We start from the raw sequence: 72,089 nt of genomic DNA, 5'->3' as shown, positions 1-72,089 counted from the left end.
GGCATCCTTGAAAATAGTGGGCCAAAGGAACCCACATTACAGCACCTTTGCTGCAGTTCTTTCTCCTCCAAAGTGACCTCCATAACTAGAACTCTGGCAACCCTACAGGACCTTTCGTCCCTCGTCTTCTAAGATGCACCTCCTAAGGATTCCATCTGAGCATTTCTTAAAGAGATAGGGTTCATCCCATATGAAATACTTGGCATCATTGATGAGTTTCCTCCTTTGATATTTGTTGATTCCAGGAGGTAAGTCACCGGCTGCTTTAAAATTGGCAAATCCGCAAACTAAGGTGCTTTATGAATCATCATTAGCTGCTCATCTGGAAAAAATTCATTTACACTTGTATCATGGGCATCACCCTTCTCACAAGGGATTCTGGATAAATGGTTTGCAACTTTGTTCTTCACACCATTTTTGTCTCTAATCTCAATGTTGAACTCCTGCAACAATAAAATCCATCTGATTAGTCTTGGTTTTGATTCTTGTTTAGCAAATAGATATTTAAGTGCTGTGTGATCAGTGAAAACAATAAGATATGATCTAAATTTGTCAAATGCAAACACTATTGCCAGCAATTCCTTTTCAGTAGTAGTATAATTCCTTTGAGTATCATTAAGGACTTTGCTGGCATAGTATATGACATGCACCAAATTTTCTTTTCTCTGCCCTAACACTACCCCAACTGTGAAATCAGATGCATCACACATCAGTTCAAATGGTAGATTCCAATCAGGTGGGGTGATGATGGGAGCTGAAGATAGCCTCTTTTTTCAAGTTTTCAAATGCTAGCATGCATCTCTCATCAAAAATAAATGGTGCATCAGACATTAGGAGATTGCTTAAGGGCTTGGCTATCTTTGAAAAGTCTTTAATAAATCTTCTGTAGAAGCCAGCATGTCCCAAAAAGCTCCTAATTGCCTTGACATCACTTGGTGGAGGTAACTTTTTAATTAGCTCCACCTTAGCTCTGTCTACCTCAATGCCTTGATTAGAAACCTTATGGCCAAGAACTATTCCCTCTGTCACCATGAAATGACATTTTTCCCAGTTCAAGACTAAATTGGTTTCCTGACATCGTTTCAATACCAAGGCAAGATGGTTTAGGCAACTAGGGAAAGAATCTCCAAATACGGAGAAGTCATCCATGAAAACTTCAATGAACTTCTCTATCATATCTGAAAAGATAGAGAGCATGCAATGTTGAAAAGTTGCAGGCGCATTACATAGCCCAAATGGCATGCACCTGTAAGCAAACACTCCATATGGGCAGGTGAAGGATGTTTTCTCTTGGACTCTTGGATCAACCACTATTTGGTTATATCCTGAATAACCATCTAGGAAACAATAATATGCATGTCCCGCAAGTCTTTCCAGCATTTGATCCATGAAGGGAAGTGGGAAATGATCCTTTCTTGTGGCTTCATTGAGCTTCCTATAGTCAATACACATTCTCCAGCCTGTGACGGTTCTTGTAGGGATTAGCTCATTCCTTTCATTGGGCACCACAGTGATTCCTCCTTTCTTAGGAACTACTTGAACTAGACTGACCCACTGGCTATCTGAAATTGGATAGATTACTCCTCCCTGCCACAACTTCATAACTTCTTTCTGTACCACTTCTTTCAATGCTGGATTTAACCTTCTTTGAGGCTGAATGGAAGGTTTGGCACCTTCTTCCAGGAGTATCTTATGCATGCATATGGCTGAACTGATTCCTTTCATGTCAGTAAGTGTCCATCCTATGGCATCCTTATGTTTTTGTAAGACTTGAAGCAACTCTTCTTCTTGTTCTTGGCTGAGGGCTGAATTTATGATCACTGGATAACTTTTGTTTTCTCCTAAGTAAGCATACTTGAGAGTGGTTGGCAGTGTTTTAAGCTCCAGTTTGGGTACTTATTTTCTTCCTTCCTTTTCTTCTAGTATCTCTTGAACATGTGTTTCAGCAGCTGCAGCTTCTTCACTTGCTGCTAATTCCTCTTCTGTTGATTCTTCCAATTCCTCTACAAGGGTTTCTTGTACCAAAGCCTCTACAGAATCCAACCTTCTGAATTCCCCCAATGAATTGTGTGGGTAGTTCATGGCCTTAAACACATTGAATGTTAATTTCTCATCGTGTAGTCTAAGGACAAGTTCACCCTTTTGGACATCAATAAGGGCTCCGGCAGTGGCCAAGAATAGCCTTCCCCGAATGATGGAAGTATTGGCTACTTCCTCCATGTCTAATACCACAAAATCTGCTGGAAAGATGAAGTCTTCCACCTTCACTAACAAATCCTCTACTATTCCATGGGGAAATTTGAATGATCTGTCTGGTAATTGTAAAGCCATTCTTGTTGGTTTAGCTTCCTCAATCTTCATTTCTTTCATCATTGCTAGAGACATTAGATTTATGCTAGCTCCTAGATCACATAAAGCCTTTTCTACAGTGATTTCCCCAATGATACAAGGAATTTGGAAACTTCCAGGGTCCTTCAATTTCTGGGGCAATTTGTATTGGATAATGGCGCTGCATTCCTCTGTGAGTACTACAATCTCATTTTTCTTCCAGCTTCTCTTTTTAGTCATCAACTCCTTCAAGAACTTGGCATAGAGTGGCATTTGCTTGATTGCTTCAGCAAAGGGTATGTTTATTTGTAGTTTCTTGAAGATTTTCAAGAATCTTGAGAATTGGGTGTCCTCTCCCCTCTTCTTTAATTGCAGTTGCTGTGGATATGGGGCCTTTGAGAGGTATGGCTCTGGCGCTTCTCTTTCTTTATGTGACTTGGGGATTGAGGTTTGAGCTTCCTCATGTCCCTTATTTTCTTCATCCAATTCCTTTCCTGGTGGTTTCTTGTGGGTTTCCTTCAATTCCTTCCCACTTCTGAGGGTGATAGCCTGACATTCTTCCTTTGGTATTGAGTTAATATTACTGCAATTGTTGTGCCCAGGGGTTTGCTTGAATAAGAATTCAATCTGTGTTTCCAGTTTCTTGATGGCAGCATCTTGGTTCTGCATGTTAGATTGCACTTCTTCCCGGAAAGCTTTACTATCTTGAATTTCTTTGCATAGATTTTTGAGTTGAGCTTCAATTTTTGAGAGCCTATCATCTGTTAATGATGGTGAGTTGAGGTTAGGTTGTTGAGAAGGTTGGTTAGATGGATGTTGATAGTATCTCTGTGAGGTGTTTTGATGAGTAGCATTATTGTTGGAATTAAAGTTGGGGTGTCTCTGATCTTGCCCTTGGTCTTGTTGATTTTCCCATCCAAAGTTGGGGTGATTTCTCCATCCAGAGTTGTAAGTTTTGGAGTATGGATCAGGGACATGTCTAGGTGAGTTTCCCACATAGTTGGCTTGCTCCCAGTCACCTTCTTCTCCTATGTTTACTCCTTCTTGAGTTGGTGATAAGGTGATGGCTGCTATAACTTAGTTCTCTTCCACCTTCTTGGTAAGATCTGCTAGTTGCTTGGTGATCATCTTGTTTTGAGCTAACAATGCATCCATGTGGTTCAGCTCCAATACTCCTCTAGTGTTACTTCTTTCAGAGGCATAGAAGTAGTCATTCTCAGCAACTGTTTCAATGACATCTATGGCTTCTTCAATGGTTTTCTTCTTGTTTAAAGAGCCTCCTGATGAATGATCCATAGCCTTCTTTGACTCATAGGAAAGACCTTCATAGAAGATGTGAAGTTGGACCCACTCATTAAACATCTCTGGTGGGCATCTCCTTGTTAGATCTTTGAACCTTTCCCAAGCTTCATAAAGTTTCTCCCCATCTTGCTGTCTGAACGTCTGCACTTCAGTTCTCAGCCTATTGATCCTTTGAGGTGGATAAAACCTTGACAAAAACTTGTTCACTACCTCCTCCCAATTTGTCAGGCTTTCCTTTCAGAAGGATTCAAGCCACTTGGATGCCTTGTCCCTGAGTGAAAAAGGGAACAAGAGCAGCCTATAGACATCTGAGTGGACTTCATTGGACTTCACTGTGTCACAAATCCTCAAGAAGGTGCTCAAGTGTTGATTAGGATCTTCTTGAGCACTTCCTCTAATTGAACAATTATTCTGCACCAGGGTGATGAGCTGAGGTTTTAGCTCCAAATTGTTGGCATGTATGGTGGGTTTCTGAATGCTGCTTCCATAGTTTCCTGGATTAGGATTGATATAGGATCCTAAGACCCTCCTTTCTTGCCCAGCCCGGTTTGCACGGCCTTCACTGGCATGATTATGAGCTTCTTCTTCATGATTGTTCTCTAAATTCTCTTCCATGTTGGGTTCAAAGTATTCTTCTTCTTCTTCAGCACCAATAATCCTTTTTCCTCTTGCCCCCCTTTTTAGTCTCCAAAGGGTTCTTTCAGGTTCTGAATCAAAGGATATTGATACTCCTTCTCTTCTCCCTATCATACAACAAACAGATTGCACAAAAGGAGGTATAGTGAAGGCTATTCTTGTTAGAGTTATTGTTAGTGTGAGTGATGCAATTTATCAAACAGTTAGTAGGCTGAATTAAGATCAACTAAAAAAAAGAACAAAAAATAGAGAGGGTATAGGGGATGAGGAAGAAATTAAAAACGAACTAAGGTAAATTGACTGAATGAAAGAAAAAAAACAAATAATGAAATACAAAAAATGCTCAATCTAGTGATCTTCTAACTTGATCATTGTTGATTCAAAATCATTCCCCGGCAACGGTGCCATAAACTTGATGCATGAAAACTTGTCTCTCAACAAATTTCCCTTCGGCAAGTATACTAAATTATTGTCAAGTAAAACTCACATAGAGTGAGGTCGAATCCCACAAGGATTGATTGGTCAAGCAACTTTAGTTAGAAGAATAGGCTAGTTGAGCTAAACAGAATTTAGATTGAGATGCAGAAATTTAAATGACTAGAAAGAAAATAACAGAATTTAAAGTGCAGAATCTTAAACGGGGAGTTGGGGTAAGGAGCAAGAAATCAAATGACAGAAAGTAAATAGAATGGGTAAGATCAGAAATGGGAAAATCATTGGGTTTAGGAGATGTTGCATTCTCCAGATCAAGTTCATCCTCATCTCTTCCTCAATCAATGCATTCATTAATCTCCTTGGCAATCTTAAGTGATTGGATTCCAATTCCTTGGCAATCCAATCTCTCTAAGCTTGAACAATTGCCCAATTTCTCAATTTAATTGCTCATGGGAAGAGATGAAGTTTGGTCACTGATTAAACCACATGTATTTCCAAATCAAAGTGTTGGGAGGATTAAATGTCACAATATCCATCGAAACCCCAATTTGGTCCAACATAAGAAAGCAATTCTAGCATGATCTCATCATCCCTTTTCCAAGGTTCAAAGGATATCCAATTATGGAGAGTTTCTTTTCCAAGACAACTAACCAATTGAATTAAGATCGAAAGCTTTCTAGTAAGATCAAGAGAAAAGAAAGAAGAAGAAGAATGAAAACTATAATTGATCCATCAAATTACAACAGAGCTCCCTAACCCAATGAAAGGGTTTTAGTTGTTCATAGCTCTAGGAATGAAAAATGGCAGAAAAGAGGAATCCATGCTAGAAGTACAGAAAAGTAAATATGTAGAGAGTAGTTCCCAAAAGTGCTAATCCCTTCTCTAGTTCAAACTACTCCTATATATACTACTCCTCATGATCTTCTAGTGAGTTCCTTAAGTCTCGGATGTGGGCTCTGGACCTTGAGTTGAAGCAATTCTCATCTTTAGTGGGCCCAGCTTGCAGAGGAATATGAATTAGGCTTGGGCATTTAGTGAGATTAACGTTGAATACATTTTGGGTGCGAGAACGTTAGTGGCATTCACTTTTTCCACTAACGTTCCACCCTTATATACCCACGTTAGTCTCAACGTTAGAATTCTTAACGTGACTTCTAACGTTTCTTTCTCAATCCTTGGCCAAAGTTAATGGGACTCACTTTTCCCATTAACGTTGACTTGTGCCCCATTTTGCAAATGTTAATGGGAATCACTTTTCCCATTAACGTTGCTTGCCTCCTTGCCCCTACGTTAGATCTTACGTTAGCTTGGCAAACGTAGCTCTTAACGTGGGTATCTATCACCTTCGAGACCGTTAGTGACACTCACCTTTGTCACTAACGCTCCAATTTCCTTAAGTCCCTACGTTAGAACCCACGTTAACTAAGTTAACATGGCTCTTAACGTAGTAATGAAGCCATCTCCCAACGTTAGTGACAAAAGTGAGTGTCACTAACGTTGGTTCTTTGAATTCAACTCCACGTTAACTTTCACGTTAACAATCTTAACGTGAGAGTTAACGTAGGCAATGCTAATGATCCAACGTTAGTGACAAAAGTGAGTGTCACTAACGTTGGCGTTGTTGATCCTCTTCCACGTTAGAGTTCACGTTAACTAAGTTAACGTGACTCTTAACGTGGGGCATTGCCTAGTTTCCCAACGTTAGTGGTGTTCACTTTTACCACTAACGTTGAGGAGAAATGTTATTGGAGTTCATGTTTCTCGTTAACGTTGAGTCTTCTTTTTTTCTTCTGCGTTAAGTACCACGTTAACTTAGTTAACGTGGCTCTTAACGTAAGCTATGAATGGCTTCGCAGGCATTATTGGTGATCACTTTTCTCATTAACGTTGCAAGCTCTTTACCATCCCACGTTAGTATTCACGTTGACTAAGTTAACGTGAATGCTAACGTGGTTCTTCAATGCTTCATTTGTTCTGAAATCAAGCAATTAAAGTGCATCAAAGCTCTAGCCAAAGTCATGAGATTATGCATCATCAAATTATCATGCAATTCTGACAAAAATCTCATGAAATCATGCAAAATTCACAATAGTTGCTTGAATCAATGTGTAAGTGTATATTCACACAAAACTTGCCTTATTCACTAAGAAAATGCATGAAATTACCCTAAAATAGTAAAGAAAAGGTCAGTGCAACTGGCCTAAATGCCCTGGCATCACCAAACATGCACCCAGCCTACTAGGAATCAAGCAAGGAGATCGGGAGAGTCTTCGTAACTACATGGAAAGATTCAACAGAACATGCATGGACATACAAAGTCTACCAACAGAAGCTGCCATCATGGGCCTCATAAATGGCCTACGAGAAGGACCATTTAGCCAATCTATATCAAAGAAGTACCCAGCATCCCTAGACGAAGTACAAGAACGGGCGCAGAAGTACATCAACATGGAGGAGAATTCATGACTTGGGGAAGCCTCGAGGTTCGGTTCTGCCTACCGAGATAAAGAATCCAAGAAAAAGGAAGATCGCTCCGGGGAGAAAATAAAAAAATATCATAACTACACCATTCTTAGGGTATCCTTGGTAGATGTTTACAAAGAAGTCTGCCATACGGAAAAAATACCCCCAGCTCGGCCACTCAAAGGCAAAAGGGGAGGAGAAAATTGGAACGAATACTGTGAGTATCATCAAGTCCGAGGACACTCCACCAATGAATGCTTTGACTTGAAAAATGTCATAGAGAAATTAGTAAGGGAAGGAAAATTAGATCGGTTCTTGGCCAATCGGGACGAAGAACCAAGAAAAAGAAGAAGGGATGAAGATGTCGGACGGTCTGAACGATCACCCCGCACACCGGAGAGACACTTCCACGTGATACACGACGGATTTTCTGGAGGAGGAATCTCCAAATCATCCCGCAAGTGACACCTCAAAGAAGTATACCATGTCGAAGGAAAGAAGGAGGCACCAGACATCCCAGCAATCACGTTTACCAAAGAAGATGCATCCGGAATCATCCCAGGACACGACGACCCCATGGTCATCAAAATCATATTGGCAAACACCAACCTCCACCGTACATTAATTGACCAAGGAAGCTCTGCCGACATCTTATTCAAAACTGCCTTCGACAAGCTCGGCTTAGAGGAAAAAGAGCTAAGAGCATACCCGAACAGCCTGTTCGGACTTGGGGATACCCCAGTACAGCCACTGGGATACGTATCGTTACATACAACCTTCGGAAAGGGGAACCAATCCAAAACACTCAAGATAGACTATATTGTGGTCAACGTAAGCTCAGCCTACAATGCCTTAATAGGTTGGACAACGTTAAATCAACTTGGCGCAATAGTTTCAACTCCACATCTATGTATGAAATTCCCAACTGCAGAAGGGATAGCTACAATAAAAGCAGATGAAAAGATGGCGCGTCGCTGTTATAACGAAAGTCTAAACCTCCGAGGCGAAGGAGGAGAGTTCCACACAATCGAACTCGGCGGAGTTCAGAGACGAGAAGAACTCCGCCCACGACCCGAAGGACAAATAGAAAGAGTCCAGATCGGAGATACCTCGGACAAAACAACTAATATTGGCACGATCCAGAAAGGAGACACAAAGGAATCATTAATACGGTTCCTACGAGATAATGTTGATCTCTTCTTATGGAAAGCTGCCAACATGCCAGGCATAGACCCCGAACTAATGAGCCACAAGTTGGCAGTCTACCCGGGATCTCGGCCGGTACAACAAAGACGAAGAAAACTCGGGTCAGAACAATCTCAGGCTATAGAAGAACAAGTACAAGCACTACTAGAGGCAGGGTTCATCAGAGAAGTTAAATACCCACTATGGCTAGCAAACGTCGTCTTGGTGAGAAAGTCAAATGGGAAGTGGCAAATGTGCACCGACTACACCGACCTTAACAAAGCCTGCCTAAAAGACCCTTATCCACTCCCAAGCATCGACGCTCTAGTAGATGCCTCATCAGGATATAAGTATCTCTCATTCATAGACGCATACTTAGGGTACAACCAGATCCCAATGTATCCACCGGATCAAGAAAAAACCTCATTTCTAACACTGAAAGCAAATTATTGCTACATCGTAATGCCTTTCGGCCTTAAGAACGCGGGAGCCACTTATCAAAGGCTAATGAATAAAGTCTTCTCAAACCACATCGGAAAAATCATGGAGGTCTATGTGGATGACATATTGATAAAGACACAAAGTGAAGAGACATTACTAACCGACTTGGTTCAAGTGTTCGACACCATACAAAAGCACGGCATGCGACTCAACCCGGCTAAATGCACCTTCGCAGTGGAAGCAGGTAAATTCTTGGGCTTTATGCTCACACAAAGAGAAATCGAGGCAAATCCAGATAAATGCCAGGCCATAGTCAACATGAAAAGCCCAACCTGCGTTAAAGAGGTACAACAACTCAATGGGAGATTGGCAGCCTTGTCCAGATTCCTAGCAGGATCAGCAATAAGATCCCTCCCCTTCTACGCTACCTTAAGGAAGGGAAAGAACTTCGAGTGGACAACGAAATGTGAACAAGCCTTCCGAGACTTCAAAGAATTCTTGGGACAGCCACCTATCCTATCTTGACCACAAGAGGGAGAACCACTCATACTGTACTTCGCAGTAGGAAGTCGAGCAATAGCCTCAGCACTAATTAGAGAAGATGAAGGGGGACAACAACCCGTCTACTTCATTAGTAAAGCACTACAGGGGGTCAGAGCTGAACTACCAGAAAATAGAGAAATTTGCATACGCTCTGATACTCACATCCCGACGATTTCGCCCATACTTCCAAGCGCACACCATTAAAGTTCGGACCAACCAGCCCATAAAAGGGATATTGCAGAAAACAGATCTAGCAGGAAGAATCCTACAGTGGGCAATCGATTTGTCCGAGTTCGACCTCCAATACGAGGCGCGGACAGCCATTAAATCACAATACCTAGCCGACTTCATCGCCGAATTCACAGACACCACGGAAATCCCCATAGAGTGGAACATATACGTGGACGGTTCCTCGAATAAAACCGGAAGCGATGCAGGTGTGATAATTGAAAGCAACCAAGGAACCCAACTTGAGCTTTCCCTGAAATTCGGATTCCCGGCCTCAAACAACCAGGTGGAATACGAAGCGTTATTAGCTGGTTTAAAGCTGGCTAGGGAGGTTGGAGCTCAGAAACTCAACATCTACAGTGACTCACAAGTTGTTACCTCACAAATAACGGGAAGCTACCAAACCAAAGATCCTACCATGAAAAAATATTTGGATAAAACCAAAGAACAGCTCGGACAACTCGGGGAATATAGGATCCACCACATACCCCGCGAGCAAAATGCCCGAGCTGACGCACTCTCAAAACTAGCCAGCACCAAACTAGGGGGCAATAATAGAAGCCTCATCCAGGAAATACTGTAGAACCCATCAATATTGGAAGAAGAAAAAATCCTAGCCATAACAGGTCGGGATCAAGGATGGATGACCCCCATAATTAACTACCTCAAAACAGAAGCGCTCCCTACAGACGAAAAGAAGGCAAAGAGGTTGAAAAGGGAGGCACAGTACTACACTATCATAAACAACACCCTGTACAAAAGAGGGATATCAATACCATTGTTAAAATGTGTACCGACCTCCAACACAAAGGAAGTCCTGGAGGAAGTGTATAGCGGCATTTGTGGTAATCATCTCGGAGCACAAGCTCTCACTAAAAAGGTACTTCGGGCGGGATTCTATTGGCCAACTCTACAAAAAGAAGCTACAGAATTTGTAAGGACATGCCCACCATGTCAGAAGCATGCCAACTTTCACATCGCCCCACCAGAAAAGCTCATCAGCGTGACCTCACCCTGGCCATTTGCAAAATGGGGACTCGACCTTCTCGGACCCTTCCCACAGGGATCGGGACAAGTAAAATTCCTCATAGTAGGAGTAGACTATTTCACAAAATTGATCGAGGCAGAACCCCTAGCCAACGCCACTGCCCAAAGAAGCTGGAAATTCTTATATAGGAACATTATTACGAGGTTCGGGGTACCATACTCCATCACCACAGACAACGGCACCCAATTCCCAAATGCAGGCTTCAGAAAATTAGTGGCCGACTTGAATATAAAACACCAGTTCACCTCCGTCGAACATCCCCAAGCCAATGGACAAGCCGAAGCGGCCAACAAAGTCATATTGGCCGGACTGAAATGGAGACTCCAAGAAGCAAAGGGGGCTTGGGCCGAGGAACTTCCACAAGTCCTATGGGCGTATCAAACAACCCCCCATTCTACCACAAACGAATCACCATTTCTGTTGAGTTAAGAAATTAATTAATAAAATTGATGATGACAAACATTTGATTAGTGGGCTAATCACCCAATTAGTTTTGATTATTGTTGTTAAGTGATGCAGGCCAAAAACAAGTGTTGCAACAGCCCAATATCAAACAAAAGATATATGCTAATGGGCTGAATGGTAAGTGAAAAATAAAGACAAGCCCAAGTCATTCATCTCAAGCAAAATTCATCAATGAAGCAAAGCAAGGCACCAACGGGCTGAAGTAGAGAAGAACCCGATCTAAGCCCGAAATTGATTTTTAATTTCCCACCATCTTACCTTACCAGAAGCAACGTTCCTCTCCTCTCTAATCAAGTCACATCAAGGCTTCAGAAAAGTAAGAAAGAGAAAGAGAAAAAGGTTCCTCCCTAAGCTAGTAACCAAAGAAGCAAGAGAGAGAAAGTTTAAGCTTGAAGCACTGAAGCTAAAACAGAAAATCCAAACCAAATCAAGCTTAGGTCAAAGGTAATCCATCTCATCTTGCATGCATCAGATCTTCTTCTCTTCTTTCCAACTCTCTGCTCTATCCAAAAATGGCATTCAAGGGAAAGTTGTTCTCTGCCCTATTCTGCTTCACATCTACGGTCACAAGTGATACTTGGGGACCAAGTAGTTTTTCAATGGCTAAGATCAAGTTGACCATGAGAAGATTTCTATGGTTACTGTTGATGACAGGTCATCATATACCCATTTTTCAAGCTAATTTCACTTGTTTTATTAGTCTTTATGCACTTTCTTGCATCTTAAGTAAGTGATTTGGAATGAAAATGCATAACTTCTTTAAATCAAGCAACCACCATTAAATTGATGCTAAATCATGAGGTTTAAGCAAGAATTAATTGATTTTTAATGAATTATAAACCTTATGAGTTTAGAGATACTTTGAGTGGTTGTTTTGGTTTCTTGTAGGTGAAGAAAGGAAGAAAAGAGGAAAAACGTGGCTTAAGAAAGCGTGGTCCAAGGAAAGAAGGAATGTGGCGCATAGAAGGAGGAAGGAAACATTGCCCTCCACAAGGGCACACTGCCCTCCAGGAGAGCAACATAACGAACCAAGCCTTGAAAAGCAACATTGCCCTGCCCACAACAAGGGCGGAGCACAATTTGATGCCAAGGACCAAAGGGAGCAAAAACTCTGCCTTGCCCTCGTCAAGAGCAATATCGGGCTCATCAAAGAAATAAATTCAAGGAAAAAGCTTACCAATGCTTGCCACAAGGTTCGAACTCATGAGCAAGGGGGAGTGGGGGAGCGCTACACACAAGCTTCCTTTCAATCTCTCAAGATCGAACACGGCACCATGAGGAAGCAAGGAACTAGGCCTTACTTTGGTGCCAAGAAAACCAAGGAAAAGAAGCAGCATGTGCCTCCACCGAGTTTCGAACGTGGGACTTCACTTTTGGAAACATTTCCCTGCCCTCCACAAGGGCAGGGCAGCATTTTGTGGTGCACGGCCAGCGCACAAGATTGGGCACACCAAGGGAGTCTCGGCCAGCAAGCACGCACGCACAGGCAGCCTCTGGCACACCATGGCAACTCTGCCCTGCCCTCCACAAGGGCAGGGCAGCATTCTGATGCATCACACGCACCAAGCACGCACGCAACAAGGGCCGCACGCACCATTTCCTGCTCTGCTCTCCACAAGGGCAGGGCAGCCTCCTGGAAGCCATTTTCTCATGGGCTGAAAATTGGATTAAAAATCCAATTTAATTCATTTCTTCACCAAATCAAAAGCCCATCCAAATTCCAAAATCCAAGAATAGAAAGTGTATAAATAGGAGATAGTTTGATGTAATTAGGACTTTTACTTTCACTTTTGACTTTTGAACCTTCTTTTAATTTTTGAATTCTGAAACTTCATTTTCTCTAAGAGCTAGGAACTGAGATTTTGGAGAATTGGGGAGGAGAATTGATCTCTCTTCTTCCTCATTCTTGCTTGAGCACTTTTTACTTTTCTTGTTTGAGTCTTGGGTGTGAAGAATTGAGGAATTTCTGTCTCAATCTCCATTCAAGATCTCTTGAATTTCTCTTCTGCATAATTGAGTACAATTACATTTCCTTTACTGCATCTTCTTTTACTTCTTGTTAATTGCTTTGTGAGTTTGGATCTGGGAAGGCAATTGAGATCTAGACTTTGCTATCTAGTCTCTGGAGTCCTGACGTCCCATTTCCCCTTTTGGTTCTTCTGTGAACCCCTGCTGAAATTTAATTTCCCTTCCTGTTTGAATTCTAGTTACTTCCAATTCATCTTTTGTTTTATTAATTGTTGCAATTTAATTTCCCTTGCTTGAATTCTGAAATCCCAGTCCTCAAATCCCTTTTTCCATTCAAGCAATTTATATTTCTTGCACTTTAAGTTACTGCAATTTACATGTCTTGCACTTTAAGTTTCAGTCATTTAATTTCTTGTTCTTTAAGATTCAGCACCTTTACTTTCAGTTATCTTTAATTTCTGCAATTCATCCCTCTCCCTTTACATTTCCTGCTATTTACTTACTGTTGGATACAAAATCACTCAACCAATACTTGATTCGCTTGACTAAATCAACCACTAAACTAAAATTGCTCAATCCTTCAATCCCTGTGGGATCGACCTCACTCCCGTGAGTTTTATTACTTGATGCGACCCGGTACACTTGCCGGTGAGTTTTGTGTTGGATCGTTTTCCACACATCAGCTGTTTTATGGCTTTCGGTCAAGATGAGGAAGTCAGAAGCAAAGTTTCTACTATGAGGATTAAAGAGGAAAAGTGAACATGTGGGTTGGTGAAGCTCAAGGCTCAAGGTGTTGACCTTGGAAGAAGAACCCAGCAACATGTAAGGAGATAAAAGAAGCTTGATGTTCATTCAGAAAGTAAGGAGAGAAAACCAGAGAGTGAGAACAGTGTTCTGTTGAGAAGTTCCTCTACTTGGATAATGCTTTCTTTCAAAGAAGCATTCAGCCAATACTGAAGAGCTGCATCTGAGGTTTGCGAATCTGGTTTTGCACATAGCTAAGAGGCTGCTGATAAAGTCAATCTCTTTCATGTTTTACTGATTGTAATGTACTTTTCCAAGTTTATCTTTCTATAATTTTTTGTGAGAAAAGGCATTGTAAGAAAGCTCAAGTAAAAGCCATGAGTGGAAAAAGGCTGAGTGATACAATTGAGAGAAAAGCCTAGAGTTATTTTTCTGATTTCTTTAGGTTGGCTAAGTGTCTTGTATCTTGTACTTGTTTGGTATCCCTTTCTTAGTTGGGTTAGCACTAAGAGTGAATAGTTAGGAGTTAGCATATCCAATGTCAAGTTAGGATAAAACTTGAGTGTGAAATTGGTGTATGTAATATTGTTAACTATATTGAAATTCTTCCATAATTGTGGAGAAGACTGGATGTAGGTTGCATAGAACAAGGCAACCGAACCAGGATACATGCTGGTATTCGCTTTTCTCTTCTCTGTTGAGTTCTATTTTCTAATATTCATGAGACAAAAATAAAGTCTCATAAATTTCCGCTGCTGAGTTCAAACAGAATCAGAATTGTAATTTTGTTTAAAAGGGTCATAACAGCAACTTAAAAAGGAAGGCATAGATTCAACCCCCCTTCTCTAAGCCTACCACAACCTTCAATTGGTATCAGGAGCTAAAGTTTCAAGAATCAAGCTTAACCGCTTGGAGCAAAGATCCAATGACAAACAACTTGGGCATAACCACAATTGCTTACACCCTCACTGAAGGCCAGTCAAACAACCGGCCACTTTTCTCCAATGGGAAGAACTATTCCTACTGGAAAGAAAGGATAAGGATCTTCATCCAATCCATTGACTACAACATATGGAAGATCGTTGTAAGTGGTACAAAGATCCCAACAAAAACAAGTGTTGATGGAGTGGTGACTCCAAAAGAAGAAGCTGAATGGAATGAAGATGATAAGAAGAAGATAGAGCTGAATGCTAAAGCAATCAACCTTCTTTACTGTGCTATCAGCTTTGAAGAGTACCGGAAGGTGTCTAGATGCAAGACAGCCAAAGAAATCTGGGAAAAACTCCAGGTTACACACGAAGGCACCAAACAAGTAAAAGAAACGAGGATTGATATGCTACGAACAGAGTACGAGATGTTTAGCAGGAAGGATGGAGAAAGCATTGATGAAGCGTTTGAGAGATTCTCAATCATAATCAATAATCTTGATGCTATGGGTACAAACTATGCAGAACAAACCTTGGTGAGAAAACTCCTTAGAAGCCTCACAAAAGAGTGGGAAAACACTGCCACTGTGCTAACCGAGAGTAACAACATAAGTCCCATAACCTATGATGATCTGAGAGGAAAACTCCTTGCCTATGAAGCCACGCACACAAACACAGACTCAAAGAAAAAGCGAATAGCCCTCAAGTCACAAATAGAACCAAAAGAGAGTGAGTCTAGTGATGGTATTTTAGATGACGAGCTTTTGTTTTTTGCTAGGAGATTTAGATGGATGATGAAGAGCAAGGGCAAATACAAGGGTTCAAGTTCAAAGGAGCACAAGATAGACTTGAGCAAGGTGACGTGTCATCATTGCAAGGAGGCTGGACACTTCAAGTCAAACTGTCCAAAGCTCAAAAAGGAGGACAAAGGAAAGAAGGAAAGGAAGAGAGTACTCATGGCAGCTTGGGAGGATCTTGAGAATGACTCAAATGAAGAAGAAGAATCTGAAGGAGATGACAAAGACTGCTTCGTGGCTGGAAACAACAATCTTGAAGAGGTAAACTATTATGATTTGACCATTGAGGACTTGCATGCTATTATTGATGATCTCACTTTAAACACATCAAAACTGCTTGATAAATACAATGAATGCAGATCTAAAAGAGATGTGTTAAGAGCTAAAAATAACTTTTTAAAAGAAAAAATGAAGGAAACTGAATGTGCATTTGACATCATTGAAGAAAACAGATTTCTAAAATCTGAACTTGAAAAATTAAAAGGAAAGCACATTGTGGATCCTTCTCATGAGTTAATTGCTGAAAATGAAAGATTAAATGATAAGATTAAAAGGCTGAATGGTGACTTAGCAAAATTTGCTCAAGGTTCCAAAAACTTGGACAAATTACTTGCAAGTCAAAGACCATTGTTTGAAAAATCTGGTTTAGGCTACATAGCCAAGGAAGATGCAATTTCTAATACTTCTTCTATAAAATTTGTGGCTTCTTCATCAAATACCAAATCCATACCAAGCAAATCAGGTATCGGATATGTTTCAACTTGTGAAGAAAAATTTGATGAAGCAAACACAAGTGAAACTGAGCCTTCACCAAGAACTGGTCTGAGTCCAAACCGGCCAGCCTTGGGTTACATTTCAAAAAATGAGGATGCTTTCAAGAAACTAATATTTTACAACAAAACCTCATTTTCGAAAGGTAAAAATATTCAAAAAAATTCTGGTGAAAACATTTTTGCAAAGAGGAATAATTATAACAAAAATCAATTTGTCAAAAGAAATGCATCTCCTCCAAAAACCAGAAAATTTCAACCATTTAATCATTTCAAGCAATATAACTCACCTCAATTTCAGCGGCACACATCAGAAAATCATTGTGTTAATTGCAAGAAATTTGGTCACTCATATGCACAATGCTTCATTGAAAAAAGAGTTGTTGGAAACAAAGTTTACAATATTGTTTGTGATTTCAATGCACTTGGGCAACCAAGATGGATTAACTTCAAAGGATCCAAATTAATTTGGATACCTAAGACTACTTGAAACTCATCATGCAGATTCGCCTAGCATCCAAGAACAAAAAGGACATGTGGTACATGGATAGTGGATGTTCAAGGCACTTGACTGGAAGGTCAACCTACTTCATCAAACTTAACAAGTATGATGGAGGTTTTGTGACCTTTGGAGATGATGGTAAAGGTAAAATCATTGCTGTTGGAAAAGTAGGTAATGAGCAATCTACTTTCATTGATGATGTGCTTTTGGTATGTGGTTTAAAGCATAATCTTTTGAGTATAAGTCAGCTGTGTGATTTAGGATATTTAGATGTTTTCAAAAGGCTTGAATGTTGTGTTGTTAATGAAAAGACAAATGAAGTGATGTTTGTTGCCAAGCGTTTCAATAATATGTATGGACTTACTCTTGATGAACTAAAGGATCAAAATGCAGCTTGTCTTCACTCTAAAGAATCTGAAAAGTGGTTATGGCACAAGAGATTGGGCCATGCAAGTATGTTTCAAATAAACAAACTTGTAAAGAAAGAATTAGTAAGAGGTCTCCCTTTGATAAAGTTTGACAAAGACATCACTTGTGATGCTTGCCAAATGGGAAAACAAACAAAAAGTTCTTTTAAACCAAAGGAAGACATATCCACTAAAAGACCACTTGAGTTGCTACATATTGATTTATTTGGTCCAACAAGAACTCAAAGCCTAGGTGGTAAACATTATGGTTTAGTAATTATGGATGACTATACTAGGTTTGGTTGGGTTTTATTTCTTGCACACAAAAATGAAGCTTTTTCAGCCTTTGAACCTTTTTGCAAGAAACTTCAAAATGAAAAGGTTTTAAAAATATCTTCTATAAGAAGCGATCATGGAACTAAATTTGAAAATAATTTGTTTGAATCCTTTCGTGAGGAATTTGGAATATCTCACAACTTCTCTTGTCCAAGAACACCACAACAAAATGGTGTTGTTGAAAGAAGAAATAGAAGCATACAAGAGATGACAAGAGCTATGCTTTGTGAGAGTAATGTTCCAAAATTCCTTTGGGCTGAAGCGGTCAATACGGCTTGCCACATTTTGAATAGAACAATCATAAGAAAATTTTTGAAGAAAACCCTTATGAACTTTGGAAAGGCTACCCACCAAACTTAGATTACTTGCACATCTTTGGATGCAAATGTTTTGTTTTAAATAACAAAGAAAATTTTGGTAAATTTGATCCAAAGGCTTATAAGTGCTTGTTTGTAGGATATTCTACAACTAGTAAAGCATTTAGGGTTTATCATCAAGATGCTAGAATTATTGAGGAGTCCATACATGTTACATTTTGTGATACTAACTTGGTGCAAAGCATTTTGGAAGATTATGATGTAGGAAATCAAGCTCAAAAGGAGGATGAAACCGCTCAAAATCATGGAAAAGAAAATTCTGGACAAACTGAACCAGAAACTGCAAATGCTGAAAATTCAAGAGACAATTCCATTTTGTCTCATGAATCCGAAGGAAATCCTGCGGCCAGCAGCGCCCAGAATCCCTTGGTGACTGAATTGATGCCAGGGCATCTTGGCCAGTTTTACTGACCTTTTCTTTACTATTTTTAAGGTAGTTTCATGCATTTCCTTAGGAAATAAGCTAGTTTTGGGTAGATATTCACTTACACCTTGATTCAAGCATACATTGTGAATTTTACATGATTTCATGAGGATTTTGCATGAGTTTAGTAACAAATTGTATGTTGCATTACCCATGACTTGGACTAAAACTTTGATGCACTCTATTGCTTGATTTCAGGACCAAAGGAAGCAAGGAAGAACCACTTAGCAGTCACGTTAATCTAATTAACGTTACCACTAACGTGGAATGGGAGGTAACTTGCAAAGTTAATGAGAAAAGTGATTGCCAATAATGCTCTCGAAGCCATCATTGCCCATGTTAAGAGTCACGTTAACTAAGTTAACGTGAACTCTAACGTGAAGAAGGGACTTTGAGCCAACGTTAGTGACACTTAACATTATCACTAACATTGGCCAATGATCATAAGTGGCCACGTTAGAGTCCACGTTAACTTAGTTAACGTGGCCTCTAACGTTAAAAGGGGGAAGGAAGCCAACGTTAGTGACACTCAACATTGTCACTAACGTTGGCCTAAGGTGCAATGTACCACGTTAACTCCCACGTTAACTTGGTTAACATGGGAGCTAACGTAAGAGGCAAGGGTGGTCGACAACGTTAGTGACACCCAACATTGTCACTAACGTTGGAAGCAACCACAAAACCCCAAGGAGCCACGTTAACTTCCATGTTAACTTAGTTAACGTTGAAAGCTAACGTTGATGAGTGAAAGATGAGCCAACGTTAGTGACACTCAACATTGTCACTAACGTTGGAGATGGCTAAGAATGGCCACGTTAGAAGCCACGTTAACCTAGTTAACGTGGACTCTAACGTGAGACATAGGGGCACATTGGAACGTTAGTGACAATGTTAAGTGTCACTAACGTTCTCGAAGGTTGGCAAGGCCACGTTAGAAGCCATGTTAACCTAGTTAACGTAGGCTCTAACGTGAGGCAAAGGGGTACATTGGAACGTTAGTGACAATGTTGAGTGTCACTAATGTTCTCGAACTCATACTTTCACTAAAACGTTAACACCCCTAACGTCCTGAGCTAAAGTCTCTGCCCACTTCACACTTTCTCTCTGCAAGTAAAACCAAGCCCAAATGAAGAAGAGAACTGCTTCAAACTCAAGATCCAAAGGCCCAAGACTTGAAGAGCCAACTAGAAGCTGAGAAGAGTAGTATATATAGGAGTAGCTTTGAATTATTTAGGGAGTTCTGGAAGTTGGAAAATAGCACTACTCTCTGTATTTTACTCTTTTCTTCTAGTTCCATGATGTATTCTCCATCTTTGTTTTCATTTTCTAGAGCTATGAACAACTAAACCCCTTTCATTGGGTTAGGGAGCTCTGTTGTAAGTTGATGGATCAATACTAGTTTTCATTATTCTTCTTCTATCTTTTCTCTTGATTTTACTTGAAAGCTTTCGATCTTCATCCCATTGGGTAGTTATCTTGGAAAAGAAGCTATTCAAACTTGGATCTCTTCTAAGCCTTGAAAGAGGAATGAAGAGATCAAGCTAGAAATGCTTTCTCATGCTGGACCAAATTGGGTTTGGATGGATATGTGACTATAATCCTATCAATACTTGATTTGGGAAATGCATGTGGTATAATCAGTGACCACACTTCATCTCTTCTCATGAGCAATTGACCAAGGAATTGGCTATTGATCAAGATTTGAGAGATTGAATTGCATGAAATTGTAATTCAATCAATTAAGATTTCCAAGGAGATCAATGAGTGCATTGATTGAGGAAGAGATGAAAATGAACTTGATCCGGAGAATTGCAACATCTCCTGCGCCCAATAAACTCCCCAATTCTGATCTCACCCATTCTCTTTAATTTCTGCATTTACTTTCATGAGCAAACACCCCATTCCCATTTACAATTCTGCAATTTACTTTCAGTCATTTACTTTCAGCCCTTTAATTCTAGCATTTACTTTTTCTGTTTTTTACATTCCCGCCATTTTATTTTTTGCAAATCTCAACCCAAATTCTGAATTCGCTCAACTATAACATTCTTCTAATTGAAGTTGCTTGATCAATCAATCCTCGTGGGATTCGACCTCACTCTATTGTGAGTTTTTACTTGACGACAAATTCGGTACACATGCCGAAGGAAATTTGTTGAGAGACAGTTTCCACCTGCATCAGTTTATGGCGCCGTTGTCGGGGATTGATTGTGCATCAACAATGATTAAATTAGGAGATCACTAGATTGAGCATTTTTGTTTTGTTGATTTAATTTTCTGTTTGAGTGATGAGCGGATAATTTATACGCTTTTTGGCATTGCTTTTAGTATGTTTCTAGTATGTTTTAGTTAGTTTTTAGTATATTTTTATTAGTTTTTAGTTAAAATTCACTTTTCTGGACTTTACTATGAGTTTGTGTGTTTTTCTGTTATTTCAGGTATTTTTTGGCTGAAATTGAGGGACCTGAGCAAAAATTTGATTCAGATGCTGAAAAGGACCGCAGATGATGTTGGATTCTGACCTCCCTGCACTCGAAGTGGATTTTTTGGAGCTACAAAAGCCCAATTGGAGCGCTCTCAACTGCGTTAGAAAGTAGACATACTGGGCTTTCCAGCAATATATAATAGTCCATACTTTGCTCGAGATTTGATGGCCTAAATCGGCATTCCAAATCAGCTCAAAACTGCCCGGCGTTAAACGCCGGAACTGGCATAAGAATGGGAGTTAAACGCCCAAACTGGCACAAAAGCTGGCGTTTAATTCCAAGAGAAGTCTCTACATGAAAATGCTTCAATGCTCAGCCCAAGCACACACCAAGTGGGCCCGGAAGTGGATTTTTATGTCATTTACTCATCCTTGTAAACCCTAGGCTACTAGTTCTCTACAAATAGGACCTTTTACTATTGTATTCTTATCTTGGTAGCTATCTTTATTCTTATGCTATCTTAGATCATGGGGACTGGCCTCACGGCCATGCCTAGACCTTGTTCTTATGTATTTTCAACGGTGGAGTTTCTACACACCATAGATTAAGGTGTGGAGCTCTGCTGTACCTCGAGTATTAATGCAATTACTATTGTTCTTCTATTCAATTCAGCTTATTCTTGTTCCAAGATATTCATTTGCACCCAAGAACATGATGAATGTGATGATTATGTGACACTCATCATCATTCTCACTTATGAACGAGTGCCTGACAACCACTTCTGTTCTACAAGCAAACAAGGCTTGAATGTTTATCTCTTGGATCCCTTGATCAGAATCTTCGTGGTATAAGCTAGAATTGATGGCGGCATTCAAGAGAATCTGGAAGGTCTAAACCTTGTCTGTGGTATTCTGAGTAGGATTCAATGATTGAATGACTGTGACGAGCTTCAAACTCCTGAAGGCTGGGCGTTAGTGACAGATGCAAAAGAATCACTGGATTCTATTCCAACCTGATTGAGAACCGACAGATGATTAGCCGGCCATGACAGGGTGCGTAGAACATTTTCACTTAGAGGATGGGAGGTAGCCACTGACAACGGTGAAACCCTACATACAGCTTGCCATGGAAAGGAGTAAGAAGGATTGGATGAAGACAGTAGGAAAGAAGAGAGACGGAAGGGACAAAGCATCTCCATTCGCTTATCTGAAATTCTCACCAATATATTACATAAGTATCTCTATCTTTATGCTTAATTCATATATCATCCATAACCATTTGAATCTACCTGACTAAGATTTATAAGGTGACCATAGCTTGCTTCATACCAACAATCTCCGTGGGATCGACCCTTACTCGCGTAAGGTTTATTACTTAGATGACCCAGTACACTTGCTGGTTAGTTGTGCGAAGTTGTGATAAAGAGTTGAGATTGCAATTGAGCGTACCATGTTGATGGCACCATTGATGATCACAATTTCGTGCACTAAGTTTTTGGCACCGTTGCCGGGGATTGTTCGAGTTTGGACAACTGACGGTTCATCTTGTTGCTTAGATTAGGTATTTTTCTTCAGAGTTCTTAAGAATGAATTCTAGTGTTTCAAGGTGATGTTCTTATCATCACCAAAGCTGATTGATTTTCATCAATTTAGCTCTTGAATGCAATGTCCTACTGAAGCTTGGCTAGCCATGTCTAATTCCTTTAGACTGAAGCTTTAGACTAACATTGCATGATTCCTGGAATTCTCATTAGGAATTTTGATATCTTTATTTTCTTTTCCACTTAATTTTTGAAAAAACCAAAAAAATTACAAAATCATAAAAAAAAACCAAAAATATTTTATGTTTCTTATTGAGACACTAGTCTCATTTTAAGTTTGGTGTCAATTGCATGTTTCTGTTCTTCTTACATTTTTCATGTGTCTTCATTGATCTTCAAGTTGTTCTTGATGATTTACTTGCTCTGATCTTTAAATTCTCTTGTCTTGAGTGTTTTGTTGTTTCTCATATGCATTCTCAACTTGTTAGTGTCAATAGTATACAAACTTATAAGTTTGGTGTCTTGCATGCATTGTTTATTTGATTTCAGTTGCATTTTGATTATTCCTCATTATTAAAAATCCAAAAAAAATTTAATTTGTGTCTTTTCAAGTCAATAATACAGAGAATTGAAGATTCAGAACATACTGCAGAGGAATTACACAGAAAAAGCTGGGCGTTCAAAATGCCCAGTGAAGAAGGAAAACTGGCGTTTAAATGCCAGCCAGGGTGCCTGGCTAGGCGTTTAACGCCCAAAAGGAGTGAGTTTTGGGCGTTAAACACCAGAATGTGCACCATTCTGGGCGTTTAACGCTAGGATGGCACAAGAGGGAAGATTTTGTTTTTAATGCCAATTTTTTTCAAGTTTTCAAAATTTTTCAAAATCAAATCTTTTTCAAATCAAATCTTTTCAATCAAATCTTTTTCAAAATCAATTTCTTTCCATTTTCAAAAATACTTGCTATCAATTAATGATTTGATTCAACATTTCAAGTATGTTGCCTTTTCTGTTGAGAAAGGTTTAATGTTTGAATCATATCTTTTCTTGTTAGCCAAGTCATTAATTTTCAAAATCAAATCTTTTTAAATTGTTTTTCAAATCATATCTTCTCAATCGTGTCTTTTTAAAACTATATCTTTTTCAATCATATCTTCTTAAATCACATCTTTTTCAAAATAGTTTTCAATCATATCTTTTTAATTTCTTATTTCAAAATCTTTTTCAAAAATCACTTGATTTCTTTCCCACTCTTAGTTTTCGAAAATCAATTAATCTTTTTCAAAATGTTTTTAAAATGTTTTTAATTTTTTTTCAAAAATTTCTTCCCCTCTTCTCACATCCTTCTATTTATGGACTAACACTACTCCTCAATGCACAATTCGAACTCCATCTTTCCTTGATAAGTTCGAATTTTCTACCTCTTCCTTCTATTTTTCTTTTCCTCTGACACATCAAGGAATCTCTATACTGTGACATAGAGGATTCCATATTTTCTTGTTTTCTTCTCTTTCATATGAGCAGGAGCAAAGACAAAAGCATTCTTGTTGAGGCTGACCCTGAACCTGAAAGGACCTTGAAGCGAAATCTAAGAGAAGCTAAAGCACAATTCTCTGTAGAGGACCTAACAGAAATCCTCAAAGAAGAAGACATGGCAGCCGAAAACAACAACAATGCCAACAATGCAAGGAAGGTGCTGGGTGACTTTACTGCACCTACTCCCGACTTCTATAGGAGAAGCATCTCTATCCCTGCCATTGGAGCAAACAACTTTGAGCTTAAGCCTCAATTAGTTTCTCTAATGCAACAGAATTGCAAGTTTCATGGACTTTCATTGGAAGATCCTCATCAGTTTCTAGCTGAGTTCTTACAAATCTGTGACACTGTCAAAACCAATGGGGTTGACCCTGAGGTCTACAGACTTATGCTATTCCCTTTTGCTGTAAGAGACAGAGCTAGGATATGGTTGGACTCACAACATAAAGAAAGCCTGAACTCTTGGGAAAAGCTAGTCAATGCCTTCTTGGCAAAGTTCTTTCCACCTCAAAAATTGAGTAAGCTTAGAGTGGAAGTCCAAACCTTCAGACAAAAGGAAGGTGAATCCCTTTATGAAGCTTGGGAAAGATACAAACAATTGATCAGAAAGTGTCCTTCTGACATGCTTTCTGAATGGAGCATCATAGGTATCTTCTATGATGGTCTATCTGAACTGTCCAAGATGTCATTGGATAGTTCTGCTGGAGGCTCTCTTCATCTGAAGAAGACGCCTGCAGAAGCTCAAGAACTGATTAAAATGGTTGCAAATAACCAATTCATGTACACTTTTGAAAGGAATCCTGTGAACGATGGGACGAATCAGAAGAAAGGAGTTCTTGAGATTGATACTCTGAATGCCATATTGGCTCAGAACAAAATATTGACTCAACAAGTCAATATGATTTCTCAAAGTTTGTCTGGAATGCAAACTGCACCAGGCAGTACTAAGGACGCTTCATCTGAAGAAGAAGCTTATGATCCTGAGAATCCTTTAATGGAAGAGGTGAATTACATGGGAGAACCCTATGGAAACACCTATAATCCTTCATGGAGAAATCATCCAAATCTTTCATGGAAGGATCAACAGAGACCTCAACAAGGTTTCAACAACAATAATGGTGGAAGAAACAGGTTTAGCAATCGCAAGCCTTTTCCATCATCTTCTCAGCAATAGACAGAGAATTATAAGCAGAGCCACTCTGACTTAGCAACCATGGTCTCTGATCTAATCAAAACCACTCAAAGTTTCATGACTGAAACAAGGTCCTCCATTAGAAACTTGGAGGCACAAGTGGAAAAATTACTGAACTCCCTCCTAGCACTCTTCCAAGCAATACAGAAGAGAATCCAAAAGGAGAATGCAAAGCCATTAACATGACCTACATGTCCGAATTTGGAGAGGAGGAAGAGGTAGTGAGCGCCACTGAGGAAGGCCTCAATGGACGTTCACTGGCCTCCAATGAGTTCCCTAATGAGGAACCATGGGAATCTGAGGCTCACACTAAGACCATAGAGATTCCATTGAATTTACTTCTGCCATTCATGAGCTCTGATGAGTATTCTTACAATTGTGTTACAGAATGATATAAAAAATTCAGAAAAGAATGAGATATGAAAGATAGAAAATGAAAAGAGAATTTTTAATAATACATTTAATATTTAAAAAAAAAAACATCTTTTCTTGATTTCCAGTGTTAAATGAAAGTTGACAACAACTAGATTTTACCAAATAACCAGCTAATAGATAAAGAAAACACATTTGCTACAAGAAGCTAGCCACAAGAAAGTGAGAATATGGCTATATCTTACTGTGATAATGACAATCTTAATGAGTGAAAAAACGATTCCACACAAAACTCACTGGCAAGTGTACCGGGTCGCATCAAGTAGTAATAACTCACAAGAGTGAGGTCGATCCCACAGGAATTGATGGATCAAGCAACTTTAGTGAGTGATTAGTTTAGTCAAGTTAACATTGGTGAATTGGATGAAATTGAAGCAATAGAATGTAAATTGCAGGAAATTCAGATCGCAGAATATAAATTGCAAAAGTTTAGATGACAAGAAATGTAAATTGTAGTAAATGTAAAGGGAATTGGGTGCTGGAAATTAAAGAGGCAGTAAATCAAAGCTTGGAACAAGTGACAGAATCTTAAATGACAAGGAAAGTAAATTGCATCAACGGAAAAGGGAATTGAGGTGTAGGGAAATTTAAATTGCTTAGAAATGTAAATCAAGCTCACAGCAAACTCATGGAAAATTTCAGAAAGGAAAACTTGCAAAAGAAGATTATTAGAAACTGAAATTGCATAAGCTAAAGTGAATTGCAACACTGAAATATAAAGATGCAAAAAAATTAAAGTGTTTCAAAGAGAACTTTCTATTTTACTTCTACTCATACTCCTAATGCTCTTTAGCAGAGCCAACCTCCTTTCTAAAATGGAACAGATGCCTTTTTATAGGCTTTTACAAAAATAAAAATAAAATTAAAATTAAAATTAAATTAAAAAATAAAATTCCTAATCTAACTTCTCTGTGTCTTGTGCCTTTAAGTGATGTCCATGAGTTTTGTTTGCTTTGGGCTTGAAGAAGAGTGGATTGATTTGGATCTGGCTTCGGATAAATTTGTATCAGGTGGGTCAGGGTGTGTTTAGTGAGGCTCCAATGAAACGCTCCGTTGGGTTAGTGAGCGTTGCGCTCACTTGCCTTGTGTGCTTCTCTTGTCCCAGGCTCCTTGGTGTAGCGCTCAGTTAGAATTGTGAACGTAGCGCTCCTTGGTGTTTCCCCCCTTCGAGCCTTGGTTGCTCCCTTTGTGTCAATTTCCTCTTGGGGTAGCACTCAGTTTGGATCTTTGAACGTAGCGTTCTTTTGATGCCTTGGTCTCCTCTTCGAGCCTTGCATGCTCCCCTTTGTGAGTGCTGCGCTTTGTTTTTCTTGCATTGGAAGCCGGAAAACGCTCAATTAAATGAGCGTAGCCTTCACTTTAACGAACGCTTGCCTTTGCATGGTTCATGGATAATTTCAACACTCATTGCCTATTGAATGCTAGCGTTCTATTTTATGAGCGCTCTTCCTTGCCTTTGGTGAGCGCTACGTTGCTTCATTTTAACGTTACATGCATTCTTTCATTGGTCTCTTTAGTAATGCCATATTTATTCAATGCATTCATTCACTTGGCATTAATGATTTAGTGCTTCATGCATGCATTCAATTAATAAAGCCAATTGCATTAGAAATGTATGGCTTTAATGAATAATGCTAATGCATTAACGTTAAAGCATTCATTCATTAATTCATTGGCTTTAATAATGTATTACATGCATGCTTGATTAGTAATGCCGTAAAGCTCATTCATTTAATTCATTCTAATTAAATGCATGCACTAGTTATTAAATCATGTATGCATACGGCATTAATAATCATATGCATGCTTTAGTTATTAATTCATGCATGCATAAAGCATTAATAATTGAATGCATGCATGCCTTAGTTATTAATGATAAATTTATGCATAAGGCATTAATGCATATGCCACGGCTTCATGGTCATGGGCCACGCTTTTAAAAGTGTGACCTAAGGTTTCAAAACGTGTTCAATCTTCAAAGCGTGCCCAAAATTCCTCTTTTTTTCTTTTTAGCTTATTTTGTGCTTTTTTTCCTTTTTTTTTTCTTCTTATTTCCTACAAAGTTTATAAAATCAAAAGATCAAAGAAATATACACTACAAGAAAAACACTCATTCAGCCACACTTTTTTAAGCTACATTTGAAAAGCGTAGCCTATTCCTAGAATAGGCTACGCTTTTTTGCAGGGTGCCCTTTTATAAGAGAATAGGAAACACTATTGAGGCATCACTCCAAAAGTGTCTTCTTAGATATTTTAAACATCACTTATAAAGTGTAGCCGTATCTGAATAGCTATGGAGACACTTTTTACACAAAGGAAACACTTTTAAAAAGTAACCCATTTATTATGTTTTGGGTGCGATTCTAAAACGCTGCCTAATCCATGTAAGACTACTAAATCCCTCAACACTTACTAATTTTTTTTTCATTTTCACCAACACAAAAGTAACTTCAGAATTATTTCACTCGAGAACCCCAACTCCTCAGTCCTCATCACCACCAACACTTCGTCACTATCTCATCAAACCCCAAATACGTTCTGCCGTCGCACCTCCACTCGAGAACCATCGGTGTCGGCACTCCTCTTCCACACTCACCGCTCCTCTGATCCCGTCGCTCACCGCTCCTCTGTTCCCGTCGCTCACCGCTCCTTTGATCCCGTCGCTCACCATCAGTCGTCTTCGCGGCGTGCTGACATCGGTCGTCAGCATCGTCCTCTGATCCCGTCGCTCACCATCGTGGTGGAGAAGGTATCTACTCATGCCGATTTTGTTCTAAAATTTCAGAGGGTTAGGATTCCGACTTTAGGGTTTTCAATTTGGGGGTTTGGTGACCATTTGCGGCGTGAGTGAACTCTCGTACCCTCATTTCTCCTTTTAAGAATTTTATTATAACTTCTATGAAGATTGATACTCTTGGACTCTTGGTACCAAATGTTCAGAAACTGATGACAGGAGAGGACCATCATTAAGAGCTAAGATTGTAGGAAGTAATCACAAGAACAAGAACAAGAATAAAGCTAAGGTGGGGTTAGCAAGACGAAGCAATCACAAGAACAATTCTTTTGAAAAATGTTTCATCCATCTCAGGTAATGTTCCTGAAACCTAAACTGGAAGCTTAGTAAAAACAGAAACAAGCATTCCTTTAAAGCTTTCGTGCCTTGGTGTGATATAAGATTTTTTGATAAATGCTCATAAAGAAAACAGTTCTTTAAAACATTATATTCTTCATAAATGAGGTTAAATAACCAGTAACAGTAAGAACTGAAATGTGCCGGCTGTGCAGATAGGGAAGAAGATTCTAACAAGCAAAGAGATTAAGATAATAATGCATTCTGTAGTAAAAACACTAAAGATACAATCGATAAACTGAAATTGAAAATAGACTGAAAATTAGCTACTTGACTAGTAGATATGCATCAATGTGTTTCTCAAGATCAAATGTACTCTCCTTGTTTTCTCCTTTATCTTCACCATTTAGGACATCTCTTTTAATTCAGCTAGTTCTATGGCCACTGAATTGTTCTAAAATTTGAGAGAGTTCTGATTTTAGGGTTCTGATTTGATTCACTTTTTGCTTATCAGCTTGCATTGTTTGATTTGATAGGGGTGTTCTCAAGAATAGGGCTATTATAATGGCATGTGTGTGCAACTATGCTACTCTGTGAATTTGCTTCAGCTTGCGTTTTGCTTACTCTGGTTTGTGCATGCCTTCAATTTTGGTTCTTATGATTTTGTGTGTGCGTGTGTGTTCAGCTGCTTGAAAATAAAATCATTAGTTGGTGTTTATTCAGTTCTGTTCTATTCTGATTAAGCTTTTGAATTCCATTATATTGTTTATTTGATGTTGTCGTGAATTGTGATAAGTCAACTGGAAAAGCATACACAAAATTGTACTGATATTGGGTGTGTTGTAGTGTTGAGTTGAGAATCTTGATGCGTATTAGAAAGTAGTATTATGACACTGACTTCTGGTAGCTAAAGAAAGTGTCTAGTTCCAGTTGTTGGCTGATTTGTTATGATAACTCTGGATTTGTTTGAAGAAAAACTTTGGATGATTTGTTCTTAAATTGGCTTATGACCAATTAACAGCTTCTGTAACTAATCTTTTTATGCATGCTCACTGACATATTAGAGATGCATACCTATGTAAGACACTTTTATGGCAAACCTTATGCATTTTTATTCATGTTCTTAACAAAATAAACTAAATATTTTGGTATAATAGCTCTAGTTGCTAGGCTGAGTATCCTATAAAGTATAAACTAGACTTGAAGATTATATAGTTGCAATAATGGAATCACTCTTGCTGAATGTGACATCTTAATGGTCATGTTCATGGAATGAAATTATATCTAAAGTTGCAACATAATAATTATATTGCAATAATTTAATGAATTGTGTTCTTTTTAACTCTCTTTTTACATATTTAATATAATTAGTGTCATTTCAAGTGATGAAGACACAAATTAAAAACATATATTCCATAGTGATATGATATATTTTGCTCGTGATGATTTGTATATGATTTTCAAATTGAGGTCGTGATAAAAATTTAATTAGTTTTTATTTATTTCCATTGAGCAAAATTCAAGCAAAACATACTGTGATCACAGGCATCCATTTTCCATAACCTCCACCCCGGATCATAATTACCCAAGTGTTCATATTAAGATACTTGGTGATTGGACTGGAAATCTGAAAGCCAAATTCGTTAAGGTGAATTAATCTTTATTTGTTTACTTATGTTCCTATCAAAATATTGGTTTCTCGTATGGTAAGTAACTAAGTCTATTACTTTGCTGAATTCTATCAGGTGTGCCAGCCACCCCTCAATGGCCAGAGTGGACTTCTAAGAGCTGACTGCATCAAAGAAGACAGCCAACCGAGGTGAGCCCAAATCAAAGTGGGAAAATTATGATGCCAAGCGATTAATATTTCAAAACTTGTTGGTTTTTTTTATTTGAATTTTTCTTCTTTTTTCCTTGCGAGATTCATGGTTTGGATTTAAATTCTGGGTGGTGGTCAGATTTAATTAGTATAGATACTATGCGAATTTAATTTTTTTATTCCAACTGTTTAATCATTTGCTTGTTCCTGATTTGAGCTACAATACTCAATAGGTTATTGAATTTAGAATGCTAAGTAATGCCATTCAAATAAGCTTAATGAATATCTCATATAGTTGTTTCTGAATTGTGACTTCAACTCTTTAGAATATTTTATCACTTGAGAAATTATACTATGTTATAGTTGGTGTTCTGAAGAAAAAACTAGAGTATGGACTCTATTTGGTTTGTGCATTACTTCAAAACTTGTTGATTTTTACTACTTTGGATTCTTCTTCTTTTTTCCTCGGGAGATTCATGCTTTGGATTTGAATTTTGGGTTGTTATCAGATTGCTTGAGAATAGATACTATACAAATTAAATTTTTTTTAATCCAACTGTTTGATCATTTTCTTGTTCCAGATTTGAGCTACAATAGTCAATAGGTTATTGAATTTAGAATGATAAGTAATGCCATTCAAATAAGCTTAATAAATATCTCATAAAGTAGTTTCACCTTCTTTAATTTCTCGTCTCTGGATGCCATTATTAATTTCTCGTCTCTGGATGCCATTATTTATGCCGCTCGGATATTGTATATGTTATTAATATGTTAATTACTTTTTTCTTGTTGTACTTTTTCAAATTATAATTATTTTTCTATATAATTATGCAGGATAATTCTGAAGATGCGAGTGAAGATTGAGATGCTGATCATGATGGTTTATTGACAAAGATGGAAATTGAAAGATGTATGGTTGATGATGATATCTTTTATTAGAAGCTAAGATACATTTATATGATATAATATTTTGGTTTTTCCTAGTTTATTAGCAGTAAACTCTAAGTGCATTATATGAGTATACTTATTCTAGTTTGAGATGTATGAATACTCAAAATTATGATCATCCCAATATTTTTGGTTCATTGTATAATTATATTTTGTTTCAGTATAATTTTTATTATTTAAAGATTATTGTATGGTATTATTATATATGTATTCATTTTTATTTTATAATAATTAACTAATTTAATTAAAAATACAGGATTATATATATAATTATATTCTCAAATATTAGAGTTTAAATAAAAAAAATTGTTAGAAATTTTTGTTTATATATATATATATATATATATATATATATATATATATATATATATATATATATATATATAAACAGAAATTAAAAAAAATTGAGGGACAAAAGGCTACACTTATATAAAGTAGCTATAGGTATACTATTTGCTACATTTATAAAGTGATGCAGTAGCCCTGAAAAGTGTAGCCTATTCTTTAGAATTACAGTAACTATTAGTGCTGAAAAGCGTAGTCTTAGGTCCTGAACAGCATCACTTAAAAAGCGTACCCTATTTTCAAAGGCCAGAAGCGTAGCCTTTGATACAGAAAAGCGTAGCCTTTGAGAATAGGCAACACTAGTATAGGCATCGCCTACAAAAGTGTCTCCGAAGCCTAAAAAACGTAGCCTTTTCCTAAGGCATCACTTTTTTTCGTTTTTGGCTACACTTTTCAAGTGTACCTGAATGGGTGTTTTTCTTGTAGTGATATCATTTAACCATAAAAGAATGCAATATTTAAACACTAATCATCAATTTCTTGTATGAAAAAGTATAGAAAAATATGACATGATGACATGTCATCACAACACACCAAACTTAAACCTTGTTTGTCCCCAAGCAAGAAAAGAATCATGCAATAGAGATTGACAATCCAAGGTGAGAAGAATAGCAAGTTAATGTTCATGGTAAGCTAGTTTTCTATTCATGCTTCAATCACAAAAGAAATGTAAATGATCGATGCTTCTATATAGCTCATTTTATGAAATATTTCCCTTTTGTTTCTTCCTTGAAACAAGCCTTTGATTTTCTTATTAGCTTCTCCTTTTGGCTGCTTTACCCCAGGAGTTGATAACAAAGCTACGATTCTAAATGCTTTGTTTTCAAGTATTACCACTTGATACATAAGCACCACAAGCATTGATTTAGAGGACTTCATTAAGCTCATTTGTTTCTTTTCTTGACTCTCTAATCATTGATGCTCAGAGCCTTGAGCTTTGAGGGAGTGCATTTGCACTTAAGCCTAGCCTTGACTCTAAGTGTTTTGTTTTCAAGCTTTTTGCTTGATACATAAACACCACAAGAACTTAACAAGGAAATTGTCATTGGTACTCAGAGCCTTCAGCTTTCTCATTCTTTCCGTTTTTCTTTTCTTGTCTTAACTGCATTTGCTTTTTCAAGGTTTTCATGATTTTAAAAAAAAATCATAAAATGTCCTAGATGAAAACTTCAATTAAATAAAATCCAATGCAATTGAGCAACAATTAATCATGCTAGCCTTCCAATTACTTGTATGCACATGCTAAGTTCTCCTTTAATTCCTTGTTTGTTTATGATCATGATACTTTACTACTTTGAACTTTACAAAACTCAAGTTGGTAGTCATAGTGGCATAGCAACATGTTACAGATCAAAATTCAGGCTATGCTTATTCATACACACATGTAAAAAGAGAAGATAAAGACAATCAAGCAATTTAAAGTGCTGGAAATAAATGAGAGGAAAAGGAACTATACAACCTTGTAATTCATCTTCTCTATTGTTGTCATTTTCCTCCCATTCTTCCCTTTCCCCTACCAACTTCAGCATGCTTGCTCATCCTCAAGCAACAATTATAACAATGGTGATGGGGCTAAGATGGATCATGAGTGTCTTACACAATGAAATGTTAGTAGTACATGTGTTTTAAGCAAGCAAAATAAAAGATAACCATGAAGGCACAGAGAAACAGAGACATTGTGATTGCAAAAATAAGAGGGTGTGCATGATACATAGCATAAAAAATAAGTGGCACACCAAACTTAGTGTGACACTTTCACTTAGAATTGATGCAAATATCCAGTAAAGATTGGAAGCAAATTTTGTTGCATAACAACACCAAACTTAGAATGCAATCACATATCCATTTATTTGAACTAAGACTAAACACAAGGAACTGTTATATGTTAAATACAATCACCAAGCCAAGAATCTGTCACGAATAAGGATCTCTTGGTGATGTATTAACAAAAATAGTTAATAAAAGAAAGCATTAAGAACAAGGAAATGACTAAAACAAAGAGAAAACTAAAATTGTCTAACTAAAAGAAAGATAACACTGTAAAGGGCCTTATGATTATGCAGACAAGTGGTGTTGCTGAATGAATTGCATAGAAAAATAAGTGGCACACCAAACTTAGAATCTTAGTGTGTCACTTCCATGTAGAATTGATTCAATAATCCAAAGGGATTGAAAACAAATTGTTGCAGGGCAACACCAAACTTAGAATGTAACCATATGCTAATTTATTGAAATTTTAACAAAGCTGACAGGGAAAATAAACAAAGCAAATGAACGAAATGTTACCTAAGTTGGGTTGCCTCCCAACAAGCACTCTTTTAGTGTCATTAGCTTGACATGTTGTTCTTCACTTTCTTCCTCTTCTTCCAGTTTGTTAAGAGGAATGACCTCAAGGGAAGAGATGAACCAGCTAGTGTCCCCTGTCTTGGCCTCTCCTCAGCAAGCTTCCTTTTGTTAATGGCTTGATTGAGCTTGCTTGCTGGATCAGGGGTAGGATCGGTGCTCTTGTTAGTTGCCTTCACTTCTTGGATATCAAGACTTGGTGGTTGTGTGATTGTTGGAGCGATTTCTTCATTAAAAGCCTCTTGAATTGGTGGTTCCATGAGCCCTTCCTTTATGCACTTCTCTGATTCACTTAAGTATGATTTCTCTTGATTGACTTCTCCACTTTCTTGCTCTTTCACTTCCTCCTTTGCACTCAATATTTGACTTAATAGTACTTCCATGTTTTTTAGGGAGTTCTCTTGGTCATTCCAGGACCTCTGTGCTTCCCTTTCATATCTTTCAAGCATGGTTTCAAGCCTTGAGAGGCTTTGGTTCATGAAAGTTTGTGTGGACTGAGTTTTGGAAGAGATTTTGTGTCAAGGGATAGTTGAGTAATGAAGAATTTTCAGATGAAAAACTGGGAGGTGAGGTTTGACAGCTTTCCATGAATGAATTGAAGGTTTGCTCAAGTGATGATAGCTCTTGATAAGTGGAGTATGAATTGTCAGATGCTTTCTGATTTTGATTCTCCCAAGCACAACTTGAAGAATTATTGAATTCATCACAGTATGAATCATCTTGTGGCATTGGGGAACAATTTTCCATGTATGCATTGACAACACAATCAAAAGATGTTCCTTCATGAACAGAAGATGAAACATTGAAATTCTCTTCCCAGCCACAATTTATGTCAACATCATAGCAATGTGAGTCACTTTGTGGCTCTGGAAAATAGTTCATTTCACTTGATTGTTCATACTCTTCTTGATATGCCCAGCTACCATGAGGATAATGACATAAATCATTTTGTGGTTCTGGACAATATCTCATGTGATTTGCTTGATCATTTATCATTTTTTGGTGATACTCCCAGCCACCATTAGAATAATGACTTGCATCATTTTGTGGTGGAGAGAAATATCTCATATGATTCTCTTGCTCATCATGTGTCTCTGAAGCAAATCTCCATGGATTGGAGTGCTCAGGATCTGTAACTTCTTGGTGATATTCCTAACCACCATTAGAACAGTCAATTGGTGATGGTGGGTGATATCCCAGAAAATTTGTTTGATCACAAGATTAGTTGAACTCCATTTGAATTTTGTAAAACAGAACGCAAACTAAAATTGAAATTCATGTCACAAAGACGAATTTCTTAGTGAGGCAATAACTCAAACACCTTGCTATCAGCTTAAAACAGAAAGCAAAAACAAAAAAATGCTTAATCAAGACTTCTCACCCACTTAATCATTGTCAATCTAATCAATCCCCGGCAACAGCGCCAAAAACTTGATGAGTGGAAAAACGATTCCACACAAAACTCACCGGCAAGTGTACCGGGTCGCATCAAGTAGTAATAACTTACAAGAGTGAGGTCGATCCCACAGGGATTGATGGATCAAGCAACTTTAGTGAGTGATTAGTTTAGTCAAGCTAACATTGGTGAATTGAATAAAATTGAAGCAATAGAATGTAAATTGTAGGAAATTTAGATCGCAGAATGTAAATTGCAGAAGCTTAGATGACAAGAAATGTAAATTGCAGTAAATGTAAAGGGGATTGGGTGCTGAAAATTAAAGAGGCAGTAAATCAAAGTTTGGAACAAGTGACAGAATCTTAAATGACAAGGAAAGTAAATTGCATCAACAGAAAAGGGAATTGAGGTGCAGGAAAATTTAAATTGCTTAGAAATGTAAATCAAGCTCACAGCAAACTCATGTAAAATTTCAGAAAGGAAAACTTGCAAAAGAAGATTATCAGAAACTGAAATTGCATAAGCTAAAGTGAATTGCAACACTGAATTGTAAAGATGCAGAAAAATTAAAGTGTTTCAAAGAGAACTTTCTAATCTACTTCTATTCCTACTCTTAATGCTCTCTGGCTGAGCTAACCTTCTTTCTCAAATGGAAAAGATGCTTTTTATAGGATTTTTACAAAAATAAAAATAAAGTTGAAATTAAAAACAAATTACAAAATAAAATTCTTAATCTAGCTTCTCTGTGTCTTGTGCCTTTGAGTGATGTCCAAAAATTTTGTTTGCTTTGGACTTGAAGAATAGTGAATTGATTTGGATTTGGCCTTTGGATGAATTTGGATCAGGTGGGTCAGGGTGTGTTTAGTGAGGCTCCAGTGGAGCGCTCCGTTGGATTAGTGAGCGTTGCGCTCACTTGCCTTGTGTGCTCTTGCCCAGGCTCCTTGGTGTAGCGCTCAGTTAGAATTGTGAACGTAGCGCTACACATGCTGCCTTGTTTCCCCCTTCGAGCCTTGGTTAGCCCCTTTGTGCCAATTTCCTCTTGGGGTAGCGCTCAGTTTGGATCTTTGAACGTAGCGCTCTTTTGATGCCTTGGTCTCCTCTTCGAACCTTGGTTGCTCCCCTTTGTGAGTGCTACGCTTTGTTTTTCTTGCATTGGAAGCCCGAAAACGCTCAATTAAATGAGCGTAGCGTTCACTTTAACGAACGCTTGCCTTTGCATGGTTCATGGATAATTTCAACGCTCATTGCCTATTGAACGCTAGCGTTCTCTTTTATGAGCGCTCTTCCTTGCCTTTGATGAGCGCTACGTTGCTTCATTTTAACGTTACATGCATTCTTTCATTGGTCTCTTTAGTAATGCCATATTTATTCATTGCATTCATTCACTTGACATTAATGATTTAGTGCTTCGTGCATGCATTAATTGTATTTTAATTAATAAAGCCAATTGCATTAGAAATGTATGGCTTTAATGAATAATGCTAATGCATTAACGTTAAAGCATTCATTAATTCATTGGCTTTAATAATGTATTACATGCATGCTTGATTAGTAATGTCGTAAAGCTCATTCATTTAATTCATTCTAATTAAATCCATGCACTAGTTATTAAATCATGTATGCATACGGCATTAATAATCATATGCATGCTTTAGTTATTAATTCATGCATGCATAAAGCATTAATAATTGAATGCATGCATGCCTTAGTTATTAATGATAAATTTATGCATAAGGCATTAATGCATATGCGTGCCACGGTTTCATGGTCATGGGCCACGCTTTTAAAAGCGTGGCCTAAGATTCCAAAGCGTGCTCAATCTTCAAAGCGTGCCCGAAATTCCTCTTTTCTTCTTTTTAGCTTATTTTGTGTTTTTTTTTTTTTTTGCTTCTTTTTCTTCTTATTTCCTACAAAATTTATAAAATCAAAAGATCAAAGAAATATGCCATTTAAGCACAAAAGAATGCAATATTTAAACACTAATCATCAATTTCTTGTATGAAAAAACATAGAAAAATATGACATGATGACATGTCATCAAGTCCACATTTGGACGAAAGAGTTGTGAATTCATTGCCACATGTTATTAATAAAAGAGGTATTACAAGTTAACTCAAATAGTTGGTATAGACTATTAGTTATTTTGTTTAAAAATCTCATGTACGTAAACTTATTGACTATACATTGGTCATCTATAGGGATTCAAAAATCTCTAATGAGATCCAGCTCTAAATGTTAGAGAGTGTAAGGATTCCTTTAGTGTTGATCCTCAAAAAGGTCAGGTCACTACAAGAAAAAGGCCTATGGCCACGCTTTTTTTAGCCACGCTTTAAAAGCATGGCCAAAAGTGGTCAATAGCCACACTTTTATGAGGGTGGCAATTGAAGAGAGATTTGGCCACCTTTTTTTGCTACGCTTCAAAAGCGTGGCAAAAACGGTTAATGGCCACGCTTTTATGAGGGTGGCAATTGATTAGAGATTTGGCCATGCTTTTTTTCTATGCTTAAAAAGCGTAGCCATAGAGAAAAACAGGCACGCTTTTAAAGCGTGGCGACAGAGTTTCATTATTGTGTCATTTTAAAAGCGTAGCCGTTTCCTACAAGTCTTTTGGCACGCTTCAAAAGCGTGGCCAAAAGGTTCCAAAGGCAAAAAAAACATTTCAATGAAGTCCCTTCGAAATAACCTTGACTTACACAATTGGCACACCCTCTCTCTTCGAAACTTCATCTTTCTCCATCTTCATGGTGCACTGGCCCTATCCCGTTTCTCCCTCTTTCAAAGAACCTAAACCCTAACTCGTTCAAATGGCAGCGGTTAACCCTCTCTTCATTATCCCTCACCCTAAACACTGACGATTAACCCTCTCTTCAGCACTCCAAAGAACATCGAAGAACCCTAGCACTCCGCCAAGAACCACAGCCCTCTACAAAGAACATCGCCGACGCTCGCAATGCCTCCGTCAATGCTCCCTTCGCCGCCATTCCCTTCCTTTGCTGCGAACCCCTAACCTTTTTCCATTTTTCACTAGGCTATCGAGCCAGCAGGTAGTAGCATCTTCATCCCCTGCACCATCGTGTCGAGCCCCTTCGCCCTCCATCTTTGAGCCCCGTCCAGCCGTCGTCGTCTAGTGCCTCTCCCTTTCTGGTAGCCACTGTGTCTTCCTCCACTTCCTACACTACAGTCCTTTCAACATAGAGCTAGCGATCGGACATCGCAAGGTGCATGGAAACTTCACAACTTTGAACTTCTGTATTTCCAAATTTTTTTCTTCTTTTCATCATTCTCACTCTTTGATCTCTCCAAAAATCTCATTCTCCTCTCTTCCTTCTATGATTCAAAGGAGTTTTGCTTCGAATGTTTTCCCTTTTTCCCAGTGAGGGTTTTTGTGTTACGGAAAGAGCGAGAGAGAGAGAGAGAGGGAGAGAGAGAAAGAGAGAGAATGATGATGATTTCCATTTCGAGAGGCTTGTTCGGGTGGTGACCCGCCGCACGTACAACCGCTCACACCGGTATCGGTGCCGTAGGTGTCACCATCATCGTACCTTGACATAATCCCTGCCACTCTTTGTCTGCATCATCAAGAATGGAGCCTTTGACTCAGGTTGGTTCTTGATTTTTTTTTGTCTGATTTTTCACTGCATCTATTTGTTTTTCTATTCTGTTCTTGAGTTATTTCTGGTTTGTTCCTAAGTATTTCAATTATTGATTTTTGTTATAATTTTTAATTTGTTCTTGATTCTTGGTTGGCATATTTTTTGCAGTTCTCTAGTATTCTCTTGGTTGCTACTCTTGATTCTTGATTTTTTGTTATGATTTTTTAATGCTTCTATTTTTTCATATTCTATACTTGAGTTGATTCTGTTCTTGATTTTTGTTTCTTGATTTTTCATTGCATCTATTTTTTCATTGCTCGATTCTGTTCTTGATTTCTATTCTTGTATTTTGTCTGCATCTATTTTTCACTGCCAGTTTCTGTTCTGCTCTTGATTCTTGATTTTTGTTGATTTTAAATTTGTTTTCTAATTTTTGGACAATATTGTGTTGATTTCACTGTCTACATAACTAATTTGGAAGCACTGGCCATTTTTTGGAGTTATATTAAGTTTATAGCTTCTAACGGATAATGAATTTGGATAAACCAAAGTGAGTCTTCCCTCTAATTTACCTCAAGTTTTTCACCAAGCAAGTTAATCCAATAAATAACTTATATACATGAGTGAAGGGTGAAGATTGCTAACATTCACCCTATAGCAGTGAAGGTTATAATTCTCTTAGAGGGTTTCCTAACTTTCATTCCTATAGAGTGAAAACCTTAAAGGTGATATTATTAACCTTCACCATTATAGCATTCCCCATACATATATATCCACCAAGAAATTCTAGTTATGTCTTTCAACATTATAATGAGAAGTTCCAAAAATGGATAGGTTCATTTATATTTTAACTATTGTAAAATATTCTTAGGTAATACTTTTATTTATGAATAATAGTAAAATGTCATGATACCTCTATGATTTTTCTGTCTTGTTTGCCTTCAGTTGACTTAGTTAAAAACCTTGTAATATCATGTTATTTTAAAAAATATGTAATGTGCTGCATATCAAAGATGGTTGCTATATGTATTTTGTAAAAACCATCATTCTAATATAATGGTTTGGTTATTTAGGTCCTGCTCAGTCAGTGGTTTGGGAAGCTATGGTGCCTTCCAAAAAGAGGAGTTGTGTGGGTCGTCCTAAGGCTTCTTCTGTTGAAAAGCTGACAAAAGACTTATGCACTAGTTAATTGATGACCAACGATGTCAATGATGTAGTTAATTGAGCAAAACATCTCTTTGCAAAACATCATATTCATATTTTTCTGCATTTGATTTCCAGGATTTCTACAACGCAAACAAATTTGCCAAGCTTGTGAGAAGAAGAGAGTTCATGGCCAGCGCTGCCGAGGGAACCACTGGGGCTCTTACCTGTGCCACTTGTGGCTGCCATAGAAACTTCCATAGAAGAAAGGAACTAGCTGCACCATCCAGGTAGTTGCTACCTCTTTTCTTTCTTTCTTAACACAGACATAGATACTTCAATTCTACTTAGCTTCTAAAATTAAACAAAATGTTTGAAACTATTGCTGCTTCAATTATCTAGTTTTATTATTATTATTCAATTGTGGGGATTCTTGTTATGTTATTGTTAAAGAGGGTTTTGATTTATTGATGGGGCTCATCAATGTGTAGAGTTCCATTTTGCTTTGTTGTATGTTGAAATTTTAATAGAAAAGTGTGGGCTTAAATGAGAGTGTTTATTTTTAGGCAGGACTATTATTATGATAAAAAAAATTAAATATATATGGTGGGGATCCTAGATTCTTAGGGGAAATGTTACTTTAAGACTTTAAGTAGCCATCATTTTGTAGTTCTATTCACGCTTTTGTCCTAAAGTAAGACCAAATTAAAATTTAATGGCAAATTTGAATTTCTGATGAAAGAAATAATTAACTTATCCCAAGCTTGATGTTATGAGAAAACTATCAATCAACAACTTGATCCTTTATCCCAACTCTAATAATATGTATTTGGATGGCAATTGATCCAAGATGCTTAATTTGGCTTAATAAGGACTCATACATGAGTTTAATGTACCTGAAAGAGCAAATCCAGCATCAGCTGAGTTTCAACCCTCATGGATTTGAAAATGGCATGTTTGCTTTAGTTCTGTCCTTTGGCCTACTGCTTACAGCATTGAGAAGCCGAAAAGCAAGGTCTTGGCGGTATGGTTCAAGTATGATTTTTTTTATCTGTATAGTTAATTTGTGGATTATTGATAGAAAGTTCCAAGAAATATTAAGCACTTCCATTAGGATATTCTTTAATCATGTTTCAAATAATTCTTATAACAAAATTTATGCAAAGATGATATGTGAGAACCGCTAAATTGATTCATATAAAAATATATATATTCATGTAAAATACTAATCAGAAGACAAAAAGGACTTGATCTAGTAGTAATTAATTGATTTTATTAGCAAAAATCATAATATCTAATCGAATATATATAAATTATATTACAAAATTTACGTGGCAGGTGAGTGCAAACATGTACGGAAATGATAGTTAACCGCTTTTGTGCGTTGAAAAGATTGGAGGGAACATGTACGGAAATGAAAAGTTGCTAGGTGTAATACGGGGTTTTATGGAAAATATTTTTTTTCCTATTTCATTTTATGGAAAATACTTGCCAGTCCTGCTTTCATTTTACAAACTTATTTGTACATCTCTATCGTTTCAATGTTTTCTCTTATTTTGTAGTCGAGAGACAGTGCCTATGTTAGGCTGTACACAATTCCCCAGAACAGTGCCTTAATATTGAAGTAAGTCTTTCTATTTTTGAAGTTTCAAAATTTATACATAGCTGCTGATCCATGTATGTTTTATCTGACATCATGAGTTTCTATAATTGATTATCTTCTAGTCATGTTTTTTCTTGCTTTAAGTTCCTGTGAGGTGGATTTCTACTATGATGATCAAAGATTCTAGTTGAGAGAGTGAATTTTAGTCGCCAGCTAAGGAAATTTCTAAACATGTTTTTTGTTTCCTTGTTGATTTTGCTATTTTTGAATTGCATACTTTAATTGACATATGAGCTGACTGTTCTTTTTTATTTTCTTCCATAGATCGTTGTACTATTTATGCAAAGATGGTGTATTGATCAACTTCAGAAAGCAATAGATTATGCTTGTGGGAATGGAGCTTTGTAGTGCTATTCTCCAACATGGAGCTTGTTACCAACCAAACATTGTGCTGATGGTGTTGAATTGGAGTGAGGTGGGAGTTAAGATTTAGGTGGGTGTTGAATTGTAACTCCTTTAACTATAAATTGTGCAAATTTTGATCTGTTTTAGAGATTTATTTGTTCTTTATCAAAGTATGCTTTTGGATGGTTTAGTTTTAGAATTTGAATTTGAGATTTATTTTGTATTTGAGTATTAGTTTTTTAATGTATAAAACAATTATAACAAAAATTATATATGTCACTAATTAGGTTTGATTTGCCTTGTAATAAAAATTGCATACTATATTTATAGGTTTGGTAATAAAAAACGACAGAAAATTTATATTGTGTAGCGATGAAGGTAAAATCAGAAAAAGGATTTTCTTTTAATTTGATAAGGCTGTCGCCACGCCACGCTTTAAAAGCGTGGCCGCGTGGCGATAGCGAGATACAGCCACGCTTTTAAAGCGTGGCCATGTCTATCTCTATTGTTACGCTTCAAAAGTGTGGCCATATCTCACATATGACCATGCTTTAAAAAGCATGAAAAAAAAACGTGGTGATAGGTCACCAAAAGTGTGGCGATAGAGCAACTGCCATGCTAGCAGTTGTGACCCTTTTAATTATACTCAAGTCTAGGAAACACAAAATTTTAGAAAAATATATGACATGTTTGATGAAATTCTAACTACTTGATTAAACTAAGCAGATATTACAAAGAATGATGAACTTCAATGCACATAAACACAATCCATCCGAAGAGCATTTAATAACTTCGACGAAGCTGAGGGTGGCGCAACCAAAAACCCAAAAGCAAAATGATAGTGAGCACATAGGAGAAAAGATCAGCGCAAATAGAAGCAATTCTAGATACATGGAGGAAGAGGGAGAAGAACTAGTTAGTGTAGAGAGGAATTGGTGAGAAAACCGAGTGAGAAGAATGGTTTTGATTTGATTTGGATTGAGCTGTCTAAGTCCAAACTTTGATCTAAAGGTGGATATTTTTTTTTGTCTAGATATAAAGTTGGATTAAATTTACATTTTGAATATGATTAAAAATAGTCTTTAGCTGCTGTATCTTCATTCAAACCCAAACTTAGACGTTAATTACTTGATTAAATTACTTACTGTGGTTGCAGATGAGTTTTAAGCTAAACTGCTATAGAGTTCCCCCGTCAATACATTATCTGCCAAGCTGAAAAATCTAGCATCTTCAAAACTACTCTTATTGCTACAAACCTCAGATACCTTCCTTTTGTTGTTTGAAGTTTTTGTTACAATGTTTTAAAGGAAGAATAAAGATTATTCAACTGAATAACTTAAATTAGAATCACCACTAATAAGTATTTTTTTAATGTAGTCCTCATGCATTGACCTTCTATAACTGTCTTTAGTGTTAAAAGCTTCTATTAGTTCTATTTTATTTATAACTAAGATTCAAGATATCACAATCTCATTTTCAACACTTTGAAACTACACTCTTATACAATAACATGAACAATTGCTGTGAAGCTTCATTTGTTGTTTGAGATGTGAGAGAGAACAAATTATAAAAGTTAAATTTATTTTACTTTTTTATTAAAAAATTTTTAAAAAAATATAATAATAAAAAGTATAATTATAAAAAATTAATAAAAATAATGAAAGAAAAAATAAAAAATAGATTGTGTCTTTTGTTATTGTCTGTATGTCTTTTGTGCCATGATGGATACAAAATATATTAATTTAGTATTTTTGGACACAATATCTTTGTCCATTCTCATTTACCAAACACAATTTTGTGTCTCTATAGTTCTATTTTAATGTCCCGTACTTATAAATAAACGCAGCTTTATAGAGGTCTTCTGATCAGTGCCGTATTCACACCAATGGACTACGAATCCCTTTACAATTTCCTAATCATCCATGATATTTTTCCTTTTCAAACTGGCTAATGAAGCTGAGTTTTGTTGTATTGCTCCACCTATTCTATTTGTGTATACCTGTTTATGTTCTCATGGACCACACATGGTTCTTGCCGTTTGTTCTCATCTTTACAACATTATCCAGCCTCCAAGTTCTGTTTGTTTTCCTTTTTTTAATGTTATTTAAAGCCTTTGTTGTCAACCTTAAAAATCACATAACTTCATAAAATTCTAAAATAAACTCTATGTACTTATCTTCGCTGTTTATGTTTGTCACCAGTGGCCCATAATATGGTATCTATTTCAACTATAAACACATTCAGTCCCTATTAATATAAATATATCTCTTAATCTAACTAGAACTTCCATTCAATCTCTAATTTCTCTGTATTTTTCTCAATTTATTTGCTTTATATGTTTGTTTTTATTTATTTGTTGAACTTTATTTTAGCTAACCAAAGCATAATTAATATGAAAATTATGTGTTTTTAAAAAAATTAAAAAATTTGATTTATAGCAAAATGTTTCAATTTATATACATTATAATACTTGAAAATTATCCCCATCCAACCAGGCATAATAGTTAGAATTTCGATTTAACTCTTAAAATCTTTTGATATTATGATTTTAAATGAGTTTATCAATTTTATAAAATTCATACTAAGTCTAACGATTTTACGATTTAAATCTTGTTAAGATTTTATGTTTTACGTTCTTAATTTACTTTTTCTATTTTACGTAAATCTCGATTTTCATAAAAACTATTCTATTATTTCTTGTAAACTGCCTATTTCTTCCAATACCTCTAGTTAGCATTTTATTAGTCCAGGTGTTGTATTATTATTTCTTTGATGGAAAGAATCCTTAATTTATTAAAGGTATGAGACTAACTTGGGATAGAAATTCACAATAATAGTATTCCTTAGCAATGTTAATCTCCAATTTATTAAACACACTACTATAGATTTATGTAGTTATTATAATCAAAGATTTGTATTCCGCATTGTTTTTATATTTTAATAAAAAACTTTCTATCAGAGTTATCAAAGTTACTTACCTCAAATTTTATTTCCCGACTCTTGTCTATTCGGTGTGCTCCTTATTTTCTAATGATTTTATTTAAGACTATTTACGTGCTTTTAATATATCTTTGACGGTTAATTTTTTTAAAAATATAAGACTAATTTAATAATAATTTTATAAGAACAACTTTTAATAAAAATAAATCAAACATAATTTTTATGTATTATTATCAATTTTAAAATTATAAGACAATTTTAAAAATTATTTCTATAATTTATTCCTACTTTAAATCATTTATTAGCAATTTTTATATTGTCAAATTCAACAACAAATCCTCATAGTACTAAAAAATATATAATTGAATTGGACTTTTTTTCACTTTGTTTGGGCTGGAAAGTCATTCCTGACATCACTGGATCTGTTTGTGACCATACCATGATATTATTCAAGCATCGAATCCAAGACAAAAAAAAACATTGAATCCATCAATTTAAATAATGGCTAAAATGCTTTCATAATTGGGACTTTGGTCAGACTTAATCCCTTTTTATGTAAATTTAGGACTTAATGAATCTTAAACCCACGTGCATTGGACAAATTATATCACCTTCACAGCCTACCAAAATTTTGTGAAAAACAATGATGAAATTTGTCTTATGTTAATACATGTGTAAAGGTTACACATTATATCATCTAAATTCTTTTTAACAATCTAATGCAATTTCTTATCCCAGGATTCTTTGAGACTAAGATTTGGAGAACCGATTTTGTGATTGGTCTTTAGCATTATTTATTTGCTTCTGTCTTTAGAATTAAATCGAGATTCTAGTTAATAAACAGAAATATACTGATTCACTAAAGCATATTTTTAACCTTTAAATTATGCAATTCAAAAGTATAAACATAAAAAAGTTTAAATAGTGATATTTTTAAAAACTCATCGCTCAATTTCTCAGACACCAAAAGACTAAATCAACATTTCATTTTGTCAATTTAGTGGCCACAGTGTGGATATGATAAAGCTACTTGTCAAGTAACAATAGGAAGTCATTATTAGGGCTCATCTCACCCTTTGGGATAGGACTGATGAAGAGTGAAAAATTTTGCTGTAATAATATAAGACTGAAAAATGGCATTTATTTTTATAATTGTTAAATACTATCTAAAAAAAAGTCTAGAGGCCATTATTTTTATTAAAATTTGGTCAACACTTAATCTAAAAAAAAAAATAAATAATTTTATATTATTAGATATAATTTCACATTATTAAAAATATTAATAATAACTAATTACTAATCACAAAATCTGCTGCTCCAAACTTTCTTTCTATCTAAAATTTAATTCTGATTTTTACACTTTGTCATGCAAAGAGAGGCTTGTTTTCTTTTCTTTTGTTCACACACAACTACACAAGCAATCTATCATATACGTGCTACTACTTGCAACTATTGAAACACTTTTCATATATGTTGGTGGTTCAATTAAAAAAAATATCACGGCATTCTATAAAGTTATAGGGTATAAGTATTCTTATGGTGTATATAATTGATAAATTATTACGTGTTTCATTAACTAAAATAGATTATTTTTAATCTTTTTACATTAATTAGATAAAGGGCATTGGTATCTTTATATATAAGCAATGTAGAGAAAATTTTTAATAAGATAATTAATAATTGACAATAAATATAAAATTTTATTGATATATAAATTGAATCAGTAATATAAATAGAATAATACTATTTATTAAAATGTTTTGTGTATTTTTATGAGATTTTTTTAAAATAAATAAATTAAATATTTTATTCATAGAATATTTATCAATTTCTATTTTTTATATATTTTATTTATAGCGTAAACGAATTAAAATTACTTATATTTGGTTTACATTGTAAATGAAATAAGACACGATTTTATTTGGTTTGATTTCGTTTGCAAAACAAAATATATAAAATTTGAAAAAAATACACATATTTTTTTTACCGTGCAAACGAGATAAATTTATAATTATTTTGTTTACACTATAAATGATATATATGTATTTGTAAATATAAAAATATAATTTTTGAAAATAATAAAAAATAAGAATCGATGTACTTTGTAATTATTTAGATCGACTTTAATTAATTTATATGTGATCTATATTTTAAATTTTAAATTAATAACTTCGTTTGTTTGTACGAACTCTTCAACAGAACATTTCAAATAATAGAAAAAATGAACGGTTTTAAATAATAAGAAAGATGACCGGTTTCAAAATAGAGATGGTAATACCACCCGAACTCGCGGGTATCCACCCGCCTCTACCCGTTCGGGGCGGGTAATTACCCGTCCCGCACCGGGACAGGTTTTTAGCGGGACAGGTTGTTGGGAGGGGCGGGGCGGGGTCGGGTTTAGGTAATACCCGCCCCGCTATATATACAATATATATAATTTTAATATATAATATGTATAATATATGTAAAATAATTAGTAAATGATTAATAATATTGTATCATATTTAAATTTTTACTCTAATTTATGTTATGTATGTGATGATAATTATATAAATTTTGAAATTTAATTTTATTTATTGAATTTTAATAATTATAAGGGCGGATAGGGCGGGGCGGATTAGTGTTCAACGTTTTACTACCCGCGGGTAGAAGCGAGATGGGTTCTATGTGGATTGTTATACGACAGGACGGGATCGAGTAGAGCAAAAACCCGCCCCGTCGCCACCTCTATTTCAAAATGATAGGGGAGATAGGCAATTTTAACTCACAGATTAGTGGACAACTAAAAGTATTACGAAATTTGAAACTGCCAATTTAAAACTAGTACATTATTTTCCTAAAAATTAACACATTTAAATTAGTACTAAAAAAATAAAAATTATATAAAAATTTTAGTTGGTGCACGTATTAAAAATTAAATTATTCTAGAAACTAATATATTTAAATTAGTACTCATACATGAAAAATTTTTAAAATTGTTATATTAAAATTTTAAAATTTAAATAATGTATTGTTCAAATTTTGTTTGACAACATTTTTAATTTTTTATGTTTTTTTATTCGTTTTAAGTATTAATTTAAATGTGTTGGTTTTTAGAGAAATAATGTGCTGATTTTAATTTAAAATCACCTATTTTTTTTATTATTTGAAACCGTCCATCTTTTCTGTTACTTGAAATTGCATATCTTCTCTGTTATTTGAAACGTTTTATTTTAAAAAAAAAATTCTGTACAATCAAATAAATTTATTAATTTAAAATTTAAAATATAAATGACATATAAATTAATTAAAGTCGATCTAATAGTTACAAAATATCAATTCTTATTTTTGAAATGGATCTAAATTAAATTATTAATATTTTTTATTATTTTAAAAAATTATATTTTATATTTATAAATATACATATTTTATTTGCAATTGAGATAAAGTAAAATAAAATAATATTTTATCTCGTTTAAATGAGATATAAGCCATCTTAATTCGTTTATACTGTAAATGAAATATGTAAAAGAATAAAAATTAATAAATATGCTATAAATAATCTATATTCATAAATAAAATATTTAAATTATTTGTTTTAAAAAAAATCGATTGTTATGGACAAACTCATGATAAATATTAAAAACTCACTTATTAGTTAGGAATTTCAGTGGTACTCACAAAAGTAATGCTACATTATTATTTAAAAATGAATATTGTCATTCTTATTTTAATAATATCATTATTTTCTTATAAGTTTATGCAAACACATAATATAAAAAAATTATATATAAAATGACATTATCAAAAATAGGAATCACATTAATTCTATTATTTAAGAAAACTTCTTCGCCTATTATTTGTAATTTAATGGAAGTCCAAGAAACAAAGCAGAGGAAAGGAAGCTACTAGTTATTTCTCACAATAAGAAGGAGCAATGTGAAACATATGACATAAGAGTGAGATTAATACTAATTATATAACGACTTTACTACCACAAACAAACCGGAAAGAGTGAGATTAATTAATTAATCAAAACTAAAAAAAAAAAAAAAAAGCGGGGGAGAAAAAGAGCGAGTCATTCGTGTAAATTTTCTTACCGCGAATATTCAGAATGTCTGTCTATATAATGCTACACTCGCTTCCATTTCCCTTCCTCTTTGAATTCCTCACGTTCCTAGTTTCACTTACGCCTCAACGCAGCAGCACAAAGGTGCGTAACTCTTTTTTCCTTAGTTTCTCTCGCATTTCGATCATCGCTTGCTCATTATCTTTCAGAATTCATCTACTCATGATCAATCTATAACTGCATTTTAGTGTTTTCAGATCTTCGATCCAAATTTCACAATGCCTACTTTAGAATTTGCTCTTTTTCGTCTTGATTAGGTCTAGTGCTTAATTGCTTATTAAGGATTTACCATAAAATTGAATGTGTTGTTCTTCTGGTTCTTCTTGTTTGGACTTGTGCGGAATTATTCGTTTGTTATTATTGCCTTTATCCAAATCCATTTGGATCTGCTCCGCATTATCGTTATCAAGATCTGGTATAAAATATTTGTGGCTCTCGATTTCTGCAGCTCATTTGGATCTATATGTCCTTTCTTTTTTTTTTTGTGTTTGTGATTTTTTTTATTTGCTTGGTGATTATGCTTGCATGAAGTAATAATAAAGTGAAATTGTAATTCTCTAGTGAAAGTTCAGAGAATTGAGAGATCGGTTGTACGGTTTTTGATCTATTTTATCAGGCATGAAACGAAGTAGCTTTTGAAAATAAATATTTGCAAGCTAGTAGAAGCCAAAACTATCGCTACCTTTCCTAGATCATTAGAGTAACGATAAATCAACGTGTCGACTTTACTTAAAATTACGCAGTGCTTGATTCCTGTTGTAAACATTTCACATCGTAGATCTACATACGATTCAATGATTTCATCACAGATTTAATGTGATAATGAAATCTAATTTCATCTTCATTGACCTGAGATGTATATAAAGTATGATAGATATAACAACAAATCAACTGTACAAGTGCAACTCCTAACTAACTCACGAACTGTTATACTGCATAACTTCATTATATGCAAAGACATTTGGCCAAAAGGTTATCTACGATCATTATGGCTTTACATGGAGCTATAATGGCTGACAACTTATGCACTAATCAATTGATTAAAACATATTTGAAGGTGCTACAGAAATTTGATATTTGTTAATTTCATGCATTAGAATGTACATTGTTTACTCTTTGATTATTGTTTTATATATTATTCATTAAACACATTTCAACATATCTTTTCTCACCTGACACCCTTTTTCCTTATTTAATGTCAGATATGGAGACCTTTCTCTTCACCTCCGAATCTGTAAATGAAGGTCACCCTGACAAGATCTGTGACCAGGTTTCGGATGCCATCCTTGATGCTTGTTTGGAGCAAGACCCGGAGAGCAAGGTTGCCTGTGAGACCTGTACAAAAACCAACATGGTTATGGTCTTTGGTGAGATCACAACCAAGGCAAATGTGAACTATGAGAAAATAGTTCGAGACACTTGCAGAGGCATTGGGTTCGTTTCAGCTGATGTCGGTCTTGATGCTGACAACTGCAAAGTTCTGGTCAACATTGAGCAACAGAGCCCTGATATTGCCCAAGGAGTTCATGGTCACATGACTAAAAAGCCTGAGGAAATTGGTGCTGGTGACCAGGGACACATGTTTGGCTATGCCACAGATGAAACACCTGAGCTAATGCCACTTACTCATGTCCTTGCTACTAAACTTGGTGCCAAGCTCACTGAAGTTAGAAAGAACAAAACATGCCCATGGGTGAGACCTGATGGAAAAACTCAGGTTACTGTTGAGTACAAGAATGATAATGGAGCCATGATCCCGATTCGTGTGCACACTGTCCTCATCTCAACACAACATGATGAAACTGTCACCAATGACAAGATAGCCAGCGATTTGAAGGAGCATGTAATAAAACCTGTCATCCCAGCTAAATACCTTGATGACAAGACTATCTTCCACCTCAACCCTTCTGGTCGTTTTGTGATTGGTGGACCCCATGGAGATGCAGGGCTAACTGGCCGTAAGATCATCATTGACACCTATGGTGGTTGGGGTGCTCATGGTGGAGGTGCCTTCTCCGGCAAGGACCCAACCAAGGTCGATAGGAGTGGTGCATACATTGTTAGGCAAGCAGCGAAAAGTGTGGTAGCTTCAGGGCTTGCTCGACGCTGTCTTGTGCAGGTTTCTTATGCAATTGGAGTCCCAGAGCCACTCTCTGTTTTTGTAGACACCTACAAAACAGGAAAGATTCCAGACAAGGACATATTAGCTCTGATTAAGGAAAATTTTGACTTCAGGCCAGGAATGATTGCCATCAATCTTGACCTCATGAGAGGAGGCAACTTCAGGTACCAGAAGACTGCTGCTTACGGACATTTCGGACGTGACGATCCTGATTTCACTTGGGAGACGGTGAAGATGCTCAAGCCCAAGGCTTGATGAGATAGCCAGATTACAGGTGGTTATCATCGCAGCCATCTTTCAGACTTTGGGTAAACAAGAAAATAAAAGGAGCTTCAATGCGTACCTCTTATTGAAGATTACGTTTCACAGTTTGATGAGGAACGAGGGTTAGATATGCTTCTTAGTCGGATACATTAGTAAAATAGGAGTTTGCAGCATTAGCTGCCTCTTTTTTTTCGGTTTTACCACTTCAAATTTCTTAAATCGTTACCGATTCTTTTCCCATTTCTGCTGTTGATTGTTTTGCAGCCAATCTCGTGTAGTTGGTGTAAACTTAAAATGCTATCTACGTGATATATTTTTTTTTTATCAATTTATCAAGCTGTTTAACTCATAAAAGGACGGTTTATATGGTTGTAGTTTCAAATGGAAACATTCGATACTGGGTTTGCCTGAATATTCACTGAATTGTTCATGATTCACAATGTTACATCTACTGGAAAATTGCAAGCATGTCACCTAACTCTGACAATAAAAATGACATTGTATAGTGTACTCAAGAGTGCAACCAGACGCGATCACGCAGCCTCTCTTCTCCAGCACCATACATTTCATCTACCTTTTCACCATCTCGAAAAAATTGAAAAGTAGGGGTGTATCGAATGTGTTGAGTTGTTTCTGGGCATTCATCAATATCTGCATAGACGAAGGAGAGCTTTGGAAAATTATTGCTCAATCTATGGAATGCAGGGAGGATTTCACTGCACACGCGGCACCTGAAAAACCAGGAAACTAGATCATTCATAATCTCCTGTTCTATATTTCAATTTCACACAACCACCTTACAAGTTACAACAATCAAGTAAGCCTAAATGGTAAAAGATGCTACCTGCTTTTGTGTTCACTTAACATCAGTTTCCATTATTATATCGATTCTTAATAACTTGTATAGTAATATAAATCAAACATATTCAGAGAGGAGATAAACATACCAAGAGGCGCCATAATTGATAACAGCCTGCAAAAAAAATAATCAAACATATGTCATATTAGAAATTGCAGAAAGATGAAGGGAAAAGATTGTTGGGAAATGGAAAGGGGTGGTTACGGAAGTTTTGGAGGATTTGATGTTGAAGAGGATGTGAGCGAGGTCATCGTCGGTGGAAGCAGTTTTGAAGTTGGAATGAGGGGTGAGAGGTAACCCTTCCTTGCTACTGCTGGTGGTGATGCTACTTAAGCCCTTCTCCATTCTATGCCTACCGGTAATCAATCCCAATCCAATCCTAGGGATGTATAAATCAATTCAGTAACAGAATTCCAAGAAAGTATGAGTGATATCAAACCTAGTTGTTAAAACCGAACCAATAATCAAACCCATAGTTATCAAACCCGGACCGGACTGGCCGGTTCAACCGGAAAACCGCTGAACCGGACCTTAAACCGGTCCGAGTATCTCTTCTAACCGTTTCTGCAATTGGCCCGCAGAAAACCGGTTTAACTCGCCTAAAACCGGTCGACTCGGTTCGAACCGGACATCTTTGACCGGCGGGTCAATGTCCGCTGTAACATCCCTTCCAGCAAAATACCTTGCTTAAGTCAGGGTATTTCTACTAGAAAGAACGTTACGTGACCTTTTCTAATATTAACTACTTAATTATCAAGCCTTTGTATCGAGTTCGCGTTTTAGTTTTAAGAAAATTCCAGAAAATTTGTTCTTTTTTTTTTTATTCATTCAAGACATGTATCAAAGATGAGCATTGCACATAATAATAACAATCATATAAGTATTATTAATAGTAACTCTTATACATAAGAAGTCATATAAACCCAAATACAACACCTATCCCTCTAATAAAATAAAACTTCAAAGGAAAAGAGCGAGGAGACTCTATGAAAGCAATTAAAACCATAAAGAAAACCTACTAATCGCTCGCAGCTTCAAATTGCGTCTTTAAACCTGTCACTGAAAGGGTGGAAAATTCAAACCTGTGTCACTGAAAGGGTGGAAAATTTGGGGGTGAGAACCAAACCACATGTTCTCAGTAGAGGTAGAGAATGCCGTGAAAGTAAAGAATAAAGCGCAAATAGTTAATTTCATTCAGATACATCTAAAAGAAAATTAACCTTCTTTAAAAGCATTAGTTAATTATTCAAAATCCTAAACCCATATTTTCTTTATAAAACTCTTAAAAGTTTCCTAGACTGTATGAATGACTAATTTGTTCCAAGCATAGGTTCATTAAGTCTATGCTGAACCAGCTTAATCTTTCATACTTTACTAAACCTCAAACACAAACCAATCACGGCCTCAAGCCTAAGCAATTCAATCAACATCCAATTCACCACAATCCAGTCAATCAGTTACAACCACAAGTAATGAGGTTCAAACACAATCAAGAGCAATTACATCAAGTATAGCAATTAGCAGTTAAACAGAATTATTCACTTAGGCAACCCAATTATAATATACACACCCAAACAATGTCACATAGATGCATATGATGAATGTCTAGTCCTAGTGCAGACCATGAGCTCATGTGTCGGTTAGCACCTGCATTCCCGACATTTATCCGGTCACGAGTTCACGATTTCCCGGATACGATTCTCCGTTCAAATAAATGCGCATATAATTATTAGCAGCTCTATTGAGACAGCCTCTGCTTTCTACTCGCAGGAAATATACTCTTGGGAACGGAAAATTACTCTTGGGTTGCCTCAGGGCAACAGATAAATACACAATATCTCTTGGGTTGCATTAAGCAACAAATAAATAAATAATATCTCTTGGGTTGCCTCAAGCAACAAACAGACATCTCTTGGGTTGCTTCAAGCAACAAACAAACATCTCTTGGGTTGCTTCAAGCAACAGATAATCATACAATAAGTACATTACTCTTTCCTTTTTCTTTCATAATTGCAAACACGCAAGCGGGACAAGACCCACGCCCTTGCCAACAATCTCATATGCCAAATAATCTTTTCTTAAAAGAATCATTGAAGTTATTATCATTAAATAAACCTTAAATATTGATTCTGATCAAGTCCTTATACTTTTATAAAAATTCGGACATAATCCCCTTTTAAAAATAGGACTTAGCCACCCTTACGGGTCCCAACCAAACAATTTACCAAACTCTTTTCAACCTTTCCAATATCAATTCAATTCAGAAACAAGCAAATTCCAACATTGAATCAGCCATATAACGCTAAGGTTCATCTTTAATTTTATGAACTCATAACTCTCACTCAAGCATTCTCAACACCCTATCTTCTTTTCTGTTTTTAATATAGCAAATGAACTCGGAATTGCGCAAACTTTATGTCCAGGCGTTCGTCTTGAAATAAGCTTTCTAACAAACTAAAGATCATAATTTTCTGGTTTCTCTAGCCTTAGGAATAAAGGAAAAACCGAGACTGCTCTATAGTGCGTAAAACCAGAAAAACAGCAGCAGCATGTGACATTCAAAATTCAATATAAAATTCAAGTTAAATCCAATGACTTTGAAAATTAATACAGTTCAACTTCACTCATCCAAGTTTCTTTTCCAATTGGTTTCAGGTCAATATCATTTTTGATGAAGAAGTTATATAATCTAGAAGTTGACTAATTTTCTGCAGAATTCTGTTTTAAAACTTAATGAACTTATCTTCTTCCAAATCCCATAACTTACTCATTAAAACATGGATAGCCCTGAAATTTACGTCACATATGCTAAACATACTTAATTTTCATTTCCAATTGGTTGCATCTCAATATCATTCCAGATTTAAAAATTATAAAACCTCAAAGTTACTGACTTAGAAAAACAAAGCTTGACTTTTACTGCATAATACATCTTTCTTTGAAAATCCAAATCTTTAAAACCACAACTCTAACAATTCTAAATTTTTATGAAATTAAATTAATAAGACCAAAGTTTCATTTAAAATTGGTTCCATTTCAAAATTCAAAATGCAGAATTTCTAATAAAGGAATCAAGTTGGTGCTGTGTTAAATGTTCTGCAGAAAAACCAGATTTGACATCCCCAATTCAAAAATTCACCATAAATCATAAACTTAATGAAAAAGTCTCAAATTTACCAGTTTAGTTCCTTGTATCCCCAAGTTTAACCCAGGCTTGGTCTCATGCAATTCCGATCATTACGTAAGTAGTTATAGCTTTTCAAAGTTTTCTGATTTCGTTTAAAATTGTGCAGAAAATCAGATTTTAGAGTTCAACTTTGAAAAATCATAACTAAATTCTCTAGTTGATATGAAACCTTAAAAATTGAATTTTCACAATTACACTTAATATAATTTACTTAACATTTCAATTCTTATAATTTCAGTCACTATAGAGTTACTAAATCACTTTCAAAGTTGCCGTTTTATTTCAAGAGAACCTAATTTTCAGTAAACCATTTAGTATTCAAAATCCAACCCCTCAATACCCCTCAACACCAATTCCAAATCAACCACCAACCAAGTTCATTAACTTTACAATATACCAAATAACAGCTCAACGGCAACAAATCCAATATAACCCATTAAAATTAAAAAATTCACAACAATTGGTCATCAAACAATTCCCAATCCACATAATCAATCAATATCACTAATCAACAATTCCAAATCACAATCTCAACCGTTCCAATCACAATTTCAGCCACAATTCAATATTCACATAATCAATCAATTACTCACAGGTATTAAATCTATTTGCAGTTACTCAATAAACCTTGTAGGCATTCTTAAATTGAAATCGTTTTAAACCCCCTACCTCGATGTCGCAATCGCATACTTTAACGTAACAACTCCCTTCCCTTTTAGTTTCATGGCAACAGCAGTGACTCTCACGCAACTGGAACGGCAGAGGCAGTAACCAGAATAGCAGCATTGTTAATCATCACAGCAGTGATCGGGGTTGTAACCAAGCAAAGGATTCAAATTGGGTGGAAATTAAGAGAAATCGCAGCCCTGGGAATTTCAAGACAGGGCACATACCAGAATCAACTCAAAACAAGTATAGCAGTGTCAATAAAATGTGTTATTAGACAATGATCAAGGAAAAGATCAATCCAGAATTAAAGTAGCATCAGACTCACCAATAGCAACTCTAACAGATTCATAATAGCATCAACGCCGGTACTCCAAATAATAGCAGTAGAGAAACAGGTGCAGCGAAGGGGCATGAACGACGGGGTCGACTAGGATCCAGATTGACGATGGAGACAACAATACAAAACAGGAACATACACTATTGTATTCAGAATGAAAATATAGTAGAGAAATAAAATCAGGAAGCAGAGCACGAGCAAGAGTGTTACAGTTTCAAGAATGGAATTGGGAACGCAGGGGAAGCTGCCGTCGGGTATTTCAGTGGCGCCTCCCTTCAAGCTCAATGATGATTGAACTGTGACGGCGAGCTCCCTTCAACGGCAGCGCTAACGGCGGTGCGCGGCGTTGGCAGCGACGACTCCAACACGGTGACAAAGGCAGAGCTTCTTCTCGGTCAGCGGCTTGCAGCTCACAGTTTCCTCCCAACGTCGTTCTTCCTCTCCTCTTCGTGGTTCTACTTCCGACGGTGGTGACACGTGTGACGGGCTCCACGGCTGCGCGGCGCAACTTCCTCCCTCTCCGTCGCGAGTTCGTCCCTCTCTCTTTCTCCTGACGCTCTTGATGACGACGGCTCCAAGGTGGCAGCAGGAAACTCGAAGGTGTTCGGGCTCCACAGCGACAGCAGTGAGACGCCGGTGATGGCGAGATGGACGGTGGCTGGACGACGATGTGGTGTAGTCCCCTCTCTTCCTCTCAGCTCCCTCAAACGCTCTCCTCTCCTCTGTGTGTGTGTGTGTCTGCGTTTTGGGAGAAAGGGGGTAAGGGGTTAGGGTTTGTGAATTGGGGAAATTAGTGTTTCCGAATGAATTTGGGGATTTTGGGATTTAGGGTTAGAAATTAGGATTTTATAAAAGAATATGGATAGATATGAATAGATATTTTGATAAAATTGGAAGGTAGAATAATTTTAAAATTAAATATACTCTCTTAAAAATATTTTGGAATATTATTTATCAATATATTGTTAAGTTCAATCAATTATTTCTAATTTACCTTTTAAAATGAACAAGTTAATTATATTTTGTAAAGTACAATTTAAATTCAAATATCAATTTTCTAGATTGCATCATACAAATCTTTATTATTTTTCTATTTCTGAAACTTTAATTTTAATTTATAAAATAATTAATTATAATAAAAATTGTACATAAATATTAATTGACTTAAACTTAAAGTATTTATAAATATCAATCTAATCATTTCTAATAAAATAATTCTTAGAAATTTAAATTAATAACATAATTCATTTAAAATAGAATTTATTTAAATTAAATTATACAATTCTTTTTTATTTTTCAATTATTAAAATTATACAAAATATTTTATTATAATAAGATTACTTAAGAATATTAATTAATTCAAAATAAACTATCTTCGAATCTATTTAATTAGTTAAAATAATTTCTAAAATTATAAAGTTTAAACTTAATAAGGTAAAATCACAATTTATTTATATTTAGATTTTAAAAAAATGAGGGATGTTACATCCGCACCTCCATGATGCACAAGCGGTGCCATGGATCATGGTAAGATACACCCTTTCAGTTTAAATTCAAAAATTATTACTGTGTGTGGTTCGAACTTCGGGACTTTCAAGATAAAAGAAGATGAATCTTCCGCCAGGACAACTTGTCCTTTGATAGTTACAGGCTAAATAATTTTATATATTATAAAAGCAAAACCAAGCACTTATTAAGTTATCATACTAGGGACTAAATATTATATATATTATATTAAAAGTAATTATATTTAAATTAAAACAATATAATTTAAAAATATAAAATATTTTTTTATTTTTCCATAATAATATTTTATTTGTTTATTTTATAGTTAATTTTGATATACTAACAGTATAAGATACTTTATATAATTATCAATAACCTCTGTTCTTTTGAATAACCATTTCATGATGTTAATATAAAAAATAATTATTTTTGTTGATGTAGCGTTATATAATTAAATATAATGTATCAAAATTTTAATTTTATTATAATTGTATATATTTATTTAATTATTACCGGGTTAAACGGTTCGACCTGTAACCCACCGGTTGAACCATTAACCCAGTGACCCAGTAACTTAGCCGGGTCGATTACCGGTTCGGTTCTGATAACTATGATCAAACCGGTTAGACTACTAGATCTCTAGGTTATTAGTTCAACTAGTGGATCACAAGTTGAACCGGTCTCAAATAAAAATATAAAATCATCAAAATTAAAATTTAAAATACACGTCTTCATTAACACTTTAACAACAATCAAGTCTCAATTTCTAAAAATAATTAATAGAAAAATAGACATCAAATTAGTTAGTACTACAATAGGCGAATAACTAATTCGCCGCGGATTTGTGCTCCATTTAAGGGTTTGTCGCGCCAATGAGTTCCTGCATGTACAAGACGATATTCGAATCGATACTTGCTTAAGCGAATTAGTGAGTTAACCGATAGACTAATCCAAGTTGATTTGCTTAATAGGATCTTAATTTGACACAATAATAAAAGTGCAAACATAACAATCCATAAATTATATCCAAGGAGTTTGTGAGAAGCATCTTAAAACACTGTTTAAAAAAAAATCAATCAATCACAGCACCTATTATCTAATAACACTATCTCTGACAAATTCTTCCCATTCCAATCTCTTGATTCACAGAACCTATGAGCATCAATATTACCTATAAAATTACAAATACAATTCATCTAAACCTATTACAAATTAAATCAATCAGTTGTACATACAAATACAATTAGCATCAATACATTAAAACAGCAAAAATCCAGTATAAAAATTAAAAAGAATAACTAAAAAAAATAAAAAACTGACCTACAGCAGAAGCAAAAACAGAGTCAGGGACGGTTTTCCAACTTGGAGTCGGTGCAGGTTGCGCCGTTGCAGAGCAGACCACCGGCGAGAGAGGGCAGAGCTTCCAAGAGGAGCAGAGGGGAGCTTGCAGAGGAGCCAACACGATGACGACGGAGGCAGCAGAGGCAGACGAGCATAAGGCTGAGGCAGAACAGGTGAGGCACGGCACAAACAAGCGGCCGGAAAGACAGAGACGAAGGTGGCAGAGGCGAACAAACACTGGCGACGTGGGGACGAGGCGGAGGAGCTGGCGAGGAGAGTGTGTGAGTGAGATAGAGAGGTGAGAGTGTGTGAGTGAAGCTGTGATTCTTGGGAGATAGTGAGTTGAGGTTGGGGATGACCGGATGGTTTGGGGTGCCGTTGGGAAATTAGGTTTTTTTTTTTCAAATTCATAAACCAAAATGGCGTCGGAATAAGAGAATTTTTCTAATCTTGCTTAAAAAATCCATTAAAATTCAATGTCAAAAAGTAAATTTTAAAAATAATTTTGTTATTATAAAATATGAGTTATTCTTGTCAAAATTTCAAAAAGATGGATACAATTTTTAATTTTTAATAGTTTATTGTTTATCTAAATTTAAAAAAAATAAAAATTTGACTTGATTTTAAAAATTAAACTAATAACTTATTTTCATAAAACCTGCACTTAGAGGCTTAGAGCAATTTCAATGGATGAGTCTCTAACTCACTTTTTTTGATCCGCAGACTTTTATATCTTGGAGAAGAAAAAAGTTAAGTCCTTTTACCTAGTTCGAAGAAAAAAAACTCAAAGATTTTTTGTATCTAATGGTAACTTGTCATATAGCAAATTATCTTTTAAATAAATAATTATATTAAATTATAATTAATTAAATAATTATATTAAATTATTATTAAATATTAAATATATTCTTGCAAGGATACTCTTTTTGAACTATACGTCGGCTCCTTGTTAATCTTGGTATGCTTGATAGTTTTAACTGGATCGGAAATATTCTTGTGAATTCGGATCCAAGCGTGGTACCTGCAAAAAGGACTCCAACGTCTAAGTCAGTAAAAGAATAATTTAAATAAAAAGCGTGTATACGATTGCGGATACTGTTCTGTAGTATGTTGTTATGAGACGAATTATTTGTGTATTTTATCATTGATACTGTGCTCGTTTTATAGCTCGGTGTGGAATTCAACAGTTTGCTTCGTCCGAGATTTTGGTGACTGATTTCCTTCCGAGATTCTGGGGAGCGTTCTGTTGAGATAGAGCCATTGTGCCAAGGTATGACTCGATTTTATCCGAGATCTTAGGGGTACAGTACACAGCCCCAAGCTTGACTTGATGTAATTTCAGCAAGTTGAGCTTTTTCTTAAAGTTATACCTCGGTATTTTGAGGTAGAATATTGAAGCCCCAAGCTCAACGTGCATTTCAAGCTTGGGTTAAAAAATAAATGGATTCGAAATATTAAAAATAAAAAAATAAAAAATGCTTTTTGAAAAAAGTTTTTGCTTTGTGAATTGGGCTATAATAAATTTGCGCTTAACTGTGATGGAGCCAGACCGTTTTGCATTGGGCGAGTAATTTTTGTTTTTCCAACTTCCCACTAGAATAGTGGGTTGTAATTAATTTCTGCCGTTTTGGAAAACACGAGACACAATGTAAACCCCGTTAAATTAGTAGATAATTAGTTAATAAATTAGTTTTTAATAAGGAATATTAGAAATGCGGATATTATTATCAAATTAGGATAGAGCTCATCGAAAACGAGAATTTTGACACTAATTTCGAAGAAATCGGTCCAAGATTAGACCGAATGGGCCGAACCGGTTGAATCGAGCCCAAACCGGGCCATCGGTCCTATCGGACAGACCTATTAAATGAACCCAAGAATTGCCTTCTCCCTCATTTCAGCAACACGAAGCTGAAAGCCTCCCAGGGAGAAGAAGAACGAAACACTCCCGAAACCTTACGGCAACCTTCCGATTCCCGTAACTTCTTCGTCCGAGCTCCGATTGTCGTACCGTTTGCGGCCACGCGTCCACTGCGTTGGACTCTACATTTCTACCAGAACAATTTCACTAGTAACATTTTTAATCACTCTCAGCCTCCTCTTCCCCCAATTTTTGAATTTCGAATAGGAATGTTGAATTTCTTTTATTTCTGATGTTTTAGGATCCAATTAGCTTGAGAAAAACGTTCACTCTTGCTTATGTGAAGTTTGGGTAAGGTGAGAATACGATAATTTTATTTTAATTTCATTGGATTTGAGCTTTGAGTATTAAATTGGATATATATGTGTTATAAATGTGCATTAAGTTGAAAGTAAATAATTGGAGCTTGAAATTGTGAATATTGGAACATGGAGAAACCTGAGCTTAGAGTTTGTTGGATTTTGAGGGGCCGCCTTGGTTCTAAATAAATTGCTTTGGTCATTACGTGGAAATTGGCCAAGGTATGGTTTAGGCTTCTTGCATTTAATATATAATGTTCTGTGAAAATATAGGCTAGATGACCATAGGATAAGTTGAATTGCACGGAATGGTACAATGCTTAGTATATTTGATATTTATGATGAGATTTGACTGTGAAATAGAGCTTATTATTATGTGGACATTCTAATGAAATATGAATAATGAGATATGGGTAAGTTGATGATTTTATAGGTTATATGCATATTGATTGAAGGCTTGATGGTTGTGTTGGTGTACGTATAATATTGATGGTTTGTGGTTGACAAATAGTGCAAAGTATTGTTGAGTTTTGTTATTGGCTTATGAGGTTGGATTTAGCAAGGTTAGTAAGGAATGGAATGGAAGTTTTGGAATGTAAATGAGTTTTAAAAGGTTTGTAAGGTTGGTTTTGGCCGAACTTCGGCAAGGCATAACTTGGCCTTCGGACCCTCAATTTTCTTCTAACTTGTTTTGAAATGAAAATTGGGTTTGTGAGATTTATGCTACTCGAAGAACAGATGAAAAATATTGTAAAACGAAGAAGTTATGGGGAATGAAAGGTTGCATCTATAAACTGTCCTATTTTTAACAGATTCCATACTACTACTGCATTGCTACTGCATTTGCCTTATTTTTTTAAAAAGACGTACGCCCACGCGTACGCGTAATCCACGCGTACGCGTGGAGTGGATTTTTGGCGATGCGTACGCGACGAGTTCCATGTGTGCACGTAAGGAGCAAACAAGCATGTCCACGCGTACGCGTGACCCACGCGCACGCATGACATGAAGTTTACATCCACGTGTACGCATGACAAGGGACGCGCGCGCGAGCTGTAGTTCTACATCACCACGCACATGCGTGAATCACGCATACGCGTGGACCCTATTTCAGCAAACATGATTTTTTATGTTTTAAACTATATTTCAACTCTCTAAACCTCTATTTTCACTCCTTTAATCATGAATACTAGTATTACACCTGATAATCAAATGAAGCTAGGAGATGGGGATAATTTGGAGGTGAAGTAAAGCTGAAAAGTGATGAATTGATTCGGAAATGTTATAAATGATCATGTATGATACTTGGCTTGAATAATTTAATGATATGAGATACGAGGTTCCCTGGATAAAGTGTTGTGACTTGCCATCACGTGTACCACGTTGACAACTCGATACTCTATTGACCCTACGACATAAGGGTGACCGGGCACTATAAATTCCCGGGAATGTAACCCCCATTGAGCAATATTGATTATTTAAGAAAAAGCTATGCATAGACTATTGGGGATGCACGCCGAGGGACAATATAAGGTTTTTGGACTTGTCGGGTTGGCTGGATAATCAACAGATGAGCCTCATCAGCCATAGGACAGGCATGCATCATATGCATATTACGTCTGTGAATTGCTGACGGAGATGGAGGTATGGAGGAATGGCAGTATGGGACTTAGATTTAAGGTTAAGTTAAGTTGGGTTTATATACTCTTAGAAAACCACCTTTTATGGCTTCTGTTTAATACTTTAAGCTATATAATCTGAGTGTCGGTGTTCTAGGATTGCCTCTGACATTCCCAGGATCTTATATATTATGTGTGTGGCACCTTTACCATACTGAGGACCTCCGGTTCTCATTCCATACTATGTTGTTGTTTTCAGATGCAGGTCGTGAAGCATCTCACTAGACGTCTGGATACCTGAAGCAAAGTGGTTACTGGGTTATTTTGTTGTACAATGTTATATATATATGTACTCAACTCTTCTCTCTACATAACTTATTCTTTTTGACCCCTTTGGAGGTTTATGGAGAGGCAGGACTTTGTTTATGTACATTTGGATTTTGGTTATGTATGTATATATGTATAAATACTCTCCGGCCAGTCTTGACTTCGCAGACTGAGTTTGGAGCTTGTTATTTTGTATCTTTGGCACTCTATTCCTACTTTTATTATCCTATGTTTAATAGCTATAGTTTTCTTAGCACGCAAGTTTACACGTTCCTTGAGCGTTGCGCTTTTATTTCGCGATTTTATTTCCCCTATTCTTCAAGAATCCTAGCATATCACAATCTTTCTCCTATTACATATATACATTTTATTTTAGAGGTCGTAATACCACACCACTTCTATTTTACGACTTAAGCATAAAGCTTTGTGTGGTAGGGTGTTACACACAACTTCAGTTTGCAAAAATTTGATAAGTGTGAGAAGACATGTCTTCCAGAGGTTAGTCTTCTCTTCTTCTAACTATCTTCTCATCTTCTTGTCTTCTCACTGTCCTCACTTTCTCACTGTTCCTCTCATTTCTCCCTCTCTGTTTATTTTCTGAAAAATGGCTAAAGAAAAAGAGAAAGAAAAGGTGAAAGTTGTTGAAGTAAATAAGGAGACCCTTACCATTGGGTTCATGTTGATGTAAAAACTCGTGCATTGTCATACTGTAATCATGAGTCGGTTCGTGTTTTAGAAGCCTTAAAGTTTGTTAGGGGTGTTCTGGTGTTCGTATTGAATTTCTTCCCTATACCAGTGAGGAGATGGTTTGTGAGAGGAGAGGGGACTGGGGTTATTTTTACATGTATGTTCCTTGTTTGTCTGAGTTGCATGTGAGGTTTCCTTTTTTAGATTTTGAATGTAAGGTTTTGACTCAGCTGAACTGTGCCCCGTCGTAGTTGCATCCAAATTCATGGGCATTTTTGCGTGCGTTTGAATGTCTGATGAGTTTTCTGAAGTCTCCTCCTTATCTTAATGTTTTCTTTTCTTTGTTTCAATTGAAAGGGGTACGTAAAGGGTTTTGGGTGTTTCTGAGTAGCTTCCTGATGAACGGATAATTTATACGCTTTTTGGCATTATTTTTAGGTAGTTTTTAGCATGATTTAGTTAGTTTTTAGTATATTTTTATTCGTTTTATGAAAAAATCACATTTTTGGACTTTACTATGAGTTTGTGTGTTTTTCTGTGATTTCAGGTATTTTCTGGCTGAAATTGAGGGACCTGAGCAAAAATCTGATTCAGAGGCTGAAAAAGGATTGCAGATGTTGTTGGATTCTGACCTCCCTGCACTCGAAATGGATTTTCTGGAGTTTCAGAATCCTAATTAGCGCACTCTCAATTGAGTTGGAAAGTAGACATCTTGGGCTTTCCAACAATGTATAATAGTTCATACTTTACCCAAGATTTGATGGCCCAAATTGGCGTCAAAACGCCGGTCAGAGACCCTTTTCTGGCGTTAAACGCCAGAACTGGCATAAAAGCTGGAGTTAAACGCCCAAACTGGCACCAGAGCTGGCGTTTAACTCCAAGAAAAGCCTATGGACGTGAAAGTTTCAATGCTCAGCCCAAGCACACACCAAGTGGGCTCCGAAAGTGGATTTCTGCACTATCTACCTTAGTTACTCATTTTCTGTAAACCCTAGGCTACTAGTTCATTATAAATAGAACATTTTACTATTGTATCTTTCATCTTCTGATTATCTTTGATCTTGGGATCAGGTCTTTGAACCCTTTTTGATTGTTTCATGTTATTTGGGAGGCATGGCCGTTCTTATATATTTTCAACGGTGGAGTTTTGACGAACTGATTTCTATTGGTAAAGAAATTCAAAAATATAATCGCGTTGTAAGTATAGTTTCTAAACCAACGGAGAATCCTTTCGTACAAAAGTTTTGGTTGTCACAAGTAACAAAACCCAATAAAATTTATAACCGAAGTATTTAAACCTCGGGTCGTCTTCTCAAGGAATTGCAGGGAGGTGTGTTTTATTATTTGTTATGGAAAACAGTATTTTTGGGGTTTTGAAAGGTTTGAACATGAGAAATAAATTGCAGGAATTAATAAATCAATAGCAAAGAAAACTCTTGACAAGGTATGAAAATTAGAAGTCCTATCCTAGTTATCCTTATCAATTGTGATGAGAATTACTCGTTGCTTCCACTTAGTCAACCTCTAACTATGAAGGTGAGTCAAGTGAATAAATCAATATGAATCCTCAAGTCCTACTCAATTCCCAAAGAAAGACTAGAGTTAGTGGAATTCAAGTCAATTAGCAACTTCCAATTATCAATCAATAAAAGAGTTTGATAACTCAAGAGTCTCTAATTACTCAACCAAAGCCAATAATATAGAAAGCTAAATAAAAATCATATATCTTAAATACCTCAAATTGAATTAATAAAGATATCAAATGTAACATGAAAAAGTTTATTAATTAAATTGGGAAAATAAATAAAAGGAATATTGAACCTGGAAATTGAGAAGTAGAAATTATAATCCTAAAAGAAATCCTAAATCCTAATCCTAATCCTAAGAGAAAGGAGAGAGCCTCCCTCTCTAAAAACTACATCTAAACCTAAAATTATGTATTTTGAATGTTGTGTGAATTGTTTAATGAATGGATGGATTCCCCCACTTTATAGCCTCTAATCTGTGTTTTTTGGACTTGGATCTGGACTGAAAAGGGTCCAGAAATTGATGGGGTCGACTTCTGCAATTTTCTGCACGTTGGGTCCATCACGCGTTCGCGTGGGTCACGCGTCCGCGTCATCTCGAGTTTTTCTCTTCCACGCGTCCGCGTCAGTCACGCGTCCGTGTTCGTTGTGTTTGGCGCTAGTCACGCGTCCGCATCGTTCACGCGTTCGCGTCGATGCCATTTGCACAAGGCACGCGGTTGCATCGTTCATGCATTTGCGTCACTGCCAATTCTTCAAAAACTCCATTTTGTGCATTCCTTCCATTTTTGCGTGTTTCCTTTCTGTCCTCTAAGCCATTCCTGTCCTATAAAGCCTGAAAATACTCAACACACAAATCACGGCATCGAATGGTAATAAAGGATAATTAAATTTAACATTTTTAAGGCATAGGAAACATATTTTCACATATATCATAAAATAAGGAAAGAATTGTAAAACCATGCAATTCATATGAATAAGTGGGTGAAGATTTGATAAAATCACTGAATTGAGTGCAAGATAAACCATAAAATAATGGTTTATCAACCTCCCCACACTTAAACATTAGCATGTCCTCATGCTAAGATCAAGAGAACTAAAAGAGTGAAGGGGAATGGTAGAATGTATGAAATGCAACCTATCTATATGAATGCAACTACATGCAAAAATGATTCTACTTACTTGGTGAAAAAGTAAATAAATCTTTCAAGAACAAATATGAACTGGATTTCACTAATTCAAATCACAAAATAAAGTACAAGTAAACTTGTAGATGAAAATAGCTCATGAAAGCCGGGAACAAAGAATCGAGCATCGAACCCTCACTAGAAGTGATTGCACTTTAATCGCTCAAGTGTTTAAGGTTCGATCTCTCAATTCTCTACTAATCTTGCTTTCTAAGACTTGCTCTTCTCATACCAATCAAAGAAAGTTTAATGCACAAATACACATATCAAGAGGTCTTTTAAGGGTTGTAATGGGGTTAGGGTCAAGGTAAGATTGTATTTAGCCAAGTGGACTAAAATCTGAATCCTTAATTAACTTAAACTTTTAATTAACTTAAACTTTTCCCACCTAACTTAAGACAATCCATGTAATCACAATACAAGATCTAACTGCCCATTAACTATGTTTACCACATATTCATGCATCCCAAATTTAAGTACAACTCATATGCATTGATATTATTACTTTAACTTGGGGCATTTTGTCCCCTTTTTGTTTATTTGATCTTTTTCTTTTCTTTTCTTTTTTTCTCTTTTTATTATTTTTTTTCTTTTTCTATTTTTCTTTTCTTAATCTATTTTTTTTCCTTTTTCAATGCATATGATTAAGGTATTGAATGCATAAACATGTTCTTAACATTTTTCACATTTTCACACAAAGTCTAACATACTCCATTCCCAAACCAAACGTTTCCAAACCCACTTTCCCCACACTTAATTCATAAGCATCTTCACTAGTCTAAGCTAATCAAGGATTCAAATTAAGGATATTATTGTTTTCCGCTTAGAGTTAATGATGTGCTAAAGTAAAGAATAAAAGGGGTAAAATAGGCTCAAATTGGTTTGCAAAGGATAATGAAAGGTTAAGGTCATATGGGTATGTAAGCTTAGTGAAACAAGGCCTCAATCACATAAGTGCATGCATACATCAAATAATGGACATAGAGAATTAAGCAAGACAAAGATCACAATTTTAGAGAGAACAGCACACACCAAAAATAAAATATTGGTTGATAAAATGCAACCAATCAAGTAGGCTCAAAAATCTAACTGGTTTTGTGTGTTCGAGCTCTAAACCATGTTCCAAAATAATATTTCTTCAAACAAGTTTAACAGAAAATTTTAATTCAAATTAGTGAAATGCTATAAAAAGTTTCTTGAAAAAGAAAATATTACTTCAACCAAGTAGTAGCTAAATGCACAAAATCAAACAAATATGAAAACAAGCATGCAAATGCAACAATTAACAAGGAAAATAAAGACTTGGTGTTTGGTGCACGAAATTGTGATCTCAATGGCGCCAACAACTTGGTACGCACAATTGTAATATCACTCTTTTTCACAACTTCGCACAACTAACCAGCAAGTGCACTGGGTCATCCAAGTAATAAACCTTACGTGAGTAAGGATCGATCCCACGGAGATTGTTGGCTTGAAGCAAGCTATGTTCACCTTGTAAATCTCAGTCAGGCGGATTCAAATGGTTATGGAATTTTAATAATTAAAAGATAAATAAACAGAAAATAAAGATAGAGATACTTATGTAAATCATTGGTGGGAATTTTAGATAAGTGTATGGAGATGCTTTATCCCTCTTGAATCTCTGCTTTCCTACTGCCTTCAACCAATCCTTCATACTCCTTTCTATGCCAAGCTGTATGTAGGGCGTCACCATTGTCAATGGCTACTTCCCATCCTCTTAGTGAAAAAGGTCCTCTATGGTTTCCCGCATGGCTAATCAGCTGTTGGTTCTCGATCATGTAGGAATAGGATTTACTATCCTTTTGCGTCTGTCACCATGCCCTACAGTCGCGAGTTTGAAGCTTGTCACAGTCATCCCATCCCAGATCCTACTCGGAATACCACAGATAAGGTTTAGACTTTTGGATCTCAAGAATGCCGCCAATAGATTCTAGCTTATACCACGAAGACTCTGATCTCATGGAATGGAAGACTCTTTTGTCAGGAGAGGCAAACATGCGTCGTGGACCAGGAATCCAAGAGATACACACTCTAGCTTTCGCATGTAGAACGGAAGTGTTTGTCAGGTACGTGTTTATAAGTGAGAATGGTGATGAGTGTCACGGATCATCACATCCTTCAGGTTGAAGTGCGAATGAGTATCTTAGAATAAGAATAAGCATGAATTGAATAGAAAATAGTAGTAATTGCATTAATACTCAAGGAACAGCAGAGCTCTACACCCTTAATCTATGGTGTGTAGAAACTCCACCGTTGAAAATACATAAGTACAAGGTCTAGGTATGGCCGTGAGGCCAGCCCCCCAAAATGTGATCAAAGGATCAAAAGATAATCCAAATATGTCTAATACAATAGTAAAAAGTTTTATTTATACTAAACTAGTTACTAGGGTTACAAAAATGAGTAAATGATGCAGAAATCCACTTCCGGACCCACTTGGTGTGTGCTTGGGCTGAGCATTGAAGCTTTCACGCGTAGAGGTCTTTCTTGGAGTTAAATGCCAGTTTGCAACTTGTTTCTGGCATTTAACTCTACTTTGCGACTTGTTTCTGGCGTTTAACTTCAGAATAGGGCAGATAATGGGCGTTTGAACACCAGTTTGCATCGTCAAAAGTCGAGCAAAGTATGAACTATTATATATTTCTGGAAAGCTCTGGATGTCTACTTTCCAACGCAATTGAGAGCGCGCCATTTAAAGTTCTGTAACTCAAAAAAACCACTTCGAGTGCAGGGAGGTCAGAATCCAACAGCATCTGCAGCCCTTTTTCAGCCTCTGAATCAGATTTGCGCTCAGGTCCCTTAATTTCAGCTAGAAAATACCTGAAATCACAGAAAAACACACAAACTCATAGTAAAGTCCAGAAATATGAATTTTGCATAAAAAATAATAAAAACATCCCAAAAAGTAGCTAGATCTTACTAAAAACTACCTAAAAACAATGCCAAAAAGTGTATAAATTATCCGCTCATCAGTGTTGAAATAGGAAATGGCTAACCCATGGAAGTCGGTATCGACCTCTTCACACTTAAAGATTGCACCATCCTCGGTGCATGCTTGGATGTGCAAGTGGATGGGTTGCTCCAACTGACACTTTTCTCTCCAAAGAATGTGCAGATGGACTTGTTTGTCTCCCCATTAAGAAGTTTTTCCTGTTTCCCTTTCTCGGTGGCCATCTTGAAAGAAAAGAAAAAGAAGAAAAGTAAGCTAAAAATAAGGATAGGAAACAAATAAAATATGGGTGGATTAATGCCAAATAATGAGGGTCTCAATTACATGGTAGCTACAACATGCAAGTGAGGAAACACTATAAGCACATGGCATATCAATGGTGCAGAATTTGCAACAAAGGAGAAGAGACAGTAGATAGTGAAAGACAATATAAATTCATGTCAATGCAAAAGGAATACAGGTATCATAAAAGATTGGCATCGACAGATAATTAATATCATCCAACAGTGTAATACAAGTCACTAAGCACCAAAATAGTACCAGAAAAGATACAACAGTGGAATAAGAGCATTTAGCACCAATGGTAAAATAACAACTTAGAGAAGAAAATAAGAATATGCACAAAATTAAAATGCAATGAATGAAAGTATGCAAATAAATTAAATAAAATAGAATGGAAGTGAAGAAGGATGAAAAGTTAAAGAGAGGAAGAAGAAGTAAGGAAGAAAGGAGGAGAAAAAAAGAAAAGATAGAAGAAATTAGGATTAGAAAAGAAAAGATAGGATAAGTGGCGCTGATCTGGATAAGATGTGCGGCGCAGTTGACGCGGACGCGTGGGTCACGCGTTCACGTGATTGGCGATATTTTCAAGTGACGCGAACGCGTGAGTCACGCGTTCGCGTGACTTGATTTGTGCTAGTGGCGCGAGAGCAGCCTCGCGTTCGCGCAACTCTCTGTCTCCAACGCATATTGCCAAAATTCAGGGTGACGCGTGCACGTGGGTGACGCGCACGCGTGAATGGCCTTTCTTTTAAAATGACGCGGACGCGTGAGGCACGCATTCGCGTGGTAGGACTTGTGCTTCTAGCATGGTTCCAGCCCCACTCCATCATAACTCTCTGCCATACACCTTTTTACGTCTATTTTGCAGGTCACGCATGCGCGTGGGTGACGCAATCGCGTGAATAGCCATATTTTACAAACGACGCGAACGCGTCAGCGACGCGGTCACGTAGGCATATTTGTGCCTAAGGCACGCCTCCAGCCACGCTTTCGCGTGACTTTATGTTCAATTCTCTTTTCTTCAGAACACACCTATGACACGGACGCGTCAGCGACACTGACGCGTAGTGTGCTTCCCTTTTTTATGCAGAATGCAAATGCAAATGCAGGTGAATATGCAGAAATTATGGATGAACAATTAAGAAAAAAATAGAATAAAATGAAAATAAGAATAAAACAAAACAAAATAAAACTAAAACTGAAAAAGAACGAGTATACCATGGTGGGTTGTCTCCCACCTAGCACTTTTAGTTAAAGTCCTTAAGTTGGACATTTGGTGAGCTCCTTGTCATGGTGGCTTGTTCTTGTACTGATCCTTGAATCCCCACCAATGTTTGTAATTCCAATGGCCTCCAGGCTCCCAAACTAGGTTCAAAGAGCCTTCAAGCAAGTTAAAGCAAGTGACAAAGCCCCAAGAGTGTTGATTGCTAGAATGAATTTCAAGGTCCCAAACTTTGCTATTGCACCCGTCTTCTTGTTGATCATCATGATTCCATCCGGGTGGCACGCAATTAAAATTCTCACTGAGATATCCAAACAGCTTCCTAGACCCATTCAATTGAGAATTGTACCAACCTTTCTACTTCAATTTGGAGCATGCAACCATATTGAACCTTGCTTGACAACTCCAACCACTAACCATTTTTCTCTTGCTCTTAATGCCACAAAGAGCTCTAAGTTGACCATCCGTCTCTAGAAGCCCATATTCAAGTGGGAAAGTAAAGGTTAAGGATAAGAGTTTTACCCACTTGAATGTTCTATTGGACGGTAATGGCTTTGGGAGAGTTGTTTCTAATGATCTTGCAAGCTCCACTCCCTTGTGCT

At 36.3% G+C, this 72,089-nt stretch overlaps 2 protein-coding genes and 1 long non-coding RNA gene across 10 annotated transcripts; 2 read left to right on the top strand and 1 right to left on the bottom strand.

Annotated features, from left to right (window-relative positions):
- The first annotated feature begins 27,786 nt into the window (after window positions 1-27,786).
- Window positions 27,787-31,411, top strand: LOC112698165 (uncharacterized). Of its 2 annotated transcripts, none has more exons than XR_011861970.1 (3): window positions 27,787-28,197; window positions 28,389-28,536; window positions 31,172-31,411. It is a non-coding gene; the product is annotated as an uncharacterized lncRNA (long non-coding RNA). The 2 variants fall into 2 exon arrangements; XR_003151404.3 differs by lacking the exon at window positions 31,172-31,411 and adding an exon at window positions 30,064-30,173.
- Window positions 31,412-49,039: 17,628 nt separating this feature from the next.
- Window positions 49,040-51,901, top strand: LOC112696568 (S-adenosylmethionine synthase 3). The gene is made up of 2 exons (XM_025749380.2): window positions 49,040-49,245; window positions 50,364-51,901. The coding sequence occupies exon 2, from the start codon at window positions 50,366-50,368 to the stop codon at window positions 51,536-51,538; it is 1,173 nt and encodes a 390-aa protein (XP_025605165.1). The 5' UTR covers window positions 49,040-49,245; window positions 50,364-50,365; the 3' UTR covers window positions 51,539-51,901.
- Window positions 51,888-57,422, bottom strand: LOC112696569 (thioredoxin-like 3-3). Of its 7 annotated transcripts, none has more exons than XM_025749386.3 (7): window positions 56,810-57,422; window positions 56,588-56,689; window positions 56,263-56,459; window positions 53,426-53,496; window positions 52,611-52,785; window positions 52,495-52,520; window positions 51,888-52,278 (listed from the first exon to the last, which is right to left on the bottom strand). In XM_025749386.3, the coding sequence occupies exons 5-7, from the start codon at window positions 52,749-52,751 to the stop codon at window positions 52,059-52,061; spliced, it is 387 nt and encodes a 128-aa protein (XP_025605171.1). In that variant the 5' UTR covers window positions 52,752-52,785; window positions 53,426-53,496; window positions 56,263-56,459; window positions 56,588-56,689; window positions 56,810-57,422; the 3' UTR covers window positions 51,888-52,058. The 7 variants fall into 7 exon arrangements, with proteins under 7 accessions (XP_025605171.1, XP_072053073.1, XP_072053074.1 ...); XM_072196972.1 differs by having other exon boundaries at window positions 56,588-56,739; window positions 56,810-57,419; XM_072196973.1 differs by having other exon boundaries at window positions 53,426-53,465; window positions 56,588-56,739; window positions 56,810-57,419.
- Window positions 57,423-72,089: the final 14,667 nt, after the last annotated feature.

Source organism: Arachis hypogaea, chromosome 6 (assembly GCF_003086295.3).
Source record: "Arachis hypogaea cultivar Tifrunner chromosome 6, arahy.Tifrunner.gnm2.J5K5, whole genome shotgun sequence".
In the NCBI taxonomy this organism is placed as follows: Eukaryota; Viridiplantae; Streptophyta; class Magnoliopsida; order Fabales; family Fabaceae; genus Arachis; species Arachis hypogaea.
This window is presented reverse-complemented; position numbering and strand designations above follow the sequence as displayed.

Coding starts and splice junctions, on each gene's coding strand:
- LOC112696568 (XM_025749380.2), top strand. CDS start 50,366: ATGGAGACCTTTCTCTTCACCTCCGAATCTGTAAATGAAGGTCACCCT.
- LOC112696569 (XM_025749383.3), bottom strand. CDS start 56,318: ATGAAACTAAAAGGGAAGGGAGTTGTTACGTTAAAGTATGCGATTGCG. Junction 52,521..52,610: donor TCAAATCCTCCAAAACTTCC/GTAACCACCCCT, acceptor TTTTTTTTGCAG/GCTGTTATCAATTATGGCGC. Junction 52,279..52,494: donor ATCAATTATGGCGCCTCTTG/GTATGTTTATCT, acceptor CTGGTTTTTCAG/GTGCCGCGTGTGCAGTGAAA.